Consider the following 70,744-nt stretch of genomic DNA (forward strand, 5'->3'; position numbering starts at 1 on the left):
TGAGTGTAAATGTATTTGTGAAGGAGAGAATGTAAATGGATAAGAGACTGGGTTCCAGCCCAGAGGCATTTCTACTGCAAAGCAGAACAGAGGCAAACATTTACAAAACATGATACAGAGTCAAGTGTCTCACGAGGTAGGAGAGAGACTTGGAAAGTGTGTTGCCACTGAGGTAATGCCAACATTAACTGTGTTAAATGCTGAGGACAGTTTCAACAAAATGAGAACAGAAACTAACAATCACTGGATTTAATAACTACCAATTAATAACTACCTTAGTAAATATTCTTCTAAAACATCACTGTGAATGACTGCACAGAATCCCATTGTATGGCAGTAGCTAAATCTGCTCACCCAGTCTCATTGTTGGAATTCTTAGATTCTTCCCAAACCTCGACAATTATGGGTAATGTTGCCTTGACCACACTCTTAGATTTGAAATTGCTAGATGAAAAGAGTATGTATCTTCTCAAGGCTTTTGATATAGCTACCAAACTACTCTCTAGAAAGGTTTTATTAAATTCTATACCACCCAAGGAAACACAGTAATTGCAAAAACTGCCTTTGCCATTTTGATCAGTGATATATGGGATCTTACAGTTGCATTTTTGTTATTAAGGTCCTGGGGCACCTGGCTGGCTCAGCTGGAGGAGCAGGTGACTCTTGATCTTGGGGTTGTGAGTTCCAGCCCCACCCTGGGTGTGTAGAGATTACAATCAATCAATTAATCAATCAGTCAACTTAAACAGTCCTGAATGTTTATTGCTCATTGGTCATATACGAATAGCCTGCACATATCTCTTGCCCCAAATGTGAGTTGTTTATAGGGCAAACTGGTGATATATCCAGAAATCTGAAATGTTGGTGTAAAGTAAAAAAAAAAAAAAAAAAAAAAAAAAAAAAAATGTAGATAAGCTTAAGGGTACCTGGGTGGCTCAGTCTGTTATAGTGGGACTCTTGGTTTCAGCTCAGATCATGATCTCAGGGTTGGTGGGTTCCAGCCCCCCAGTGGGGTCCACGCTGACAGCACAGAGCCTGCTTGGGATTCTCTCCCTCCCTTTCTGCACTTCCCCCACTTGCTCTATCTCTCAAAATAAATAAATAAACTTAAAAAAATGTAGATAAGCTTAAACTGAATTACAGCTTGCCAGTATACTAGCTAAGTGACCTTGGTCAGGTAACTTCTCAGGTCCCATAGTCTTTGTGAAATGGTGATCAGGTCTACCTTGAAGTGTTGTGAACAATAACTTACATAAATACTGGAAATTACAACAATTATTATGACAGTTATTCTGCATAAGCAATTGCACCATGGCACAGGAATCTAAAAATGCAGTATGTAGAGTAATTGATTTGAAGAAACTAAGAGGCTATTTGCGGCATTTCCACCATCTCACTCCAATTTCTCCCCCTCCTCCCGGGTGCTGGTAGTGTCACTATGGCAACGACCACGCGCTGCCGCTGCCGTAGGCTCCGTTCTCTGGCGGTTACCGAACTCCGCCACCACCCCACTCTCCGCAGACCAGCGACTGCACCGCGCGTCCCGACCACCTGGTCTCGGGTAAATCTCCCCTGGCTCGAAGGCCAGGAGCCACGGGGCAGGATGGCCAAGGCGGGAGCCTCTTCGTCGCTGGAGGACTTGGACCTGAGCGGAGAAGAGGTCCAGCGGCTCACCTCCGCCTTCCAGGACCCGGAGTTCCGGCGAATGTTCTCCGAGTACGCAGAAGAGCTCACAGACCCCGAGAACCGGCGGCGCTACGAGGAGGAAATCACCGCGCTAGAGCGTGAACGTGGAGTGGATGTGCGGTTCGTACACCCGCAACCTGGCCACGTGCTGCGCACTAGCCTCGACGGGGCGCAGCGCTGCTTCGTGAACGTGTGCAGCAACGCACTGGTGGGCGCGCCCAGCAGCCGACCCGGCCCTGGGGGCGCGGCGACCGGCAGCCAGTGGTCCCTGCCCTACAGCCTGGCTCCCGGCCGCGAGTACGCGGGGGGCCGAGGCACCCGCTACACTGTCTACGACGTAGTCTTCCACCCAGACGCGCTCACGCTAGCCCGGCGCCACGAGAGCTTCCGCCAGATGCTGGACACCACGGCCCTGGAGGCCATCGAGAAGCAGTTCGGCGTGAAGTTAGACCGCAGGAATGCCAAGACTCTGAAGATCAGGTACAAGGGGACTCCGGAGGCCGCCGTCCTGCGCACACCCCTGCCCGGGGGTGTCCCGGCCCGGCCCGAAGGGGAGCCGGAGAGCCCTCTCCCCGATTTCCCCTACCCCTACCGGTGCCCGGCGGTGGCCGGGAACTCTGTGGTCCCCCAGACCCAGGCGCCCTCCCCTCCGGAGGCGGTCCTGCAGCCCGCCCCCACAGAACCTCGCTACAGCGTGGTGCAGCGCCACCACGTGGACCTCCAGGATTACCGCTGTTCCCGGGATTCGGCCCCCAGTCCGGTGCCCCGGGAGCTGGTGGTCACCATCGAGCTGCCGCTGTTGCGCTCGGCCGAGCAGGCGGCGCTGGAGGTGACGGGAAAGCGGCTGTGCCTTGATTCAAGGAAGCCCGACTACCGGCTGCGGCTCTCGCTCCCGTACCCGGTGGACGACAGCCGCGGCAAGGCGCAGTTCAACAAGGCCCGGCGACAGCTGGTGGTCACGCTTCCCGTGGCACTACCCCCAGCGCGCCAGAAACCCACGGCGGAGCCGGAAGAGCCCGTCTACAAACCCGGAACTGACGGCGCGGCGTGCCCTTCCGCTCGCGAGGGGGAGGCGGGCCCGGCAGGGGGTTGTGCCGGGTTTGGCGGCCCGGAACCCAGGCTCCCTGGCGCTGCGGACTTACAGAGCACTAGTCGGGCCGCCGCTGTGGAGGAGCTTGTCTCCCAGCCCGAGGAGCGGGACTTAGACGAGCAAGCTGTGTGGACAACGGGCATCGAGGAGGAGCCGCCTTCCGTAGCAGGGAGCTCACCTGGGGACGGTGCAGGAGGCTCCCCTTGTACTTCATCTGGGGACCTTGACAGGGGGTCTTCTGCAGGAAGAGGGAGTGCGCGGGGAGATCTCAGTGTTGAGACGCGCGTGATCGGGGAAGGTGTTCCATCTGATCGAGCCATGGGTCGTCCCGGGACGGGCAGCAGGGAACCATTGTGTCCTCCTTTGCAGTGTAATCAGGATGAAGAATCCCTGACTCTGCTAATTCAAGTGCCTCGGATCCAACCGCAAAGCCTTCAAGGGGATGTGAGCCCCTTCCGGTACAAATTGTGCTTCTCCACCCAAGACTTAGTTTATTATTCTTTCTTTTTGCAATTCGCTCCAGAGAATAAATTGAATACCAAAGAACCTGTGGTTAGTATTTCTTCAAACAATGCAGTGATAGAACTGGCCAAATCTCCAGAATGCCATGGACATTGGAGAGAGTGGTATTATGGTTTAAACAAAGATTCTTTGGAGGTAACAGTTCTTTCTAGATTCTTAATATTTGAAATATTCCATCCCACTTTTAAAATTTACTATTAAAACTGGCCCTTGAACAACAGAAGTTGGAACTGCCTGGATCCACTTACAAGCAGATATTTTTTGAAAAGCTTTAAGTGTATTTTGTTAAGATTTTATTTTCAAGTGATCTCTATACCCCACCTGGGGCTCGAAATCACCACCAGAGATCAACATCAGGCTCCATTGACTGAGCCAGCCAGGTGCCCCTAAATGTATTTTCTTTTATGATTTTATTAATAACATTTTGTTTTCTCTAGTTTACATTATAAGGACATAGTATAAATGCAAAATATGTGTTAATGGATTGTTTATGTTATCAGTAAGGCTTCCAATCTGCAGTAGGCTATTAGTAGTTAAGCGTTTAGGGCAGTCAAAAGTTGTAGGTGGAGTTTTCAACCGTGGGATGGGGGGCGCCCCAACACCCCCACCCCGCCACCCTTGTTGAAGGATTAACTGAATAAATATTGTTAAACTGAACATCAAGATCAACTACACCTCTTATGAGCGGGTACTCCAGAACTTGGGGCTGAGCATTATCTAGTTTACTCAGGATACAGTTTTCATGAATAGTATGTTCTATTGTAGTTGCTACTACACTTTCAAGGTTATTGAGGTTCTTGGATTTCAGATTCTAACCCTTGAATTTGTTAAAAGCTAAAAAAAAATTACATGTAACAGATGAATACCTCAATGCAAACCACCAGTTGTTAATTTATGAGTTTAAAAAGTTCCTTAGAACTTCAAATTTTACAGTTTTTTAAAAAAAATTAATAGTACCAAAGTACTAATTCCCAGAAATAAAACTTGTTGCAGAGTATATATTGAAAATTAACTTGCTGGTCTTGGGCTTTAACTTGCCAGAAATTTTCACTTCTTCCTTTTATTTTCCTAGATATTTGCTAATAAGTTATATTTTATGAGGGGCATCTTCTGGGAGAAGTGGTTAATTTGAAACCATCCCAAAATAGTAAATAAGCCAGGACTAGGTAAAATACTTTGTGAGAATATAATATGAAATTGACTATCTGTTTATATCATCAGAAGGGGGACATTTAGGAAAGGGCAGTTGTTTCCTGTAATTGTTTTATATCTTTACTTATTTTTAAAGTTTATTTAAGTAATCTCTACACCTAATGTGGGCCTTGAACTCACAATCTGAGATCATGAGTCGTATGCCCTTCTGAATGAGCCAGCCAGGTGCCCCTGTAATTGTTTTAATAAATGTAAAAATAACTTAAAACTGGGAAGAAGGCTTTATGGATAAGCAGTTGAGAGAATACTAAAGAATATATTATAATCTAATTTTCTAGAAAGCTAACATTATTTTAGCAAGGAAATTAGACCAAGATGGGATTAGGGCAACTGTGTGTTACATCTTTGATGCCTGAAATAGATTTATAATTACTTCATTAGTCATCACATTTGCTAAGGCTGATGGAACCATAATACGCAATTATTCTTCTTTACACTTCACTGGACTAGGCTCTAAGTATTAAAGTGAAATTATTTTAAAATCACAAGAGTAATAGGTGGGTAGACATAGAATATATAATGATTAAATTATATGCATTATATGGAAATAATTATAAAGAGACTGGATTGTGATGGTGAAGGTCAGAATTGTTACTTTACACATAAGTACAATATTATTTATAAAAGCCTTAGATATCCACTGGAAATTTTCCTAGAGATATAGGACCACTAAATTGAATATCTTTTATTGGAGTAAAATCAGCTTATGCAAATCCTCTATATTTTAATCATAACCATTTCCATTATAAATATTACTTTTCCTTGGGTTTACTAAAGACTAAAGTATTTGGTGTATTTTTGTGCAATTAATGTGTTTTTCCAGAGACAGGAACCTTAGAAATGCTTTTAATTGGGGAATGTTTCTATCATCAGTTATTCTGGAACTTAAAATAATAGGAATGAAATTACTCCAAATTTTTGGGTAAGATTTTTCTGGACCCAAGGTTCACTTTGGTAGGCATTCACAAATGTAGATACTGTATAAAATAAGGGAACTTGAAACTTGTCTCTTTCTGATTTTGCCCTCCTATTTGGACCAAATAATGAACTGTGTTTATTTGGAAATTTGTTTTTATGTAAGTATTTTATTTCAGGCAACAATAAACTGATTTTATGAATTTTAAATATGGTTATCCCTTCAACACCCTAACTATATACCTATATTCATTTCACATGAATATGCACAAACTGCTTTGTGTTTGAGAGTCTGGTAAAAGTGATTTATGCATTTCCTAATAGTAGTTTGGAAATCTTTCCTATGTCTCTTGAAATCTGTTTCATTCTTATAAATAGCTATATGCTAGTGTCACACTGGATTATCTCAATGTGTAAAATTAGAATCTACTTCTCAAGTAAAATATTATATTTGGCTGTTACCTGGCCAAGAACTAAAACACAAACTGGTCACACAAAATTTGAATAAATCCTGTCATGTATTTTTCTTAGCTGACTCATTAGGAAGTATTCTAAAATTAAATTACATTTTATAGCTGTGACTGCATTTATAGACCTAGTGGTGATGTTATTCTTATACAATATTGAGAAAAAAGAAAGAAAAATATCATTTATAAGTAAGATTATCTCAGATTGTTAACAGAGACTTAGAAAAGGAACTAGGATTTTTTAAAGACTTTTCTTTTAGCGCCTTTGCCGTTATATGTATATACTCTTGCTACTCTTAACTACTCAATACTGTTTTCTTCTGCCAAAACAGCATAGGAGTAACATTAAACATTTAAAAGTATAATCCTGAACTGTGTTAAGAACTTTTACGAGCTGTTCTTAGATCAAATGTGTCAAGAATAACTTATGAGGCAGAATTTTTTTTCTCTTATTTTAGGAAAAGCTGTTTGTCAATGAAGAAAATGTTAATGAGGTACTTGAAGAGGTCCTGAGCTCTCCATTTAAACAGACAATGTCCTTAACCCCACCATTAATTGAAGTTCTTCAGGTTACTGATAGTAAGATTCAGATTCACGCAAAGGTAAGGATTTGGTGGCCTTTGTAGAGTAGTGATTTAGGACCAGGTTAAAGCCTGACCAATATCTTAATTTTTGATTTCTTGATGTCATAACTTTAAATCAAATGTACATAGTATCTGGGAAGACTTAGGAGTAAAGACCTCTTTGTATGTATTTTACTGTGTGCCATGCACTTTGTGATTTATTTTCACACATATCTCATTTCATCCCAAAGTAACTCTCCATTGAGGAATAGAGTGAGACTAACATTTAGGAAGTTTGAGTACCAGTCCAGGGACAAACAAGTCTTTTTGACTCTCAAACCGTGGGAAGGAGCTGTGTCATTCTGTTTGTTCATTATTTCTAGTTGAACCATAAGTTTGGCTATTTTGTAAAATTAATTAGTTAATTAATTATATTTTAGAAAGGGAGAGAGCGAGCATGGGGGAGAGGGGCAAGGGAGAAAGCATCTTTTTTTTTTTTTTTAAGTTTATTTATTTTGAGAGAAATTGCATGCACATGCCTGCACAGTTGGGGGAGGGGCAGAGAGAGAGAGGAAGAGCGGGAATCCCAAGCAGGCACCACACTGTCAGTGTAGAGCCCAATGCGAGGCTTGATCTCACGAACTGTGAGATCATGACCTAAGCCCAAATCAAGAGTTGGATGCTCAACCGACTGAGCCACCCAGCTGTCCTGGGAGAGACAATCTTAAGCAGGCCGTCTGCTCAGGGTGGAGCCTGATGTGTGGCTTTATCCCATGACTGTAGGCTGTGGAATCATGACCTGAGCCCACGTTTAACCCACTGAGCCACCCACGTACCCCTAGTTTGGTTATTTTTAGTCTTCAATATTGGACACAGATAATTTAGTAACTAGCACAGTTAATTTATATATGAATGTGGGGAGGGAGTGGATCTAAAGAATCACAGAAATTCAAGAAAACTCAAGAAATTCAAGGATGACCTTATTAGAAAGACTACTAAAGGGTTGGTAGGCCAGGATTATTTTATCTTGAAGGAGATGAGGAGTCACTGGAAGGAATTAAGAATTAATGCCAGGTTTGCATTGTCTGCATTATTAAAAAATAACTGGCAGCATTTGGAAGATGACTTTGAGGGGGAAGCCTGGAAATCCGCAGTTCTGCAAGGGTTGTTCCCTCACAATTAAAAAAAAAAATCTATACCCAGAGAGTACTACAATTTAATTTTCTATTTGTTTCAAAGAATTCTTAATTTATTGTTTCTCTTGACCTAGTTGCAAGAATGTAGTAACTCTGAGCAGCTTCATGAAAAGGAAGAAAAAGTCAATGAAGGAAGTCCTGTAACTGAAAAAGAAAATATAGAACATCCTACCGCCTCAACTGATTCTGATTCATCTGTGGCAGTTAAAGTACTAGAAACAGACGGTTGTGGTTCAGTTGTATGCTTGCAACAAGAGTCTCTTGATGTTTCTCATATGCTATTTGGAAAGTCTCAGCAACCTGAGTCAAAAATGGAACCTGAATTTATACAAGAAAAAAGTCCCGTTTACTCAAATGAGGAAAAAGATAATTTAAAAGAACCAGTGATAACAGAAGAGAAAAAATTACATGGAGACCATCAATCATTACTAAACGAAACAACAGTTCACAATTTACCTGGTCTTGACAACATAAAAGAAACCAATATGCAGGATGGTAGTGTGCAGTTTATTAAAGATCATGTGACTCAATGTGCATTCAGTTTTCATAATTCTTTGCTGTATGACTTGGATTAATTCTATATAATTTTAGAATTTAAAAGTTAAGAGTAAAGTTTTTTGGACTTAGATTATTTTTGTTAACTATTATTGTAAAACAAAGTACTTAAGAAAGTATAAAATTAAAATTTTCAATTTTGATTCTAATGGGGAAACTGGCGATATTTTTTGCATGTATAATTTATACAGAGTTTCCTTAATTATGGTGATTTTTGTGATTCCTCTGATAGATGTGTACTTTTTCTAATGGAGGGTTATTAAACATATAGTTTTAATACAACCTGTATATATTTGCTTCTGTTTGTTTTTGGCTTCTTTACCATAACTTTTAATAAAGTTTTAAAGTAAATATTCACTAAGTTGTGTCTGTTACAAAAATTCTCAAGAATGCAATTAACTGGAAATTAATCAGTATGTGTGTGTGGTGGGATAGAATCTCAAAACTATGCATTTATAAGTTTCATTAAATAGAACATATTTATGTTTGAAACAGAGATTCTTAGAAGTTTACCAACCAATATTAACGATCCAAACAATTACAATACAAATACACTGAATGAAATTTAGTATTTTTGCTTCAACTCTGTATTTTACTCTTCTCATGTCTGTCACACACAAAATACAGGTGATATAGTGATACTTTTGAAAACTGAACTTCTTAAAAGGTGTTTTTGGAAGTTACTATTGCAGTATTAAGACATTTCTTGGTCTTACAGAATACATTTATGAATATTTTTAAAAGCTTTTAAGTAATCCCTACACCCAAACGTGGGGCTTGAATTGATAACCCCGATATTGAGAGTCACATACTCCAACTGATGCAGCCACCCAGCCAGCCTACATTTACTAATATTAGAATAATAAAAAATCTGGGAATTTGTTCCCATAGGAAAACTGTCTTTGCTGTATTACATGGAAACAAAACAGCCAGTGGTTTCTAGTTAGTTTTTCTTGCAATATCTCAAAAAGGGTAGCAGATAATGTATCTTAAATTATTAGTTTTGTGGAATAATCTTTTTATTGGAGGCCAGGAGAAAATCCGAATAAATTTTTTCTCACAAAAATTTTTAATACAGCATGAATGTAGAAAGGAAAGTATTTGTTGATCTAATTGCTGACACCAAGGCCATGAGCTGATTTATCTATGTTTCAAAAAAAGATACTAATTCAAAGGTCTGGCCCTACCTTAGTCCTGGAAATTACCTAATCTCTTTAGTCCTTTGAACTGGGGAAAGTCAGATCAGAGCACCAAAAGGTAGTACAAAACCTGGCAATTCATCCTGATTTATATTTATAACCCCTCTAAAATCTGGAACCAGATTGGGCTATGAGGGTAATATAAAGGTAGCACATAAAGTAAGAGAACTATTTGGTCCACCTAAAATGACCGTACGCATTTTTCCGCCATAATGACTTAATTTGATGAAATCATTTCAAAACTGTCCATTTAATACATAATTTCCCTGGGGTTGAAATGATATCATATCTACACAGAAATTAATCTTTGAGTAATTTCTGGTTGAATGCAATTATATACTGTTAAGAGAAACTTCGACATTAAATATAGAATAAATTTTAAGCCTGTTTCCTATTATTGTGTGTGCCTTTTTAAAAAGTATGATTTCAGTTAAAGCCGGCACTAGAACATGTTTCACTGTAGCATGACTGAACTTTCTATCATTGCTGGTTCTCGAAAACAATTTAGGCTGTATTTCACTTACAAGGCAGCTTTTTATTGTTCATTGGCTATGCCTGGCTAATTTGAAAGCCAGTTTCTTCCAAAGGGAATGCATTGTCAAGAGTGGGGTTTTCTTTAATTCAAATTCAGTTGTATGATGTACAAAGGGTTCATACGAAGATATAATGCAAACTATAAAACTTCTAGAATGCCTTTACTGAATTTTGGTGTAAAGAGTAAACAAAATTTCTTCTACAAAATGATTAGGAACTTTTTTATGCAAAAATGAGTTATTTTATTTTGGCAGCACTAAAAGAAAAAAAAAAACCACTGTATTTCTACATTGAGGTGAAAACAGTGTTTCAACTTTCTTATCAAATACATTCCAAAAGAAAGTGTGTTCTATGAAGGTTCCAAAGCACAGGCAAATCTTAACACAATAATACAGGAATCTGTAATACTGAAAATGTCTGTTCTGATAGGGTGTTTAACAAACATAACTTTTGAATTATAAAATCAGCGAAGCAAACCCTTCCTAGTAACCGTGTCGAGTGAAATTGGGCTTGCTCCATTAATACTCTAATGATTCTATTGTAATACTTTTTACTGTTATGACAATTTTAAATAAAGTTTGCTGTACTTAAAATAAGTTTTGAAAGTGGAAAAGTGTACAAAGTTCCAGATAAAAAGATTAAGAGATGCAATTTAAATAAAATTTCTCTTTTCTTTTACCGGTTAACAATGATTACCTTTAGCTGATACAGATTGAACTTTAAAACCCAACTCCTGAAATGAAAACTTCTGTTTAAATTTTTGTCAGACAGAGAAGGAAAAGATTACTATATTTGGACATCTTTTACAAGAATTGTTTTTTTGTTTTTGTTTTTTTGTATTAAAGCAGAAACCAGTTCCTAAACCCTTTTTATTCAATTGTTTATCCTGTTTGGACAAATATCAAAAATAGAAGACTGTCACTTTTGCTTTTGTAATTGTGATTTTTCACTGCAGTCTTCTATAACTTTTACAGAGTTCATGGTCCCTAATATCTCCCCACCCTCCATTTTTCCTAGGTGGGGAAATGGCTGCCACAAACTTCTCACTGATAGTTAGAGTGTCTGGAAACAAGTACTGTTTGTTATTATTTAAGAGTGACTCAATTTGGGCACTCTGGGTGGATGGTCTACAGGTTTTCTTGTGGTGCATACCACAGTCTCCAGCATGAAATATCCTAGGAACTTGAGGAACCAGCACTTTCCAGAATTTTGGAAGACAGGATACAGTTAAATATTGAAGAGTCCAGTCCCAGTTATAATCATCGTAAGTACAGAAAGTGTCTGTGCACTCAATCAACTTCTGATACGCATCCCGGGTCAAGGCTAGACCCATATTGTGCTCTGTGGATTTCCAAGTTTTCACGTCTACCTTGTCAGCAATGCCATGGAAACTGCGACTGGCCGTATAGGTCCCCAGGGAGAGAACATCACACTCAGGACACTCTTGCTGCTTTAACTTCCACATCTTTTTGAAGACATGGTAAAAGTCTGGGGCTAAGTAGTGATCCTCCTCTAGGAAAAGTATGAGGCCAGCATAGTCTCGAAGAACTTTGACCCTTTCCCATACAAAATGCAGCTTCCACCACCAATGGTGTTTGGTTTGGGAGAACTTGGCCTCTCTATAATGGCCAAAGGAGTCGGGATACTCAGCATTAATGCATCCCATCTTCAAAGCTGCATTCTTCTCCAGGTCTCGGGGGCAATCTCTGGGGTCGCTGCCTGGAAACTCGTTGGGGTACAACTGAATGCTGAAAGGAAAGAACACCTGCAGAACCGGACAGAAATCCACCCCAGCGATCAGTTGATTGATTTCTGTCGACCAGAAGTCATGGCTAAAGATGACGAGGACGCTGTCGATGCCCTGGGCTTTCCGGAGGGAGTCCAGCAGCAGTCTGAGGTAATCGGGCCGGTTATGCACCTGGACCACCAGCACCAGCTCTCGAGGGGTCCAGGAGCCGGCCTTATCTACATTCCTCAGCGTCTGGTCGAAGTTCAGCTGGTACACTAGGGACCTGTACCGCAGCGTCAGGTTGTCCGCCTCGGGCTGCGGGGCCGCGGGGACCAGTGGAGCCGCCGACTCGTTGGAGACCCGGCGGATGCCCACGGACACAGCCGAATGGTCCCCGCCCCGGCCGCCCGCACCTCGCGCGGGCTCGGCGTCCAGCAGCGGCGGGGCGAGGGCCTCGTTTTTCCTTTGTCGCCCATTGCTGCTCCAGAGGACGAAGCCGCAGGCGGCCACCACGAGCGTCAGGATCAGCACCTTCCGCTTGTAGATGCGGAACCTCATGGTCTCCAGGGCCGGGAGCGCTGGCGGGCGGGCGCGAAAAGGAGCTAGCGGCTTCTGCACAGAAGGGGCGGGCGGGTGGCGGCCGTCGCCTTGGCCTGAGGCAGTCGGAACTGGACCCCGCGGCTGCCCTAGCTAACTCATCCCGGGCCCCGGGGGTCCTGGGGCCCGAAGGGTCTCAGCTCCCCCGCGCCGCCCGGGCTCCACACATCCTCGCCTGGCAGCTGCAGCTCGGGCAGCGGCCCCGCGGCTAGGAGCCGCGGCTCGGCATCGCCTCGGTCCTCTCCATTCAGCAAGGGTCCCGGAAGAAGCCCCGCAGCGGCCCCACCGCACTCCCGCTTGGTTACCTGCGCCTCCAGCGGCCCTGCGTCCTCTGCGCTCTCATCCTTACACGGGCCCTACACCTCCAAGACCGAGCGACGCAGCCTCGCCCCACTCCGGCGGCGACCGTTCTGACAACCCGCTACTGGCCCGCGGAGCGCCGCGGCCCTCCGGCCCACACCCCTCCGGCCCGCCCCTTGGGCCCCTGGTTGGAGCTTCCCGGACGCGTCCGGGGACGCCAGGCCGCCGCTGCCTGCTGCCTATTGGCCTTTAGTACTGTCGCTCACGCACAGTTCCTGCTTCCGCCTCGTTCCTCCTTTTCCTGTTAGGCGCGAGCGAGGCGAGGCGAGGCCAGGCGAGGCCAGGCGAGGATCGCGGACGCCGAATTTCCCGGTGAGCTAAGACGGTAGTGTAGCGTCTCAGCAGGAGCCTCCAGTGCTGGGAACCTGGGGATGGACGAGGCCCTTGTGGGAACTGGAGGGCGAGACCCGCTGCCTGGTTTGCTAGAGCCAAAGAACTGGTTTCTCCCTTTGGAAAGGGTCTCAGGAATGGCGGCTAGTGGGCCGGGAGGCACATATTAAGGACACGTCAGCCTTCAGGGCTGCTCTGACGGGTGGCTCTGCTCCTGAGAGGAAAAGTGAAACCAGACTGATTTGGTTCCCGGAGAAGGAGCGTAGGCGGGCCGTAGCCGAAGCCACGGTATCGCGCGCTGAACCGGGAATGCCCGGGCGCTAGAACGTGGGGGAAGAGGGTGCGAGGAAGAGCCGGAGGCTCTAGTTTTGGCCCTCTCTGAGAAAGAAAATTAGATAGACACCACTTCTTTTCCTTTGGGGTAGCCACAGTAAATTAAACTCCAAAGGAACTTGCTTTGTACGGGGAAACTGGCTCCTGAGCCCCCTGTGCTGCTGCATTGCATGCTAATTTTTATTGAGGCTCATTCTATACATGCTCTGATAATTTAAGCATTCCAAAAGGTGTGCACTTTTCTGTGTAATTTATTCTTATATGAAATGAGTACTTGGTGGGTCTATACCTTAGTGATACATGTAATGCTGTAATGTTTTCCTGAATTTTTAAAACGTTTTATTCAAAATGTTTAACGTCTGCCACTGTAATTTTAAATGTTTTACCAGTTTGAATCGTGCTGACAGCCCTGCTGCAAAGATGGTCAATGTTCCGAAAACCCGAAGGACTTTCTGTAAGAAGTGTGGAAAGCATCAGCCTCACAAAGTGACCCAGTATAAGAAGGGCAAGGATTCCCTGTATGCCCAGGGAAAGAGGCGCTACGATCGGAAGCAGAGTGGCTATGGTGGGCAGACGAAGCCAATTTTCCGGAAGAAGGCTAAAACCACAAAGAAGATTGTGCTGAGGCTTGAATGTGTCGAACCTAACTGCAGGTCCAAGAGGATGCTGGCCATTAAAAGATGCAAGCATTTTGAACTGGGAGGAGATAAGAAGAGAAAGGGCCAAGTGATCCAGTTCTAAGCTTTGGGATTCTTCTTTTCGTTGACGCTTGTAGCAACGTTATCTGTATGAAAATAAATGCAGTAATATTTTTGCTCAAATATTGTGTTTTTTGAAATACAAATAGAATGACATATTTAATGTGATTCAAAATTAAGGAAATAACAGCAAATTTGTTGAACTAAGATTTAACCTCTTCTCAAATTTATTTAAATTTAGTTTCATAAGAATTGGAATATTGTTTATGTGTCTCTCACACACACACACACACACACATATATAAAAAGACAGGAGTACCACCTCCAACTTTACAACTAGGTTATGGAACTCTATCAGGGGAAAAAAACTCAGACCTTCTTTACGTTTTCTGGTCAATTTCAAATATGTTAGGCAAATTCATAATCATGATTGAAGAGCTCCTGGGAAAAGTCAAATCAGATTTTAAAAAGTAAATGAAGAGGCTAAATTAAGCCTGTGTATAGCAGACTCAGTGGGGTAGAGTATCAAAGATGAGGGATAAAAAGAGCTGACTTTTTGCAAATTAGTGTCCAGTAAGGACCACTAGTCATACAGATATTTAAATTAAAAAGCAGTTCCTCAGTTAACACTACAGCTACATTTAGTGCTCAATAGCCACATGTGCTGAGTGACTACCCTATTGGACAACAAAGATACAGAACATTCCCATTACGGTTTTTTTGGATGGCATGGTTTTTAGACTGGTCCTGAATGTAAGGCAGGAGTTAAAAACTGACTTCTAACTGCAAAATGTTCTGAAGCTAGTGAAGAACCAGGAGTCCATAATAGTATTGACTGCTTTTTGAATCTTTCAGAAGCTACTCTGGGAAGTACTCAAATGTTACAACTTGGTTATTGGGAGGTTTGAGGAAGCAAGCAGTTACTACTGAAAATAGAATGGAAGGCTGAAACTCAAAGAAGTGAACCTTATAACCCATGAAAGGCAAAAAAAAAAAAAAAAAGTATCAAAAGGAGAAATAAACTGACAAAGGGTATGGGTTATGAGAAGACAAATTCTGCATTCTGTACAAGAATTTTAAGTTGGCCAAGATAGTTGCATGGGATGGCTTTTAGATGAGTAAGGATGCAAAGACAAAGGGCTAGGGTGTAGGAGTAACAGATGGCTAGCACTTAGTCCCAACACAGACACATCTGCATTTGTTATTGAAGGAACTTTTTCTTCAAGAACATGTAAAAATCAGATACAAGTTAAATATGTCACAACACATTTTTTAAAGAACTATGTTTTAAAGTAGTCACATAACCTGGGTAATTCCTCACCGTTTTGTTCAGAAAAAACTAAGATATTATACTTACAGAATTCTTGGTTTTAAAGAGCAAAAGTGAATTAACTTTAGAAGGCAGTATAAAGCCTGGACTTAAAATCTGATCTGGGTTTATGGTACTGACCTAGGGCAATTTGTGAGGATTAAATAAAATTATGTAAAACACTTGTGACAAATACTCTGCTAAATGGCAGCTCTTTTTATGTAAGCCATGTTTGCATTATATATATGATTTTTTAATTTTTTTTCAACGTTTATTTATTTTTGGGACAGAGAGCGACAGAGCATGAACGGGGGAGGGGCAGAGAGAGAGGGAGACACAGAATCGGAAACAGGCTCCAGTCTCTGAGCCATCAGCCCAGAGCCTGACGCGGGGCTCAAACTCACGGACTGCGAGATCGTGACCTGGCTGAAGTCGGACGCTCAACCGACTGCGCCACCCAGGCGCCCCTATATATGATTTTTTAAAATCAAAAACCAGGGGGCGCCTGGGTGGCGCAGTCGGTTAAGCGTCCGACTTCAGCCAGGTCGGGCTGATGGCTCAGAGCCTGGAGCCTGTTTCCGATTCTGTGTCTCCCTCTCTCTCTGCCCCTCCCCCGTTCATGCTCTGTCGCTCTCTGTCCCAAAAATAAAATAAAACGAAAAAAAAAAAAATAAAATCAAAAACCAGAATATAGAAATTTTTGCAGGAAGAATTTAATTGACCACAAGCAATACAAATTTAAGGTCACCCAAAGAATTATGGCTCTGGACCAAAGAATCTGCTCTGAGTAGAAACCATATTTTGGAGATCATATACATAAAGTTTTAATAAAAATCTTCTAATATTTAGGGGTGCCTGGGTAGCTCAGTCAGTTAAGGATCTGACTTTGGCTCAGGTCATATCTCACAGCCCATGAGTTTGGTCCCGGTGTGAGGCTCTCTGCTGACAGCTTGGAGCCTGGAGCTGCTTTGGATTCTGTGTCCCCCTCTCTCTCAAAGGTAAACATTTTTTAAAAATTCCTTAAAAATATTGTAACATTTAAAACAGCATTTACTCAATGCTTGTATTTTCAAAAAAGAGTAAGATGCTCCAAATAAATATGTTAGGAAGACAGAGGAAATAGTTACCTAAAGCCATAAGAAACAGTCTTACACAGACTCAACCTGTAACTCCAGGCCTAGAACAAAAATGATATGCTAACACTAGGGAGGGTTTTCTCCAGTAACTTTTACTCTTTCACCTCTTTTGTTCCCAGAAACCAGTTATGAGGCTGATTTGAAAAAGGGCAGTGCAAAAGTATAGAATGGAGTTCTACTAATTCCATTTTTCACATCTCTTTCAAGCAGCTACATTTTATATTTCCTCTAACCTAGTTAAAATTCTGGTCATAGTTCAGCTGGTGTATCGCCACCACTTTTTAAAGTAAAAACTTGAAAATATTGGGGCACCTGGGTGGCTCAGTCGGTTAAGCATCTGACTTCGGCTCAGGTCCTAATCTCACGGTTTATGGGTTTGAGCCCTGCATCTGTGCTGACAGCTCAGATCCTGGACCCTGCTTTGGATTCTGTGTCTCCCTCTCTCTCTGCTCCTCCCCCACTTATGCTCTGTCTCTCTCTCTCTCTCAAAAATAAACAAACATTAAAAAAATATTTTTTTTAACTTGAAAATATTAAGTAACTAAAATAATCAGAAAAAGAAAAACCCTCAAATATAGGATGTAATCAGTAAAAAGCAATTTTCTGTTCTTCCTACCCAACCCTAAAATCCTGTTCCAACTCTAAAAGTTACAAAAGTCACAACAAAGATTATGTGATTAACATTATAAAACTTATAAAAGCTGAAGCCTGCTTATCCCAAAGCAACTCCAACTTTATGCTTGGTGAATATAGAATTCCAGATGTAGAATAATATACCTGAAAAACAAAGTTTCACAGCAAACAAGTTTTCACTAAAACTTAGACTCTATTAGTCCTCCAACATATATTTTCTGTACACAGAAAGTCAATTTCCTTAATTGAAATTCAAGAAGGAAACTGGTAAGAAAATTCTATGACCAGTGTGATAGGGATCAATATCTGTTTAACATTAAAAGATAGCCCTACAACTCATTCTGGAAACACTAGGCTGACATCAACACAAGTGAAATAAACTGAAAAAAGTCTACTTTCACAGTAAAATTATAGGTTTTAATGAAATTAAGGTTTTACAGTCAAATGATTGAAAATGTTAGAGTAACACATTCCTGCCCTCAAGTAAGTATACAAAAAGCTTCCCTTTCTCTAATTTGATACTATTAAACCATAAATGAATCCCAAGGTGATCTGTAACTAAATGGAATTTGTTTTTGTGTTATCAGCAGTTACTTTAACATATCACAGGAATTTACGTAACAGGCTAGAGAACAGAAGTAAGAGATAATAGGTGCTTCAGTACCACCCATATTATCCACTAAGACCACAGTGTGAGCAACAGAGTGTAGATTCATGGTAGTAGTTCCCTGAATAAAACAGCTTAGACAGAATCTTCCACAGACACAGGTTTTAGCAGTATCCAAATCTTGGCAAAGATGAAAAGGAATGATATGAGAGCCATATGGAATCCTATCGGAAAAAAAAAAAGTTGAAGAAGTATTTAGCATGTTACTAGATTCAGAACTTCATGTATTGGGTCATGAATTACCGGATACTGAATTATAACCATGGAAAAATAAGATTACTCTATTAAGTGACTCAGTATATTGTTCTTTCTTCCAAACTGTTAAGAATGGGGAAAACACCATATGGCATATTGTAAACCTAAGAGTATCTATACTACTCCATAAAGTATCTTTTAGCACTGTCACCTAATACCATAACCCATGGAATAGTATGAAGAAATCTACATTGTATTATCAGTATAACATGATCATTTAAAGCTACAGCTCTAGTATACAATTCTCATAATGGCAATGGGAGAATTATTGAGTTCTATCTGTGAAGAAACATTTATTTAAATAAATCCAAATACTCTCCTAGGCATCAACTGTGTAAAAGGGAATTTTAAACTGTGAAACAGATTTAAAACATATTGTTTCAGGTATTTTTACTTTACTGGCTGAGCAAGTGCTGACCTCACCTTGCTTAAATCACTTACTTGCTATTAAAATCAAGTCAAACTCAAAAACCCGAAAAAGTCAAACTCTTTTACCCTCATCTCCGAGACACTGTTTTGCCTGCCCACTGCCCAACTCCTGACTCAACCATGCCCCAAGTCACTTTGTCTGTCTTCCAGTCTTTTCTTTGTTCTCTAGTCCCTAGCCTAGGCTGGCACACAATAGATGTTCATATTTTTCCAACAAATAAATAAAACCTACTCTATAATTTAAACTGGAGTTCAAAACCCTATCAGGAAAAGTCTGAAAAGATACATATCAAATAAAAAAGTTTGCATTTCATAGGGATTTGGGACTGGTCTTGCTGCCAATTCATTTTTTTTCACATGTACTAGTTTGTTCCTTCTATAAATAACAATTTTTTAAAAAACTGTCTAAGAAGTGTCTACCACATATGTATATTAACCTGTTTCAAGCTACTAGTTATACCCTAAGGAAAGAGGTAATAGTGTAATACTGTTAAAAACTGTATTTTCTATCTAACATAATTTAAATTCCCACATATTTTTCTAATAGACCATAAGTTTATGTTTGTAACCAGTACTGAAGACAAGTTACCAAAGGCTAGATAATAGGCATTATTCTCATAGCTTTGGATCTGTATCCTTTTTATAACAAGTGGGCTGAAAACACTTGATAAATACAAGTGACGGGATAGATAGAAAGAGGTAAAGGGGCGCCTGGGTGGCTCAGTCGGTTAAGTGCTCGACTTTGGCTCAGGTCATGATCTCACGGTTCATGGGTTCGAGCCCCATGTCAGGCTCTGTCTGTGCTGACAACTCAGAGCCTCCAGTCTGTTTCAGATCCTGTGTCTCCCTCTCTCTGCCCCTCCTCCACTCACACTCTGTCTCAAAGATAAATAAACATTAAAAAAAAATTAATGCCAGATAATAAATCCTATAACCAAAAAGTCAAGCAATGAAAGGGGGTGGAGATAAAACTTTAGATAGGGCGGTCAGGAAAGGCCTTTCTGGGTGTCACTTGGGAAAAGAACTAAATGAAGTGAGAAAGTGAGCTATGGAACTTTCTGGAAGAAAGGCATTCCAAGTAGAGGTAAGGAGCAGCAAGAAGGCCACTGGAGCAAGATGTCAGACTGTGCACAGCACTGTAAACTATGTTAAAGCCTATGACTATTACAATGAGGATGATGAGAATACCAGACTCTTATCAGAGGTACTGCAATTTATGACTATTAAAAAGTCTTACCTATTATATAACATGGCTCGTGCAGAGGATTCCAATAAAGTTAATGGCGTTTGCAGCATTATAACTGGAAGGGCTTTTGGTTGTTCAAAAGTATTTCCAAAAAGATCCAAGTACTCAAGGGATAAATTTTGAAATTCACTAGGCAAAAATGGAAGCTTATTTCGAGCAGCTGACAAAAAACGCAGGTTTGTCAATTGTCCCATCTTGAAAGGAAATCGAATCAATTCATTATCATCAAGTTTTAAATCTGTAAGTTCTCGGAGCTGACAAAACTGCACAGGGAGCGCCTTAATTTTGTTCTTGCTGAGATCCAAACTCCGAAGTGACTTCTGGAGTGTAGACTGACACAAAGCTACACTAAATGATTCCAAGTGATTGTCACTCAAGTTAAGTTCTTGAAGATGGATGAGGTCTCCAATTGTAGCTGGAAGCTTTTTTATATGGTTGTGACTCAAGTCTAATTTCCTAAGGTTTTTTAAGCAAAGCATACGCATATCAACTCGGACAAGCCCACAGTAAGAAGTCTGAAGATGTTCCAGAGAATATGGGAAGTTCTTGCTTAGAGGATAGTCCTTTTTGGATGTGATAACCATTTTAGTTTTAAATTTTTCAAATTCTGAAGTCTTCACTGGTGTGAAGGTTGAAAGTGGTACCTCAATATTACAACCTCTGTGAGCGAGTCTCGCAGCTGACAGGAAACTCTTTAAGCTGCTGGAATTGGCCTGAATAAATAAAAATAAGTTGTACAATTATAAATTCCATTTTAGATAATACATGCATGCTAATTTACCCTATAACAAATTCTATAAAGTTATACATGCAAATGATGGACTCATTTCTTGAAAATGGCTGTAAAAATAAATTTTTTACTATTTTGATAAATTTCAATATAGACACAAAAAAATTTGAAAGTTTTTGGAAAAATATGTTGAGAGACATACTCTAAATTTAAACCATTTAAAAGGGAATCAAAAGAATATAAAATAAGACAGGAATACATGAAAAGATTCCACTTAAGACTTGGGTTTATCATGAACTGAGGCAAATCTCCAGTGCCTCTGACATAGACTGAGATGGTGCTGTGCACTGCAAAATACCCAAGGCTGCCATTCACAAAGACTTGGAATTATGAAAAGCAATGGTTGGTCCTCTCAAAAGCAGGGCCAAATGGCACTGTAAGAAGTGCTGGAAAACATCAAGAGCAAGACAGATTGCTTCCAGCTGGACAGAAAAATCACTATTAAAGTGGTATGGGAACTAAGTTCTCAACAGAAATATCTAATGCTTGCAGGACATTTCAGAAGTTTCCTAAAGTTTACATGTGAAGGACTGGTAACTTGCAGCAAGTTTGAGGAATAGTACGTGATCCTATTTAGTTGGAATGTGGGAGCTTTGTAGAGGTGTAAAAGACTAGAAATGCAGTGTGGAGATGGTATAGATGAACCTGATACCATGATGAGGATGGAATGATCCGGCTGTGGAAATCTTTTAAGAACTTGGAACAGGAGAAAAGCTAAATATTATTTCAGCAGCAATATACACAGTGAAGTAGTGTGAGTGAAGTCTGGAGACCTGGGTCAAGTAGGTCTGGTACAGGGTACCAGCTTAAAGATTTGGGAGTTTATATAAATAAAGACTGAGTTACGAGAATGGAAAGCAGGTATGGTAAAAAATAGGCAGAAGATTAGAATAAAGCCTTTAATTGGGGATAGAAAAAAAAGATGCCAGAGATAGGAGACAACGGAGTGGCTAAGAAAACCAAGAGTAAACCAGGATAGTGTCCTGTCAGATGCCAAGAAAGGAAAGTTTTATTAAGAAGGGAGTGGTCATCAGTGTCGAAATCTACAGACCTCAAAATAATGGCAATGTGATTGAAAAAAAGGAAGGAGACCAGTATCTCTGAGACAGTTTTGATAAACCACTGAAAACAAAGGTCAAAAGACAGTATGTGGAGGCAATGGATTTAACCTTGTCTTTGGGAAATTTGTCTATTCTATTTTGACTGGTTAGACCTCAGCTTTTTTTAGGTAGAAGGAAAAGTTAGTAGGAGAAGCTGAATATCAAGAGAAAATGAAAAACTATAAGAACAGGAGGAAGTAGAACAAAATGTTTCCATTCAATACAAATACCTTAAATAGTCATTAAACTCTATTGTTTACAAACCACTTTGCTTTGGATTAAGGATAATGAAAGGCTGAATAAGACATTGCTTCTACTCTCTGTGAAGGGGGGGGGAGGAAAAGGGGATAGGGCACAGTAAAGTTTTATTTTAATGGTTTAAGTATTTTAAAAAATTATAATAAATAAAATACCCCCAGAATGGAGGGGCCTGAATGGCTTAGTCAGTTGTGCGTCTGACTGGCTCAGGTCACAGTCTCATGGTTTTGAGTTCGAGCCCCACATCATGCTCTGCACTGACAGCAAAGAGCCTGCTTCAGATTGTCTCTCTCAAAATAAATAAACATTAAAAAAAAAAAAATACCCCTCAAATGGTTCTAATTGCATTTTTTTTTTTTTTTTACACCAAATTTGATCTGTAATGGGTGACTTTGCTGGCAAATGTAGCCGTGTGCCACTGGCTTTATAGAATTCTATTCTAGGAACACCCTAAGGGTCCATCTGGAGCACGGAAGTAAGCCATTTTCCTTCCTCCTAATCCTGTCGCCTTAGCAGGCTGACTCTACACTGTTAGAGCCATGCCAGCATACCAGAGAAACTGTGTATGTGTCTGGTGAGTTTTTGAATTCCACCACAGACCTGCCACGGCTTCTTCAAACACACCTGCCAAGTGTACATCCCTATTCAGTTGTGTGGGATATCAAGGATCCTCAAATAGTCTCTTCTTTAAAGAAAATACAGCCAACCAACCTAATTGCTATGTTTTTTAAACAATCTTTTAAGTTTATTTTCATTTATTATTTATACATAGTTACATTTATTTATTGAGAGAGAGATAGAGAGCAATTAGGGGAGGGACAGAGAGAGAGGGAGACAGAATCCCAAGTAGCCTCTTCACTTTCAGCAAAGAGCCCAATCAGGGGCTCAAACTCAGAAATTGTGAGATCAAGACTGAACCGAAATCAAGAGTCAGATGCTTAACTGAGCTGCCCAGTTGCCCCTTTAATCGTGTTTGTAATACCATACCTTACTTAAACAGATATCCACAGGAGGCTCCTTTAACCGAACAGTAGCTTTCCCCTCATCCATAAATTTGGTGAAGAATTGCTCAATGTTCTCCTTTAGCTGCTTAAAACCAATGAGAAAAAAGGACAAAATCTGGTATTGTTATTCAGTAATATTTATTACAATTAGATATGCCAGTCACTTTCCCAGGCTTTTACTCCTTAAGCCTGCATGTTTTGTTGTTTTAAGTTTTAGTTTTTATTTCTGTGGGCTTTTTTAGCATTTGGGTAGCTACATTTCTTATCTAGCTTTTGGTAGATATTGTTGTTAGATCAGTCCAGTAACTCTTTCCTGTGACTCCCATTTGGGAGAATACTCCTCTTCTCCCATTCTAACTATGTGGCTGTAGAAGTTGTCAATAGTAGTTACTTGCCTTCTTAACTTCAGTCCATTAGTCTTGGGTGGACACACCTCCCACAAGATTATAAACGCCATGAAAGTAGGAATCATGTCTCCTTTGTTCACTATTGTATCCACGGAGCTACAACAGTGACTGACACATAATAGGTGCTCAAAAATTTTTAATGACTGATGTTTCTGTTTTAGACTTCAACAACAATGTATTGAGAAGCCACTCTGTACCATGTACTATGATAGGGGGCTTGAAACAATAGTTTTGAATAAGACCAACATAGTAATTATGTTTATAAAGCTGTCAGTCTGATGAGAGACAATTATTAAGTAGGTAGTTACAAACATAACAAATATTAAGATAAGGGAAGTATAGACTGCTCTAAGATCTTATGTAGCAAAGGAATATGAAAGTGACCTTAAAGATGAGAACTGAAGGATTAGGAGATGTCGGGCAAATGAAGATAGTGGGAGAAGAGAGAGAGAATAGCATACCAATAAGGAAAAATGTGTGCAAAGCCTTCAAGGCAAGAGGGCTTGGCAGCTCCAAGGAGGTGAAAGAAGTATGGCTGAAGGATCCAGGAAAAAGAGGCAGGTGAGTCAGGAAAGGCAAACAGGGATTGCATGGTGAAAGATCTTGCAGACCATGTCAAGAATTTTGGATTTTATTCTGAAAATGATATCTACTGAGTGACTTGAAGCTGGGAACATAGTTACACCTACATTAAAAAAAATATATTTACTTTGAGAGAGAGGGGTGGGGGGAAATCCCAAGCTGGCTCTGTGCTATCAGTTTGGTGGGGCTTGGTGTCACAAACCATGAGATCATGACCTGAGCCAAAATCAAGAGTCGGATGCTTAACCTACTGGGCCACCCAGGCATCCTAGATCTGGGATTTGGGAAGTTCCCTTTAACCACAGTGTAAGAATGAACTTTGGGGGAGGGGAGAATGGGATGAGGTTGGTAGAGACATAGGGATATCTTTTAAGAGACCTAGCCAGACAAGGGATTCTGGTGGTTTCGACTGCAGCTGGGATGGAAGGAGGTATGAAAATCTGAAAGAATCCTAGGAAGTAGAATTGTAAGGATTCAATAATACATGTGGGGATGCATCTTTTAAGAGACTAGCCAGACAAGGGATTCTGGTGGTTTAGACTGCAGCTGGGATGGAAGGAGGTATGAAAATCTGAAAGGGTCCTAGGAGGTAGAATTTTAAGGATTCAAAAATATATTACATGGGGATGCAAAAACCTTAAGGTTTCTGGATAGAGCAGAATATTTAATGAGTTGCAGAACATGATCAGAAAAGTAGGTTTCGGGGTGGCAAAGAAAATTAACTTTTAGATATTTTGAGTTTGAAATGCTACAACACATCCAAGTGAAGATTTCCAACTAAGATTCAAGTTGCAAGTTAAGGGAGAGGACTAGCTAAAGATACAGATTTGCAAATCACAGTGAGATAGGCAGCAGCTGAATCATGGGGCAGAAAAGTTGGTATAAGAAAGATCCCCAAGGTACTTCCCACACTTAGCACTAATACCTAGTCTTCAAGGCCCAGGACCAACACCACTTTAATTCATCCAAGAAATGTTTACTGGGCACCTACTATGTCCCAAACCCTGTGGCACCACCTCTTCTACAAAACTTTCTCAAGCCCCTATAATCAGAATTCATTTCGTTTTTTGATTCTGCTCTACTTCTACCTTTATTATAGCACTTACATAGTCCACCTTGTAATGTAAGCACTGGTTTCTATTTCCTTTCTAGTGTTGGAAGGACAGTGACCAAATCAAGTCTTCAACGCACTGTTCACAGTAAAATTCTGATTAGGGTTACCACCTGCAATTATTAATGCAGAAGTTTTAAGGGCGATCATTACAGACTAAAAATAGAACCTGAACTGACCATGAAAGAGGGTTTGGGGAAGACAATGGAAGGAAAAAAAAGGGAGACCCAATTCTTGCTATGAGCTTGCTTGTCACCTTACAGTTTTCTAACCTATAGAATGTTGGGTGATTGCTAAAGTCCTTTCAAGTTGAAAATTTTATAGGAGTTGATTCCACAAGAGGGGGAAATTACACTTTCAACTGCTTATATCAAATGTTAAGTGTCTCTGAATAAGATGGTAATGCCCCCTTTCCTCAACCTTTGAGTATACACTGTGGAATACAACACTAAGGGAAATAATCCTAGAAACTGTATAAAGTCCAGTGAAGAGTCAGATGCAAGGGTGGGAGATGAGTTGCCCCCTCGACTTTACTTACAGTAGACACAGGGGTATTCCAGTCATTCTGACAAAATAACATAGTACCTGGTGAAATGAGGGAAAAAGGATTTTATAAAACCTGTGCTTTGGAAATTCTATTTCAACTTTCAACAGCTTCTAGAGTTTACTACTGCTAGACAGATGAGAAAAAGCCCTGGTCCTAGAAAGTCAAGTCTTAGGAAATAAAACATTTGAAGGAAGGAAGGAAAAGGAAAGGAAAAGAAAGATGCAGTAAGCAATAACATTAGTATAAATATCAAGATGCAACCCAAAGCACTACTGCTTTACTACTGTACTAATCTGGTCTAGCGATCCTGGATACTATCCTTCATCACTTAAAGCCTTAAAAAAAAAAAAAAAAGCTACCGAATATACCATGGGAGAAAATAATTTATTGAACAAAAGTGCAATTATTTTACTGTTCCCCCAAAGTAGATTGCTATTCCATTTAAACATTAGTTTCATGCAGGCCGAATTTCCAGAGGCTTTAAGACAGCCTCTGTAGGGATGTCACCCTACTGCTAAACAGAAACGCTGTCAATTTGAAGCCAAAGGAACGGGAAAGAAAAATAAGGAGAAGGTGCGCTCTCAAAAGCTTTCCTCCTTCGGGTCCACAGGGAGACGCCCAGGACTGGGGGTGGTGATGGGGCGCTGGTACCCCACAGACAGGCTCCAGCCTCTGGAACGCGCGAGGCTCGAAGGGGAAGAGCTCGGGGCTGACTCCCGAGGCAGGGCCTGTTCGGTCCACGCACCTCATAGCGGGTCCCGCGCTTGTCCCTCAAGGTGCAGATGACCAGGCAGGTAGGGAGCGGGCCGCCTCGCTCGCCTCCAGCCCGAGGCCGCGGCCGACTCCCGGGCGTCTGCTGACAGAGGCTCAACACCGCCCGGATGCCCTTGCCCCGGTTCCTCATTCCCAAAGCCGGCAAGTGCCGACTGACTACCTCGACCTCGCAGTGCAGCTTCATTTTGCGCCAGCCGCGGCAAGAACTCCACAACTCGGCTTTGAAACTGCCCCCTTCCCGCCGCGCAGCGCCGCCGCCGGGGTCCTCGAGCATGCGGGCTGTCCCCGGATATGCCTGCCTGCTCGGAGTGCCAACAGCTCGGGTTTTCTCAGTACAGTGGCTCTATGGGTCTGCGGGGAGGACGGCCTCCCCTTTCACTTGCAGGGCCGAGTCCTCACTGTGGTTGCGGGTCGGTGGAGCGCGGATACCGGCCCCTTGAGGACTTGGCTCGCATCTCCCGAGCCGGCGACTGGCGAGGCCGCAACGTCCTTTCCCGGGAACGCTTGCGGCTGGAGGCACAGGTGGTTATTGTTGGGGGCGGAGCTCTGTTTTCCGCGGTTCAACTTAACGCGTTTCCTGCACCTGTTGGGTCGCTAAACCGGTATCCCTGTGTTAAAAGGGAAAGTCCGCTTACCTATATAGCTTCGGAACTGGGGAGTTGCCCAATGCCAGCCGGGGCCAGCATGTCCCGGTGCTGATGGGCTGGTGTTTGTTTTGGTTTGGGTGGCTCCCCCCCCGGAGGCAACACCTGCCACGTCAGAACGGAATTTGATGGGACAATATTTGACTTGGCAATTTCTGTTGAACAGGTTCCCGCTTTGTAACCGCTATTAGGTTGGATAGAGTGACTGGTTTAACATCTGACACTGGGAGAGACTATCCAGACCCTATAAGCACCTCCGGCTCTACATTTCTTGGTGGAGGGAGGCGCCCGGGGCGCACATCTTATTTAAGGAGGCGCTCTCAAAAATGGCGTGTGCTTCCCTGAGAGCACAGTCCTTTCTCCTTAAATTTTGTGCCCTCGACGCCTCTCTCGCCTCATCCTAATCCCAGTCTTTTATCAAACATTCATTTTGTTTGAGCGGTACTTTTGCAAATGTGAAATGGCTTACAGAAATACAGATTTTCAATTCAATTATGACAATATGATTTATCCTTAATTAGGTGTGAGTCCCTGTTTACAAGGTGTTGAACCTGAAGTGTTATCTGTTGATTCTCATTCTGAAAAACGTAACTGGTTCCTAAAAATTAGTAATGAATAAAACATTACGTTCCTTTTTTTTCTATTTAGTATTCTTGAATGGAGAGCATGAAAACACGGCTCCTCGTTTAGTAACAGTTAATTATGTGGCCAGTGAAAACATACAATAAGCCAAACACACCTTAGAGTTTTCAAAGACAGACTTCAAGAATTACCCACTTTTGTTCTTTGAGTGGATAATAATATAGAAGAAAATAATAAAACGCCAGCCTAAAGCATTACAAGTACGATAAATATACTCTGAACTTCCAAGAACGGTTGGGAGGTGGGGAAATCTTACATGTGTAAACCAATGTAATTTTGATTAGAATAGAAATGTACAAAAAACAAGACTACAACAACAAAGCCTCAACCCTCTATTTGGTGTTACCTGGGTTGTTGAAACACGGATTCAGTGAATTCAGTAATTGTTAAATAATCTAAATATATGAAAGTTACTTAACAGTTCCAAGGTGATTTCAGAGTAGGACAATGGTTTGTATTGCCAAAAACGTATCTTCCTAATTGCCAGATTCTCAAATATGGCGTGTGCTTCCCTAAATATTTAAATAAGATTATCTTATTAAATAAGATTACATAAAATAATAGTGGCTTGAAAGTAAAATAAACATATATCAGTTTTTGGGATCTTAACTCCCACCTCCACCTCCCCCCAACATCTTCACCTTAGTTCCCTCATTTTTAATAGCTGAAATACTTGGATCTGGTGTTTATTTTGGTCTTCTTGGACTGTTTACCAAGCAAAATATTCTTTAGGGGTGCCTGGCCGGCTCGGTTCGTGGAGCGAGTGACTCTTGATCTCAGCGTTGTAAGTTTGAACTCTATGTTGGGTGTAGAGATTACTTAAAGTCTTAAAAAAAATAGAAAAGATTCTTTGATTACCCATCCACACTTCTGTCTTTACCACCATACAAATAGAATCTGCCTGTTGACCTCCTCTACCTTTAATTAGCTCAAGCTAGTTTGAATTGCAGACTGACTGAACATGGAAATACAAGACATTTTAAAGTGGGCTACAGTTTTTGACAAAAGGAATCAGAGAAATAACATCTAGATCAATTTTCTTCTGTGAAATTGATTCCTTTTCTGCCTGGCCTACATACTTCACTCATTCTCTCCTTTTTGTTTTGTTCATACTAATTAACCCTATTAATCTTTCAAAACCCTGTTCAGTTTCCACTGGCTGTCTCTAACATCTTGTTCTCCTTTTCTGGAGTCTGAAAATTCAATTGCACTTAAACTTACCTTTCATTTCTTTTATTTCACTGAGTTTCCAGTGCATAACAAGCATTCAACAGTTAATTAATTGAATCTCGGACTTTCCCCTTCATTTGTACCCGTAGTAAACTTTACTCCCTTAGGTTTATGGCTCATTTAGGTTCAAACTGGTAAATCATAGTCGTATCATACTATTAAACAAACAGTGAGGTCACCATCTGTGGACAGTGTAGACTTGGCTGTTCTGGCACATTGGGACCAGATCTTCGAGTTGGTTTTTTAACCATAAACTTCAACTAAATTAAATAAAGCTAAATAGTTAACAAATATACACTTAAGCATTAGACCTGTATAGTGCTACCTTGTCCCTGTTGATGCTCTGTAATTACATCTTATAAGTTGTGTTTCCACTATGATTTCCTAATTACTACCCATTTTTCCCTTGTTAGTGGTACCATGTCAGTTGAAAGCTGCATTACTTCCCTCCAGAGATATTCCTAAACTTACCAGGTCTTCTGTCTTCAAAATGTATTCCTTTATTTAATATTTATGGTGTTCTTGCTGTATGTCAGTACCTATGTTAGATGTTTAGAAGGCAGAGATGATTTTACAGTGTTTAGGAGAGACAAGCAAACCAACAATTGTACCACAATTGGATACATGTAAGACATTAGAGGAGTATAAAGTAGCCAGATGTTGAAAAGAATTTGTTTGCTAAACCAAGGCCTTTGAACTTTAGCCTGAAGGTTCTGGGAAACTTGAACATTTTCAACAGGGGATAAAATTCACACCGTTTAGAAAAGGTTACTGTGGTCACTAAAGAGATTACTTAGGAGGTAGAGCAAGCCTAGAGGCAGGGATCACTTGAAAGGCTAATGCAATAATCCACCATCTACACTACTGCCAAATTAAATTATTTTAGGGGGTCTCCTATCACAGAATCCTAAACTTTTACAGCTGAGACATACTTTACACATATTCTAATTCAATTCTCTTATTTTACACAAAAGGAATAGAGGCTGAAAAGAGTAAAGGGATTTGCTCACTACCTCTAGAGAGTGTTAGTGCTAGGACTTGTCGCCTATCTTGTACTCAATTCTCCCCGCAAACCTTCATGGATTTCCACTCTTTGCAATTTAATTAAATACAGTTGTGCAAAGGCTTGTTTCTTGTTCCCTTTGGAATCTAGTCCCTATTACTTAGCTGGACAAATCTCCCCAGGGCAGTTTCTGTGGTTTTCAGTTCCTGCTTAGCACCTTTGGGATTCCTGGAAGCTCAACTCAGCATTTTGGAATACATGATATTTCATCTAGCACTTTTGGCTGTTCGCTTCAAGAAGAATCTTAGAGGGGCGCCTGGGTGGCGCAGTCGGTTAAGCGTCCGACTTCAGCCAGGTCACGATCTCGCGGTCCGTGAGTTTGAGCCCCGCGTCAGGCTCTGGGCTGATGGCTCAGGGCCTGGAGCCTGTTTCCGATTGTGTGTCTCCCTCTCTCTCTGCCCCTCCCCCGTTCATGCTCTGTCTCTCTCTGTCCCAAAAATAAATAAAAACGTTGAAGAAAAAAAAAATAAAAAAAAAAAAGAAGAATCTTAGATTATCTTGTCCAAAATATTGCTGTATGATTACTTATTTAATGCCTAGCCTCACCTCTAGACTACAAGCTCCTTGGGTTCTGAGTCACTACTGTTACATGCAAGACCTAGCATAATGTTCACATATAGTAGGTACTCAGTGAATATTTGTGGAATAAATGAATATGTAAATGAATGTATGCTATTCACTTATTCATGTAACAAATATTTATGAGAGCTGGCATTGTGCTAAAATAGAGCAAGCTCACAGACTAATGTGCATTCAATTACCATTGTTTGTGTTGGAGAAAGGAAGTAGCCATTTGCAAGGGAAGGAAGCTTGCTTTCTCTTTCACTCCTAGAGAACAGTGAAATAAATTTTAGGTGGATCCAAGACTTAAACACTGAAAATGTAAAAGTGCTACATGAAAACACAGAAGTTTTTTAGAATTTTGACCCTACCTAAAAAAGTAATGTAACAAGTTGACAAATTAAAAGTTTTTTTAACGTTTATTTATTTTTGAGACAGAGACAGAGCATGAAAGGGAGAGGGGCAGAGAGAGAGAGGGAGACACAGAATCTGAAACAGGCTTCACGCTCTGAGCTGTCAGCACAGAGCCCGACGTGGGCTTTCACAAACCACGAGATCATGACCTCAGCCGAAGTCAGACACCCAGCTGACTGAGCCACCCACATAACCCCAAGTTGACAAATTTTAATACATAAAATGTAAATGTTCTGCATGGAAGGATATACCAGAAACAAAGTAATTACTAAGAATCTGGGGTTATGGTCAATATAAAATAACTTTGCAACTAATACAAAGGTCAAAGTGCTCATTTTCTTCTGCATAAGCTTTACTAATATATAAACTACAGATCAGCAATACTTTAAGAAAGTGGCCTGTGGGCTCAAAGGAGAAATTCCCAAATACACATGGCTGGCTTATAAACATAGGAAAACATGCTCTGCCTCATCAAAATTCAGACTGAAGCAATACTTACCATTTTTAGGCTAGCAGAAGGACAAACATAAAGAAGTTTGCTAATATACATTGTAGGAAGATTGTGGGGAAACAGATAGAGGTATTCCTTGTTAATATTGAGGGTTAAGTTCCAGAGCACTGACATAAAGCAAATACCACAATAAAGAGAGTCAAAGGAATTTTTTGGTTTCCCAGTGCATATAAAAGTCATGTTTACACTATCCTGTAGTCTATTAAGTGTGCAATGGCATTATGTCCAAAAAATGTACATAATTAAAAAAATACTTTATAGCAAAGAAAAAATGCTACCCATCACCTGAGCTTTCAGTGAGTTGTAATCTTTTTGCTTTTGGAAGTTCCTTTTTAAATAAGTTTCTTTTTTTACATTTATTTATTTTTGAGAGACAGAGCACAATTGGGGGAGGGGCAGAGAGAGAAGGAGACACAGACTCCAAAGCAGGCTCCAAGTTGTCAGCACAGAGCCTGATGCAGGGCTCAAACCCACAAACTGTGAGATCATAACCTGAGCCAAGGTCAGGCACTTAACAGACTGAGCCACTCAGGGACACTTGCTTTTGGAAGTTTTTACCTCAGTGTTGGTGGTTGCTGACTGATCAGGGTGGTTGGTGGCTGCTAAAGGTTGGGGTGACTGTGGCAATTTTTTAAAATAAGACCACAGTGAAATTTACCACATCATTTGATTCTTTTTTTCATGAAAAATTTCTCTGTGGCATGTGATACCGTTTGATAGAGTTTTACCCATGGTAGAACTTCTTCCAAAACTGGAGTCAATCCTCTCAAACCCTCCTGCTGCTTTATTAACTTAGGTTATATAACATTCTAAATCCTTTGTTGTCATTTACACAATCTTCACAGTATCTTTTAAAAATTTTTTTAAATTTAAATTTTGCTTAACATATAGTGCAATATTGGTTTAAGTGACTCATCATTTACATACAACACCCAGTGCTCATCAAAAGTGCCCTCCTTAATATCCAACACATATCTAGCCCATCTCCCGCCCACCTCCCTCCATCAATCTATAGTTTGTTTTCTATCATTAAGAGTCTCTTGTGGTTTATTTCCCTCTCTTCTCTACCCCCTCCCTTTGCCATATATTCTCTTGTTTTGTTTCTTCACAGCATTTCTTTCAACGTTTATTTATTTTTGGGACAGAGAGAGACAGAGCACGAACAGGGGAGGGGCAGAGAGAGAGGGAGACACAAAATCGGAAACAGGCTCCAGGCTCCGAGCCATCAGCCCAGAGCCCGACGCGGGGCTCGAACTCCCAGACCGCGAGATCGTGACCTGGCTGAAGTCGGACGCTTAACTGACTGCGCCACCCAGGCGCCCCTTCACAGCATTTCTAATAGGAGTAGATTCCATCCTAAGGAACAACTTTCTTTGCTCATCTATAAGAAGCAATTCCTCATCTGTTCAAGTTTTCTCATGAGATTGCAGCAATTCAGTCCCATATTCAGGCTCCACTTCTAATTCTAGCTCTCTTATTATTTCAAGCACATCTGCAGTAACATCCTCCACTCACATCTTGGACCCTCAAAATCATCCATGAAGGTTGGAATCAACTTCTTCCAAACTCCTGTTCATGTTGATATTTTGACCTCTTCCCATAAATCAAATGTTCTTAAAGGCATCTAGAATGGCGAATCTTCCCAAGAGGTTTCCATTCACTTTCCCCAGATCCAATGGAGGAATCATTATGTATGGTAGCCATACCTTACAAAATGGATTTCTTAAATAAAACGACTTGAAATTTGGAATGATTCCTTGATCCACGGGCTGCAGGATGAATGCTGTGTTATCAGCCATGAAAACAACTATTAATCTCATTGTACATCTCCATCAGAGCTCTTGGATGAACAGGGGCGTTGTCAATGAGCAGTCATGTTTTGAAAGGAATCCTTTTTTCTGAGCAGAGGTCTCAATTGTGGGCTTAAAATATTCAGTAAGCCATGTTATAAGTTGTTGTGCTGTCATACAGGCTTTGTCATGCCATTTGTAGAGCGCAGGCAGGGTAGATTTAGCATAATTCTTGCGGGCTCTATGATTTTTGGAGTGGCCAGTGAGCACCGGCTTCAACATTAAGAACTACTTGAATATCAAGATAGTATAGCAGACTGTTCAAGTGTAACTAATTGTTTCTTGCTTATTTATCCTTTCCTTTTTGCTTTTAAATGAGTTCACACTTCTTTAGGCCCAAAGGATTCTATACCAAAGTGTTGAATATTTATGGAATTGATCTCTGAAGCATTTTAATCATTTAAAAATTATGTAGACCAGCTAGGAAATGTCTGGGAAAGCTATAGTTGGGGCAATGTTCGATTAATTTTCGAGAAGCCGTGATTTTGGAAACTACACATCAGTGATTGATACAAACTCTAGGAAAATCATAGAAGTTTGACATTGGGCCCTTTTCAATCAGGCTTTATGACCAAATACCTTTTCTATGTTACCTATCACTAGGTTTTTTGTGCATCCTCAACTCCAGTTACACAAGGTTGTTCACTTTCCCCAACTCCATTCTTTGGCTCAAACTCTTCTTCTCACTAGGCATTCCCTTTCATCTAGTGCTGCCTGTATAAATCCCACTCTTCAAGGCTTACATCAAAGGCCTCTTAAATATACCTCAAGCTAGAATTAATTTCTCTCTTCTTTGCTCCTCTTGTACACCACAAGCATACCCACCATTGGATACAGAAAGTTCTGCTTACTTAGTTGTACACAGGTCACTGAGTCACACAATCTGAAAATATAAGGAAGGGCTCTTTGAGATAATCCTGTTTTCCTCCCTACATCTGCAAGTTTTAAGGGCAGGAATCAAGTCACATCTGGTTTTTAAATTTTGGATTTGTCTCTTCCTTCATCATGTACCAAAGTACCTAATTTAATGGTTGGGAGGGGTGCCCTACCAGAATCTTGACATACCATGCCTTGGAGAAGCATTGTATTTTTCACTTTCAGTATAAAAGTTCATGTGTAAAATGTTGTTAGATTATTTCACCCTGTGGTACATTTTATAAATCAAAGCTTTCAGAGCCATATACAGTTAAGTTTTATCTAGAGACATTATAAATGTCCTTGTGGAATTTAGACATCTTCCAGCAGATTTTCAGAGGGTATTTTTTTTTTTTTTGTAGTTGTAACCAAATCATCTGGTCAAAGTAACGTACATTGTGCATTTACTTCTCACTTTAAATTTAACTACATTTAAATATCAAACACACCAAGCCTTTCATCATTTTTCTGAGCTGGTGTAGATGTGTCCATTAAAAAACTAGGGTGTGTCAATTAAAAAATAAGAAATCGCTTTGAAAACGTATTCTGTTCAACAAAACAGAAACTCCTACTGTTGACTCTGAATTATTACAGCTGACTTTAAGTTATTTTATTAATTTGTCCCAGTAGGTGTCAGTGCTGAGTTGAGGCAAAAATCGTGTTTCCAAGGGTAAAATTTTAATTTTAGAGATGTAAGTGGCTCGGGCTATGAAAAGATGTTTAGATTATGAAATTGTCCACATTTTTAAGAGTTCAAAATTCATTCCTCAGGGGCCTCAAAAGAGACGGGGTCTCGCTATGTTGCCCAGGCTGGAGTGCAGTGGCTATTCACAGGCGCGATCCCACTACTGATCAGCACGGGAGTTTTGACCTGCTCCGTTTCCGACCTGGGCCGGTTCACCCCTCCTTAGGCAACCTGGTGGTCCCCCGCTCCCGGGAGGTCACCATATTGATGCCGAACTTAGTGCGGACACCCGATCGGCATAGCGCACTACAGCCCAGAACTCCTGGGCTCAAGCGATCCTCCTGCCTCAGCCTCCCGAGTAGCTGGGACTACAGGCGCGCGCCACCGCGCCCGGCGCTCGGAGGCAGCGCAAAATGATACTAGAGGTTGCGGTGCGGTGACGTCATCAGCTGTGCCGGCTTGGATTGTTTCCAAGACCTTTCTGTTAACAGCGTGGCCGCATAGCATTCGCGTCATTTGTCAGCACTGCATTCTGGGTAAACTGTCTCAAACATTTGAAGAGCGCATGCGTTTGCGAGCTCTTTCCTTTTGCCTCGTTGCGTCCGGGAGAGCAAGATGGGTCACCAGCAGCTCTACTGGAGCCATCCGAGGAAATTTGGCCAGGGTTCTCGTTCTTGGTGAGAAACAGAATGTGATGTTAGGAAGGGTTGCGCTGGCATGTGACGCGGCCAGAACTCTAATGTAGAGGAGCCTGCAGGCGGCGCGTGAGGGCAGAGCGACTCTAGAGCTGTGCCTGCCGCCATTACGGGCCTCTGACGGGTCGGGGAAGACGGGCGGTGCGGGTGGTGGCCCCAGAGTACGGAATCCTTTTATTTCTGTGGCCTCCAGTAGCGCCATCTCTTTTCTTACAGCCGCGTCTGCTCAAACCGGCACGGTCTGATCCGGAAATACGGCCTCAACATGTGCCGCCAGTGTTTCCGTCAATACGCGAAGGATATAGGCTTCATTAAGGTACGCGGCAGCGGATGCCATACTCGTGTTTTGTGAGCGGAGAACGTTCACATATTTCCTTACAGTGAGCTTGCGATCAACACCGTTTTCCTCTTTGTCTTGGCTGTGAGCCGGGCTTTTTTTGGTGACGGATGACCCTGCTAAAATAGTTGTAGTAGTTAGGTCAATGGGATAGGACCATGTAGACTTTATAAACGGTCTGACTCCGATTGACCAGTGCCATGCATTATAGTGGATGAAATTACTTGCTTTTTCAGAAACTACTGAAAGTGGTTTTAGTTCTCTTTAGTTTTAGATCTCTTTAGTCTTACCCAGACATTTTTTTCCAGCAAAATACATGTGTTGCCTCCTGCCCTGAAATGTTGAATAGTATCATGTACTGGAATGAGCTTGAGGATTGGGGCCAGATAAATTTTGTTAGGATTCAGACAGAAGGCTGCTTTTTAATAGTCCTATGACATTGGTCCAGGGTCATGAAGTTCAGTGTCTGCCTGAGAAAAATAAACGGCAAGGTTGTTGCAAAATTTGTATATGTTTATATGGAGCTGTCTTGATTCTTCGTGCTAGTGTCCCCCTCCCCTCCCATGGGGAAAACTACTTCATTGTCTCTGGGATACGTTAACAGTCACTGGCATTAATGTGTGATCTCTGGCAGACACAAAGTATCTTAAGCTTAGACTTTTAATTTTGACCAAAGAACAAGTATATGCTTGCTGTTACAGTGTGGAAGTTTGTATGTCTTACTTAGTGGGAGGTGGTGGGTGTGTCCCTGATGAGAATGGACTCAGACCTTGAAGCTAACTTTGTGTCCTCAGTTTCTCAGGTTAAGATTAAATGAGTGTATGAATGCCTCCTATAGTAGTTTCTGGCACACAGTACCAAAACGTTAGCTGTGTAATTAGTTCCCTACTTAATAACCATCGAGAGGTTTTGGTAAAGATCATTTTATGTATTAGTATTTTCCTAGTGGGAAACTGAGGGAAGAAGTGAGAATACCAATACTGAAGTTTACAGTCTAAAATATATAATTGTTGTGGTTTGTGGAATGGCTTGTGGGCATTCAGTAAATACTGCGATCTTGGTAACTAGTTTGGGTGGGTCATATCCAGCTTAAACCTCATTTTTCTAAAATGAGCTGGTGTTTGTGAGAATAAAATAGGATACTTAAACATTTTGAATTAATTTCCTTTTTTTTTTTTTCAGTTGGATTAAGTGAACTTCCTTGAATGGGTCATCCAAGATCCCTACCTTAACTGAAGATATCCAAGATAACCTATCTTAATGCCAACTCATTGTACATAAAATAAAAATACTTCAATTATGAGTGTTTTAATGTGAATGGAATGGTCAATTGATTATAGAAGTCTTTCTAAAGTGTGCTATTTAAAATGCCCTATTTTAAAATGTATCTCAATGTGTTCATCTTCAAAATATGTGGCTTAATTTCCCTCAGTTATGTAAAAGTACCCGTGCTGAAATCTGGGAAAAAATGCCATTGTTGTTTTTACACTTCAGAAAACTTTTTGTTACATAAAGCGACTTCTATATGTAGGAGCATTCAACATGTAACCTGGGCAACTGTCTCAGAAGTAATTGATTTGCTATAGTGAGCAGGGCAGTAGAAGTAAAAGTGTTGAAATATGTTTTTGAGGAAACCCCTGTTCTAGGAATTTCCTGGAGGTGGAGAGGTGGCAGTCTTAGCTTTTGGAGTAATTCATGGATAAAAGTTTGTAAGTTTCTCAAATATTTGTATGTGGAAGGGACCAGTGTTTAAAAGTTCACCGAATGGGTCTTGTGAGCAAAATACTTTAGTGGGGCAAGGGTGGAAGGAGGGAAGCCTGTCTGTTGGAATAGTTTAGGCAAGGATCTTAGCTAGGGCTAGGATAAAAGGGAGTGTGGTTGAGGTAGTCTACAAACAAATGGCCTCTGAAGAGGAAGATGACAGGATTTGTTGAAGGAATGGGTGTGGGGGATACAAAATAATGATTCCAAGAGCTTTGGCCTGAGCAACTGGAAGGTTATAGTTGCTACTAGGCGAGGACTGAAAAAACAAGTTTGGAGCATGGTAACTTGAGTGCTTCTTAGCATATGGAGCTCCCAAGGAGGTAAGCATTTATTTGTACACATTCCTCTGGAATCCATGACTACTTGGGACTGGTAATACAGCTTCTGTTATCCCCAGAGTGTGAATAATAGCTACTATTTTGGGATCTTTTTTAGTGAAAGATCAATTCCTAAAATCTAGGGAATAAGTGAAGAGGACTGTTCTGGGTTACTCTAGGGACAGGTGGGAAGATGAGTAAAGCAGACTGAAGGAGAACCTAGATAGTGGCATACTAGAAGACAAGGAGGGAGTGATCAGCTAAGTGCTTCTGATTAACCGGTTAACAGATCATCTCACAGGAGGGGAAATGTGACTAGAAATGAGTGGAAAAAGCATCTTAATTGATTTTCAAAATATGACAACCATGCTGTTGTAGGGGGTCATGGAAGTTGGGGACAACTGAAGCTTAACTTTCATGAACTTTATAGGAAATCCATCTCTACCCCTAACTTTTGAGGCCTAGAAGTATGAGCTAAACTGCAGTTAATGCAGATCAAATGTCTAGGGAAGAGCCAGATGTTAAACATCAAGGAGGTAGAATATTGGGAGAAGAGCTTGAAGATGTAGGAAAGTTTCTGGTAATGGAATGGAGCTGGTGTTAACGACGGTGGGTGAGGACCTGTGTTAGCTGAGCAAATGTAAAAATTTGAGGTGAAGATGAGATAGGCTCCTACATCTAGTGATTGAGGCAAATGAGGTGGTGAGAAGAGTTTGATTATGAGACTCCTGGGTGAACTAAACTCCAGTCTAGTGGGATGGCGCTGTGTAAATGCTCATGTACATAGCATTGGCTAAGGGAACATACCCTAGACGTTCCTGGCCATGTGTATGTGGTGGGAGTGAGTGGGAAGGCTTGGTGTGAACAGGTAGTCTGGCTTCTCTGCTAGAGGTTGGATAACTTACTGTTTTAAGATTTAAATGTATGTGCTAGATATGTGAAGTGCTGTGTGCGCGCTATTTTTCTCAAGTGTCTGATGCACGTGCCCATTACACAGCTGAGGAAACTGAGGCTTAGGAAAGTAATTTTCCCTGAGTCTCCCCAAGTAAGAAAGGGATGAATTCTGGACTAGAACTTGAGGCTCTTTGATGTCAAAGCTAATTCTCTCAATGCCCACTACATACTCTTCCCCAAAGACCATTACATAAAGGCAGGGACTATTTCCATATTTACCACAGCACGTAATAGGTGCCTTATATATTAATAGTAGGTCTTTAACTGAAGAAATAACCTAGTAAAAGCTCAATAATGTCAATGGCAAAATGTAGATCCTATGAGAGAGGTCCAAACAACCAATGGAGCGTACAGAATGTATTTTTAGGTTTGAGTCCCTTGACTTACTAAATTAGATCTAAATGGGACCTGTCAAAGAACCTATCAAGGATTTTTCTTAGCTCATTACTGAAACCAGTAAACTGTTTCAGTACATTCAAAGAATTCAAAACATCACTAGTGGGTGTTGAAATAAACTTACAAATAAATGTAAAACTGGCTTTTTTAACGAGAGGAAGTCAACTATCCATCAAACAATATTAGAACTTGTCTATGGGCAAGTATAATTTATATGCAGCTTTCAAAGTTGTGGACACAGGCTCAGAATCCCTCACTCCAAGACTGCTAGACAAAAGCTTTAATTTCCTTGAAAGACACCCAACAAACTTTTGGTCCATGTCAAAATCTTTCACAGTTTTTCTCTACAGATTTTTACATAATTGGTAAAATTTTCAAGTTCATGTTTTGTGCCAGGCTCTGTTCTTAGTGCTTTATTGGAATTAGCTGCTTTAATACAATGTGAGGTATAATCCCTATTTTGCAAATAAGGCAACTGAGGCAAAAAGAATAAGTAAATTTACCAAGATAGTATAGTCAGTGAGGTTCAAACCAAGTAGAGTATCTCCAGAACTGCTCTAATCATTAAGTTCTAAATGTCCAACAATTATGAAAAGCTTTGGTAAATTTTAGTTTACCAAAATAGCCTAGAGAAATAATTTTCAATACAAAGTGGGAAATTATATATGTGGTACGATTTCAATATGTTAAAAAATGCACAGAAAAAAAGGAAGGAAACATACCAGCATATTAGCAGTGATTGCCTTTGGGTGATTTGATTTGAAGCATTCAGATTTAAGATTTATTTAAGGGGGGAGAATCCGGTGACTACTGCAGTATATAGTGCCCCAGGTACCAGTATTGCCAGTGAGGCTCCTGCCCCTTCCCAAACAGTTCATTCTATTTTTAGATTGCTGTGGTGGCAAGTTCTTTCTTAGCTTTGCTATGATTGGTTCCATTGATTTCCACCCATTGATATTAATTCTATGTGGTGCCGTGCAAAACAAGTCTAATCTCTTTTCTGCAAGAAAAAAAAAAAAAAGTTCAGCATGGGAGCTCTTATGTTCTCCCAGAATCTTTTTATTTTAGGTTAATTTGTGATTATTTCAACTGTCCCTCATAGGACATAATTTAAGCCATCTCTGGTTTTCTCTGAATTAATTCCACTCCCTCTAGATTCTGACAGTGCCTGACATGGCACATTTCACAGGGCAGGCATGCAGTAAAAATTTGTTGAATGAATCAGTGAATGAGCAGGTTTGGTAATGATTGTAATTTGGTTGGGTATCAGTGTGTCTTTACTTTTTATGGGCGCTTTTTTTTACCATTACACAGAGACCAGAGACCATATGCTTGGACAACTACCTGCATGGCTAATGCCCCTGACAGTTTTAAAATGGTCTGCTTTGCATAACTTCTGCCTAGGACATAGTTTGTTTTGAAAACTATCCTTAAGCCTTAGCGCCTTAGAGATTTGGACTTTTAGGTGGGCGAAACAAAGCTCTTCTAGTGGTATAATTAATTTTTTTTTAACATTTATTTATTTTTGAGACAGAGACAGAGCATGAATGGGGGAGGGGCAGAGAGAGAGGGAGACACAGAATTGGAAGTAGGCTCCAGGCTCTGAGCCATCAGCCCAGAGCCCAACGCGGGGCTCAAACTCATAGACCACGAGATCGTGACCTGAGCAGAAGTCGGACTGTCAACCAACTGAGCCACCCAGTCGCCCCTCTAGTGGTATAATTAAGAAGGGCTTAACAAGGTGTTTGAATTTCTTTAATATCCACAGAAGTTGAAAACAGGAAAAAGGAAGAGAAGGCTGAGCTACTAGGTGTTTCTCAAGGGTTAATTTAGAAAATTAAAGGCTCAATTTGTTGATATCACTGAATATATGTGTATATGGGAATCAAAGCTATATAGGAGCCAAAGATTGGACTAGATTATTACCTGTGCTAGTGCTAGGTGTCCTTTGTCTTTCAAAGCTTTAAAAGAATTCAGATTGGAAGTGACAAGCTTAATCTAGATGGGCTAACTATCATTTGGTATCTCAGTTTAGAGTCATTTGGTTAATTAGAAAACAATTTAAAGAAACCAGGACTGACTTTTGTGTTTACTGAAAATCCTTTGTTAATTTTAGCCCATTATGTATGTCAATGGTGACCAATCCCTTGAGCTGCTTCCAGACTGGACCTTCTGATTCCTATAAACAAATGCTGGATTCCCTGACAGATGTATTGAAGGCCTGTAGGACCACAGTGCCCTCCTTTTCTGTTCATCACTGCCCCCCCACCCTCACAGCCCCCATTGTTCTCATTAGTCCCCTTAGCCTCTGGACACTTTTTTTTTTTTTCCAATATATGAAATTTATTGTCAAATTGGTTTCCATACAACACCCAGTCCTCATCCCAAAAGGTGCCCTCCTCAATACCCATCACCCACCCTCCCCTCCCTCCCACCCCCCATCAACCCTCAGTTTGTTCTCAGTTTTTAACAGTCTCTTATGCTTTGGCTCTCTCCTACTCTAACCTCTTTTCTTTTTTTTTTTCTTCCCCTCCCCCATGGGTTTCTGTTAAGTTTCTCAGGATCCACATAAGAGTGAAAACATATGGTATCTGTTTTTCTCTGTATGGCTTATTTCACTTAGCATCACACTCTCCAGTTCCATCCACGTTGCTACAAAGGGCCATATTTCATTCTTTCTTATTGCCATGTAGTACTCCATTGTGTATATAAACCACAATTTCTTTATCCATTCATCAGTTGATGGACATTTAGGCTCTTTCCATAATTTGGCTATTGTTGAGAGTGCTGCTATAAACATTGGGGTACAAGTGCCCCTATGCATCAGTACTCCTGTATCCCTTGGGTAAATTCCTAGCAGTGCTATTGCTGGGTCATAGGGTAGGTCTATTTTTAATTTTCTGAGGAACCTCCACACTGTTTTCCATAGTGGCTGCACCAATTTGCATTCCCACCAACAGTGCAAGAGGGTTCTCGTTTCTCCACATCCTCTCCAGCATCTATAGTCTCCTGATTTGTTCATTTTGGCCACTCTGACTGGTGTGAGGTGATATCTGAGTGTGGCTTTAATTTGTATTTCCCTGATAAGGAGTGACGTTGAGCATCTTTTCATGTGCCTGTTGGCCATCCGGATGTCTTCTTTAGAGAAGTGTCTATTCATGTTTTCTGCCCATTTCTTCACTGGGTTATTTGTTTTTCGGTGTGGAGTTTGGTGAGCTCTTTATAGATTTTGGATACTAGCCCTTTGCTCTGGACACCTTTCTATCTACTTAGAAAGAGATCCCTGCTTGCCTGTATGTTTGAGAACCACTGATCTTGGAGCAAGGACTGAAACATTGCTGGCCTTGGAAGTGGCTTGTGTGGACATCAAGTGGACTCCAGCCCTAGAGTTCAAAGGACACATTTAAGGAAGCTGTGCTCTGGGCCAAAATGACCAATATTGCCTTCACTTTTGGATGTATATCATTGGTGACTTCCCTGGACTCCTTTCCTCGGACCCTCACCATCCCATCTCTCTCTGGGTGACTCCTCCTGACCAGTGCTTTTGATATCCTTGATCAGCTCTCTTGGACAGGCAGCAGGTTGCCACTCAGCTGTTTTATTGTAAAATCTTTGTTATTTCAGACAATCTTAGAAAAATCATGCCTACTTTCTGCTTGTATATTACCATGGTTCTGGGCCCAGTAATACAGGGCCTCAATGGTTTCTCTGAACACAGTTTAGGACAGGTCCAAATTCAGGAGCTAACTTTGTAACCTCTTACTCTGTATCATCTGGGTTTCAGAAAAGGATCCCTGTAGGTGTGTTTATGGTTTCAGATGTTGTAGCAATGAAAGGAAAGAACCATTTTGTTTAATAAAGTTGTAAGAATGTAAGTACCAGTAGCCTCATGCACATTATACAACCCGATAATAATTACGCTGATCGTGTAAACAGCTCCCCTGTGTAGATTAGCTGAGCCTCCATCACCAAACATCAAACATTAACAGCAGGCGCTACAAAAATCAATAAGCCTTCACCCAGGGAACCAAAGATATGTAGGTTACTAAAACTCCTAACAGTTACCTATAAATAATAAGATTTCATTATATTAATGCTGAAGGAGGTTTTGTTTTATTTCCTAAATAATAAAGAAATTACACACCAAAGGACTAGTTGACAAAGTGATAAACATTCATGGTGGTATAGACAAATCAATCAAAGCACAAAATAAGAAATGGAACCTGTTTCTTGGCAATCTCATTAGCTGAATTTCATAGACTGGGTCTGGTTTACCTTGTGTTCTCTTTTAACATACCCACAATTCCATTTTATGATGACAATTGTGCATCTGTTCTTCCTTGGATGCTAATTAACTTCTATGACTATTCATGAAGATTAAGTGTGGACATCTAGCACTGATGATGTATTCAGCCAATCACCACAGGAAAGGGTTTGTGAAAATGAATTCATACACAGAACTTTTTTTGTAGATAATCTCCTTAAACACAACTTCCTTGAAAGTTTTTTACATAGTCGGGAGTGTTTGTTATCTGATTTCAGAGTATTCTAGCTTCTTTATTACCGAGGGAGCAAATCATGACAATGAGTGCTTCTCATTTGGGTCCTTCATTATGGGTTTTCTAAATAATCTTATCCCTTGTTAATGACTTTAATTTGTTCCTAAAAACCCTCCCACTAAGTTAAAAGCTGTTAGATTTTTTACAATTCCATTAATTTTATTGGAAAAAAATTATGATGTGTTCCATTGCACCACAAGATACTCAAGTAATTTTCACAAATAGAAAAGTATACCAATTAAGCAATAAAAGGAAGCTTATAAAAGTAATAACAATTTGAAAGTATGCTGACACCAACTGGTATACTGAAATTCAATTCTGGCACAGATTCCCCAAGTTAAAGAGCATGGTCCTGAATGAGACTGCCCTCATTTCAGATACTAGCCACACCTTGGGAGTCCTCAGGTCACCTGCAGGGTAATGTTTACTTCCTACCTCTCTCAATGCAATGCTAAAGTGGGAAAACGAGACAATGTAAAATTTCTTGAGAGAAATGGGCTTTTAAGTTCATAGCCTCTGTCTTGCTATAATTGCACAGATCCGTGGGTTTTGAGGCTTCATTTAAGCCTGATTGTACCGTGTGGATACCTGGGCCAAGAGAAAAGTTAGTAGGTAATGTAATTCCTCTCCTTTTGGGCAAGACTGAAGCTAAACCCTTCCTGGAAATGAGGGAGAGAGAGATGGAGATGGAGGAGTTGGGAGGTATAATTTGTGAAGCTTGTTTCTTGAGAGCCTAAAAAGTAGGATAGCTCAGCATCTAATCTAGCAGTGGCAACCGCCAGGCAAGGATATTCCTCAATGGGAATGCAAGCTGGTGCAGCCACTCTGGAAAACTGTATGGAGGTTCCTCAAAAAACTAAAAATAGAACTACCCTATGACCCAGCAATTGCACTACTAGGCATTTATCCAAGGGATACAGGTGTGCTGTTTCGAAGGGACACCTGCACCCCCATGTTTATAGCAGCACTATCAACAATAGCCAAAGTATGGAAAGAGCCCAAATGTCCATCAGTGGATGAATGGGTAAAGAAGATGGGGTATATATACACAATGGAGTACTACTCGGCAATCAAAAAGAATGAAATCTTGCCATTTGCAACTATGTGGATGGAACTGGAGGGTATTATGCCAAGTGAAATTAGTCAGTCAGAGAAAGACAAAAATCATATGACTTCACTCATCTGAGGACTTTAAGAGACAAAACAGATGAACATAAGGGAAGGGAAACAAAAATAATATAAAAACAGGGAGGGGGACAAAACAGAAGAGACTCATGAATATGGAGGAGAACAAACTGAGGGTTGCTGGAGGGGTTTTGGGAGGGGGGATGGGCTAAATGGGTAAGGGGCATTAAGGAATCTACTCCTGAAATCATTGTTGCACTAGATGCTAACTAATTTGGATGTAAATTTAAAAAAATTAAAATAAAAAATAGAAAAAAAGAAAAAGAAAAAGAAAAAATATACAAAAAAACTAAAAAAACAAAAGAATATCCCTCAAAATCTCTCCTTTTTTGGTATTCAAGGTTAAACTTCTCTTTCTTTAATTTATATGTACACGGAAAATAATTGATTTACACTGTTTTCTAAATTCTTACTCTTCTAGTGAAAAATCCCCACTCTTAGATTTAAACACAATAATTGGATATTTGTCTTCCTAATCAAATGTTATTGAAATGTGGGTCATTCTAGAAGGGAATAACTTCATCTATAAAATAAGTGTATTGATTTTATGTATCACTGAAGGGTTGCAAGTACCCAATAAGTTAATGGGTAAAAGTGCACAGATAGTTGACTATGGATGGTTTTGGGTGGTGCAAGGCCTTAAAGGGTGGGGAACTGATGCTAGAATCATCCTTCAGGCATCTGAGGATCCAAGAGGAGGCTGGACACACTAGGAGCACACACTCATTTTTGTTGGTCCATCTAACCATCAAATAGTAACCCAGACTTGGAATGATGATGGCCCCAAGGGCCTGAAGAGTGTATTGGCCCTTCTGGGTACTGCTGTTCTAGGAAGTGCAATCTCAAAGCATTATGGAATGAATGCCTTGAGCATCCCAAGGGGTCTCACTTTTTTTGGAGACCAGTGTCTTATTTTCATTGCTGCTTTCCTTGCTCCAGTGTCCTTGCAACATTCAGGCTCTTGATCTAAACAAAGGTGCTGGGTCTGTAGGTAAAGGTTTGTGGCATTGCTTAGACAAAAACACTGAGATGGCTGAACTTTGAATCTCAGGACATCACACTGAGGAAGGAAAAAAGTGAGTAAAACCAAATTATCAAGGGGTCAGCATTGAGAAACTGTCAACAAGAATATCTTTTGTGTATGTGTTTGTCACATATTACCTTTTATTGACATTTATCCTTTTAATTCATTCTAAACTTTTCCAAAATGGTATGTCTCTCTTTAAGATCAAAAAAAATTTGAGTATAATTGACACACAATGTTACATTATTTTCAGGTGTACAATATAGTGATTCAACTTCTCTAAACGTGCTATGTTTACCACAGGGTAGCTACCATCAGTTACCATACAGCACTCTTACAATATCATTGGCCATATTCTCTATGCTGTGACTTTATTATTGTGACTTACTTATTTTATAACTGGAAGCCCGTATCTTCTACTTCCCTTCACCTATTTTTCTCCATCCCTCCCCACCCCTCCCCACCCCTCCCCACCCCTCCCTTCACATTTATCTGACAACCGTAAGTTTATTCTCTGTATTTACAGGCCTTATTCTGCTTTTTGTTTGTTCATTCATTTCTTTTGTTAGATTCCATATACAAGTGATATCATATGGTATTTATCTCAGTCTGACTTATTTCACTTAGTATAATACCCTCTAGGTCCATCCATGTTGTCGCAAATGGCAAGATCTCATCCTTTTTTATGGACGAGTAATATTCCATTGTGTGTGTGTGTGTGTGCGCACACACATGCATGCATCTTCCTTATCCATTTGTCTGTCAATGGACACTTAAAATTTTTTTTTTCAACGTTTTTTATTTATTTTTTGGGACAGAGAGAGACAGAGCATGAACGGGGTAGGGGCAGAGAGAGAGGGAGACACAGAGTCGGAAACAGGCTCCAAGCCATCAGCCCAGAGCCTGACGCGGGGCTCGAACTCACGGACCGCGAGATCGTGACCTGGCTGAAGTCGGACGCTTAACCGACTGCGCCACCCAGGCGCCCCTATCAATGGACACTTAGATTGCTTCCATATCTCGGCTATTGTAAATAAAGCTGCAATAAACATAGGAGGTGAATATATCTTTTCAACTTAGTGTTTTCCTTTCTTTGGGTAAATACCTAGAAGTTGAATTATTGTATCATACATAGTTCTATTTTTAATACTTTGAGGAACCCCCATACTGTTTTCCACAGTGGCTGCACCAATTTACATTCCCACCAACAGAGCATGAGGGTTCCTTTTTCTCCACACCAACACTTGCTATTTCTTGTCTTTCTGATACTAGCCATTCTGATAGGTGTAAGTTAATATCTCACTGTGGTTTTGATTTTCATTTCCCTGATGGTGAATAATGTTGAACATATTTTCATGTGTTTGTTGGCCATCTGTATGTATTCTTTGGGTAAATGTCTATTCAGGTCCTCTGTCCATTTTTATTTATTTATTTTTTTTAATTTTTTTTTTTAACGTTTATTTATTTTTGAGACAGAGAGAGACAGAGCATGAACGGGGGAGGGGTAGAGAGACAGAGAGACACAGAATCGGAAGCAGGAAGCAGGCTCCAGGCTCCGAGCCATCAGCCCAGAGCCAGACGCGGGGCTCAAACTCACGGACCGCGAGATCGTGACCTGAGTTGAAGTCGGACGCTTAACCGACTGAGCCACCCAGGCTCCCTCTCTGTCCATTTGTAAAGCAGATTGTTGTGTGTGTGTGTGTGTGTGCGTGTGTGTGTGTTGAGTTGTTTAAATTCTTTCTATATTTTGGATATTAACCCCTTAGCAGATATATTATTTGCAGATTTCTTCTCCCATTCACTAGGTTGCCTCTCTGTTTTTTTTTTTTTTTAATGGTTTCCTTTGCTGTATGAAAGCCTTTTATTTTGATGTAGTCACAATAGTTTATTTTTGCTTTTGTTTCTTTGCCTCAGGAGATATATCTAGAAGAATGCTGCTATGGCCAATGTCAGAGAAATTACTGCCTGTGTTTTCTTCTAGAATTTTTATGGCTTCAGGTATTGCTTTAGGTGTTTAATCTATTTGAAGTTTATTTTTGCGTATAGTGTAAGAAAGTGGTTCAGTTTCATTCCTGTACATGTAGCTGTCCAGTTTTCCCAGCATCATTTACTGAAAAGACTATATTTTCTCCATTGAGTATTCTTGCCTTCCTTGTCATAGATTAATTGACCATGTAAGTGTGGGCTTATTTCTGGGCTTTCTATTTTGTTTAATTGATCTGTGTGTTAAAACTTTTTTTAATTGATATACAATTGACATATAATACTGTGTAAGCTTAAGGTATACCACATGTTAATTGATACATTTATATATTACAATATGATTACCATAGTATTAGCTAACAGCTCCAGCATTTCCCATAATTATCATTTCACTCTGTGGTGAGAACATTTATGATCTAGTTTCTTAACAACTTTGAAATATATAATATAGTACTGTTGTAATCACAATGCTGCGCATGAGGTCCTCAGAACTTATTCATCTTCTGACTGCAAGTTTGTACCCTTTGGCCAACTTCTCCTCAATCCTCCTATCCCTAGCTCCTGGTAACCACCGTTCTATTCTCTATCAGGTTGGCTTTTCAATTTTCACCTAGGTTGTTTCTATATTCTGGCTATTGTGAATAATGCTGCAAAACATTGGGATGCAGATCTATTCTGATATCTTTTCACTTCCATTGGATATATATCTAGAAGTGGGATGTCTGCATCATAGGGTACTTCTATTTTTAATTTTTTGAGTAGCCTTCATACTGCTTGCCATAGCGGCTGCACTAGTTTGCATTCTCACGAACAGTGCACAACGGTTCCCTTTTTCCACATCTTTGCCAATACTTGTCACCTCTTGTCTTTGATGATAGCCATTTTAACAGGCGTGAGGTGATATCTCATTGTGGTTTTGATTTTCACTTATGATTAGTAATGTTGAGCACTTTTTCATGTATTTGCTGGCCATTTTATGTCTTTTTTTGAGCAATGTCTATTTAGTTCGTCCTCTCATTTTTAATTGGGTTTTGTTTTGTTTTGTTATTGAGTTGTAGGAGTTCTTTATATATTTTAGATATTGCTCCTTATCAAATATATGAATTGCAAATATTTTCTACCATTCTTTAGGTTGCCTTTTTATTTTGTTGATCATTTCTTTTGCTGTGGTGAAGCTTTTTGATATACTCCTACTAGCGGATTTTTGCTTTTATTTATTGTGTGTTTTTTCTTAAAGTTTATTTATTTTGAGAGAGAGAGAGAGAGAGAGAGAATATGCACACATGAGCAGAGGAGGGGGCAGAGACAGAGATGGAGAGAGAGAATTTCAAGCAGGCTCTGTGCTGTCAGCGCAGAGCTTTACATGGGGCTGGATCTCATGAACCATGAGATCATGACCTGAGCTGAAATCAAGAGTCAGACGCTTAACCAGAATCACATAGGCGACCCTTTGATTGTGTTTTTTTTGGTGTCATATCTGAAAAATCATTACCAAGACCAATACCAATATCAAGGAAGTCTTCCTCTGTGTTTTCTTCCAGGAATTCGATGGTTTCAAATCTTATATTTGTCTTTAATCCACTTTGAGTTAATTTTTGTGAGTGGTGTAAGACAGAGGTCCAATTTTATTTTTCTGCAGGTAGTTATCCAGTTCTCCCAGCACCATTTATTTTAGAAACTACCCTTTCCCCATTCAATATTCTTTGCTCCCTTGTTAAATATACAGTAAACATATACAGTTTACTGTACATGCAGGAGCTTATTTTTGTGCTCTTGATTCTGGTCCATTGGTCTATGTGTCTCTTTTTATGTCAGTACCATACTGTTTTGATTACTCTCACTTTTTAGCTTGAAATCAGGAAATGTAATGTTTCCAGCTTTATTCTTTTGCAGGATTGCTTTCACTATTTGGGGTCTTTTGTGGTTTCATACAAATTTTAGGATTGTTTGTTCTATTTCTATGAAAAACGTCATTGGAATTTTGATACAGATTGTGGTGATCTATAGAACACTTTGGGTAGTATAGGCATTTTAACAATATTAATTCTTCTAGTCCATGAATATGGGATATCATTCCATTTATTTGTGTCTAATTTCTTCCACTAATATTTTATAGTTTTCAGTGTATAATCTATTTCCTCCTTGGTTAAATCTATACATAAGTGTTTTATCTTATCGATGCTATTGCAAATGGGATTGTTTACTTAATATTTTTTTCAATTTGTTGTTAGTGTATAGAAACACAAGTGACTTTTTATGTTGATTTTGTATCCTGCAACTTTACTGAATTCATTTATTAGTTCTAGTTCTAACAGGTTTGTGTGTGTTTGCATGTGTGGTCTTTAGGGCTTTCCATATATAATATCCTATTATTTACAAACAGACAACTTCTTCCTTTCTGATTCCTTCCTTTTATTTCTTTTTCTGGCCTAATTGCTCTGGTTAGGACTTCCAGCAATATGTTGAACATAAGTGAGAGAGTGTATACATTTGTCTTGCTCTTGGTCTTAGAGAAAAGTTTTCAGCTTTTTACCATTGCATATGAGACCTGTAGGTTTGTCATACATGGCCTTTATTATGTTGAGGTATGTTCCTTCTATATCTAATTTGTTGGGAGTTCTAATTATGAAAGAATGTTTAATTTTATCAAGTGCTTTTTCTGCATCTATTGAGATGATCTTATGATTTTTTTTATCCTTCATTCTGTCAATGTGGTGTAGCATGTTGATTGATTTGCATACGTTGAACCATTCTTGAAACCCAGGAATAAACTCCATTGATCATGATGTATGATCTTCTTAATGCACTGTTGCATTTGGTTTGCTAGTATGTTGTTGAAGATTTTTGCATTTCTGTTTACCATGGATATTGCCTATAATTTTCTTTTCTTGTAGCGTCCTTATTTGAGTTTGGTGTGAGGGTATTGCTGGCTTTACAAAGTGTGTTTGGGAGTGTTCCCTCCTCAATTTTTTGAAGGAGTTTGAAAAGGATTGGCATTAATTTTCTTTAAATGTAGAATTTACCTGGGAAGACATCTGGTCCTGGACTTTTCTTCATTGGGGGTTTTTGATTACTGCTTAAATCTTTTTTATTGGTTTGTTCAGATTTTCTATTTCTTTACGACTCAGTCTTGGTAAGTATATGTTTCTAGGAATTTGTCCATTTTTTCATGGTTATCCAATTTGTTGGTATATAATTGTTCATAGAAGTCTTTCATGATCCTTTGTATTTAAATTCTGTGGCACCATTGGATGGAACTGGAGGGTATTATGCTAAGTGAAATTAGTCAGTTAGAGAAAGACAAAAATCATATGACTTCACTCATCTGAGGACTTGAAGAAACAAAACAGATGAACATAGGGAAGGGAAACAAAAATAATATAAAAACAGGGAGGGGACAAAACAGAAGAGACTCATGAATATGGAGAACAAACTGAGGGTTGCTGGAGGGGTTTTGGGAGGGGGGATGGGCTAAATGGGTAAGGGGCACTAAGGAATCTACTCCTGAAATCATTGTTGCACTGTATACTAACTACTTTGGATGTAAATTTTAAAAAATAAAAAATGAAGTTAAAAAAGAATACATTCTGTGGTACCAGTTGTAATTTCTCCTCTTTCATTTCTGATTTTATGTATTTGAGTCTTCTCTCTTTTTTTCTTAGTTCAGCTAAAGATTGGTCAATTGTTAGAAAATCTTTCCAAAAGATCAGCTCTTAGTTTTCTTGATCTATTGTTTTTCTGGTATGATCTTTATTATTTTGTTTCTCCTAACTTTGGGCTTAGTTTCTTCTTCTTTTTTTTTTTTTTTTTCTAATTCCAGATAAAGGTAGGTTTATCTGTTTATTTAAGATCCTTCTTGTTTCTTGATGAAAGTGTTTATCACTAGTAACTTCCCTCTTAGAACTATTTTTACAGCATCCCATAGGTTTTGGTATATTATGTTTCCATTTTTGTTTATTTCAGGATATTCTTTCATTTCTTATCTGCTGCATTGGTTTTTCTTTTCTTTTTAAATTTTTTTTAACGTTTATTTATTTTTGAGACAGAGAGAGACAGAGCATGAACAGGGGAGGGGCAGAGACAGAGGGAGACACAGAATCTGAAGCCGGCTCCAGGCTCCGAGCTGTCAGCACAGAGCCCGACGCGGGGCTTGAACTCACGGACCGTGAGATCATGACCTGAGCCGAAGTCGGACGCTTAACCGACCAAGCCACCCAGCGCCCCTGCATTGGTTTTTCAAGAGTGTGTTAATTTCCACATATTTGTGAAATTTATAACTTTCCTCCTATTGATTTCTAATTTCATATCACTATAGTTAAAAAGATACTTGATATGGTTTCAATGTTCTTAAATTTATTAAGAATTGTTTTGTGTCCTAACATAAAAAAATCTTAATTTCATGGAGGCAGGTATGGAATGTCCCAAGGCTATGGGGAGAGAGAAATAAGAATAGCACTCAAAGGGGACTAGAATATGCTACCCCAGAATATACGTCTTTGGCAAAGGATTGCTTAGAGCTGATTATCTTGAGAAACAACAGATACTTGAGAAGCTGTGAAAGGAGAGCATGAGTTTCCTTTTCATAAGGGAAGTTTACATTTATAAAGGAAATTTCTATTTGTAAAAAAGTTTCCATTTCTCTTGCCACATAAGAGGAAGACTCTTAATAATTCCTACAAATGGAGAAGGCACTGACTTAAATCTGCATAACAAACCTTACTAAAAAGCCTTGTTTAATGTTAAGTATATTTCCTTGTCACTTTCCTACAACATTTCTTCATCCCAATTTCTCCTCAAGTCAAAAGACACCTTTCCTTTGTTTGGATGAAGATGGTTTATTTCTTGAGCCACACTTTTCTTTGTGAGATCCTGTGTGTATGTATGTCATGAACCCTGTTTTTTCCTCTTGTTTATACATCCTTTATCAGTTTGATTTGCGGTCTCCAGCCACTGAACCTTGGAGAGTAAGGAAGAGTTGTTTTGCCCTCTCCTACAAAACTCCAACATCTCCTCTCTTTATTCTTCCTTCAGCTGAATGGGACTAATTCCTGCCTCAGGATAAGCTGTTCCTGCCCATCCCCCCATCCTCAGTTCAAACCCTCCCCAAGGGTTTCTCAAAATATTATCTGTGTTTTGATGTTTTCCTTCTGTAGTTCCTCCAGAGTTGCTTTGGGAGCCAGTAGTCCTCATGAGTTCAGTATCGGTGGGAAATGGAGCTGGAACACTGGTATTCTTAATTTGTTCTTTCTGTGGAGACAATAAGGTTGCAGTGCTCTTGAGAATATCAACAATAAGAAGTGATGTTTAGACTTTGGAGGAGAACTTAGGAATGGGGGAGAGGTGGGTCTCAAATGTAACAAAAGCGTTTTCCTTTTGTTTTTGATCACAAAGTCTTTAGGCTCAATTCCTACCCTATTTATTATTGTGACATAGTCTAGTTATATGTTTTATATAAAAGAAAAGTTTAGAATAATAATATCATCATCATCATTTGTTGAGGATTTTGTAGCCATCTGTCTCTGCCAGAGACTTTTAAGTCTTCACAAATGCTCTGAGAGGGAAGAACTTAAATTCTCATTTTACACACAAGCAAATTTGAGGCTCAGAGAAGTCAGGTCAATTGCTCAAAAGTAGAGCTGGGATTTGAATTCAGGCTGTCTGACTTCAAAGTGTAAGGTCTTAATTACGCTGCCCTGCTGACTAAGCACATGGGGATGTTAAATAAATTGTGGTGTTCCCCACTCCCAGTGATGTCTTAGTTTTAGGGAAACTCTGGGTATGGTTTGATTGTATGAGTTTCTACATCCATGGTATGGAAGAGTATGTTTTTGGAATATCTTTATTTAAGGAAAAGAGAAGTTATCACTGTGCTAAGCAATTTGTCTATAAGGTGGTGAAAGGGAAAAACCTGTTCTAAGATGGCCAACAGGACTGATAGGGAAATTCCAGTCCCGGACCGAAGACCGAAGACTCTCCTTCCGGGTTCTTCTTCCTGCCCTGCTTGCCGCGCAGGCCAAATTACTATTAATGCAGAATGCGGAAGTAACACTATAAATCGTTCCCTCTGCTTATGCTCTTGGGGCTCAGACCTCTGGAGGGTGATCTCCTCTGAGCCTGCTGGTGTGAAATAAACCTCCTGCCTTCCAAGATCTCCAAGCGCCGCTTGGTTTTCCGCCGGCTGATCCAGACCAGGTTCCGTAACATTTGGTTCCCTGACCCAGAACCCAACCACGCTGGCCCGTTGTTGCCACCCGTTTGGGAAAATGGCGAGGCGGTGATGAAGGAGGAATCGCGAAGGAAAAGGTGTGACTTACCTGAATGTCGGCAGTCTCCTGCCCGGTCGCCTCAGGCCCGCCCTGCTCCGCCGTTCCCGCCGGACTCGAGGAGACTTGGAAGGTGAGGACCTGGACCCGACCTCGGATACCAGTAAGGTACGGGGCCCCAATTCAGTCCGGCCCACCCATAGGGATGGAAGGGGGACCTGATCATTCCCCGGAGACCTCAGAAGTCTCACAGGTAGGAATTCTGTGGGAGGGAATGTAATAACCTCTGGTGTGTATGTGAGTGTGAATGTGTGACTCAGTCTAGCTTGCCTGCTGAGTTCGATTCTGTGGCTCCATGGGCGGGCACCCTTAAGGTCCCCCCAAAGCTCACGGAGTCTGAGTGGGCCCGTCTGCGATTCCATGCTGAACTGCATATAGTCTACGGCGGCACTGGGATAGTTTCTGATCATAAGTCACAAAGCTGAGACTGCTACAGCTAAGTGTCACCTAAGTTCCTTTGGGACATGGCCAGACGGGCATCTGTCTGCTCTCCTCATTAGAGGTGGCACCCCTACCTCTCTGTCTTTGTGACTCCATCTCACGGGAACATTGTGGGATCAGGACAGAGCAAAAAAGGGGTTTTTGGGAGACTATGGAATTAAGATGACCCCCCCCCCCCCCCGCAAGTTAAGGACACTATGTGAGCTAGAATGGCCCACTTTTGGTGTAGGATGGCCCTCGGAGGGAACCTTAGATGTCCCAATGGTCTGCTGCATCTGGCATGTTGTTACGGGGGGACCCAGGTCACCTGATCAGTTCTCATATATCGACTCCTGGTTAGAGATTGCCCAAACCTTTCCCCCTTGGGTACGATTTACCTGCAACAAACAGGGACAGGCTAGGGTCTTAGTCGCCTCAACACAGCGTCCCAAGGAAGGGCAACAGAAGTTCTGACCTCCACAAATTCTCCCGGTGATCTGGAGGAAGAACCAGTCTGACCCGGCCATGTGAACCCCCAGGTTCCCAATACTCTGCCACCTTCGGTCTCCCCACCACCTCCGGACTCGGCAGATCCTCTCTCTACCAGACCAGTGGCCAGATTGTGCCCTTGGCCAGGCACAGGCGCTCTCCAGATGCTGGTCCACATCCGCCAGTACCAAGAGGCTCTCTTCTGGGGGATCCAAGCAGGGGCTAAGAAGCCCATGAATATTCCTGGCAGCCAGGGGAATCCCCCGGGGATTGTTATGAGAAGCTATGCAAGGCTTACCGCATTTACACCCTGTTTGATCCTGAGGCACAAGAGAGCCACGACAAAAGGATGGGGAAGTTCCAGCTCCCAAAAAGGGGGAGATCCAGAACCACCTTAGCAAGGGATCAATGCACCTACTGCAACAAAGAAGGACATTGGAAGAATAAATGTCCCGGGGAAAGTTCCAGAAACCCAGCCGATATGCAGAAGAACCCTGCAGAAAAGACCTCATAGGCCTAGTAGGAATAGATTCAGATTGAGGGGGACCGGGCTCACTTCTTTTTGGCCCCCATGAACCCATGGTCAAAATAAAAGTAGGGGGCCAAACCATGACTTTTATGGTTGGCACTGGGGCTGAACATTCTGTTGTCACATTCCCCATGGCCCCCTTTAGCGAAAAGACTGCAACCATCCTCAGGGCCACAGGGAAACGGGCAATGCAACAGCCCTTCTGCCAGGCCTGTCAATGTGAACTCGGGGGCTACACGGTATGGCATGAATTCCTCTACCTACCTAAGTGCCCTATCCCTCTCCTTGACTGGGATATACTCTCAAAGCTGGGGGCCCAAATAACCTTTGATCCAACGTGATGCACCAGCCTCTGATTGGATAAAGAATGGAGGCTATTCTGTGCCCAGGCCCAACTGAGCGGACTGCCTGATTTCAGGACTGCCTTCCCCACTGTATGGGATGAGGACAACCCCACTCTGGACTTGCTCACAACTGGGTCCCTGTCATTGTAGAGTTAATCCTAGGGGCTCAACCTCAGAGACAGTGACAATACCCACTCACAAGAGGCAAGGGCAGGCATCTAAGAACACCTGACCAGACTCAAAGAAGCAGGCATTCTGGTTGAATACCAATCACCCTGGAACACCCTGCTCTTGCCAGTCAAGAAGCTGGGAGGAGGGTACCAACCAGTTCAAGACCTACGAGCTATCAACCAAGTGACTGCCTCCTTGTAGGCAGTCTCCTCCTTGCAAAGTGACTGCCTCCTTGCCGGACTGCCTCCGGCGGTCCTGGACCAGTACGCCCTCCTCAGCCAGATCCCAGGCTCTGCCAGCTGGTTTACCTGCTTAGACTTCTGCCTCCATTTGGCTCCCCAGAGCCAACCTTTGTTTGCCTTCGAATGGACCAAACTGGACACAGGGCGTCAGAAGCAACTGACTTGCACACACCTCCCACAGGGGTTTAAAAACTCCCCTGCCCTCTTTGGGGAGGCACTGGCCGAGACCTCGCCAGCTTTCCCAGGGAGGCCACATGCTACACCCTTCTCCAGTATGTGGATGACCTCCTCCTTGCCAGCAATACCCGAGAGAATAGTACAGAGGGTGCAAGGGCCCTCCTCCAACTCCTGTTGGACTCAGGGTAGAGAGACACAGATCTGCCAAGAGTAAGTCCTATACTTAGGCTTCCTCCTCACCCAAGGAAAAAGAGCACTAGGGCCGGAGAGAAGAAAGGTCATCACCTCCCTATCCCAGCCCCAAACTAATAGGGGGTTATGAAAATTCCTTGGGCTGCAGTATTCTGCCGAATCTGGATTCCTGGATTCTTGGCAACAGCAAGGCCCCTCTATAATCTCTTGGTAGGCCTGGATCGAGAACCCTCTATTGGACAGAGGAGGCCAAAGCCACCTTCCTAGAGATAAAGGCTACTTTGGGGCAGGCACCAGCTCTTGACCTGCCAAATATAGAAAAGCCTTTTAATCTTTTTGTGCATGAGAAGGAAAAGGTCACCCTCAGGGTTCTCACACAGACCGTTGGCCCTTGGCAATGGCCAGTAGCATACCTGTGGAAGAAGCTGGACCCAGTTGTGACAGGATGGCCGCCATGTCTTAGGTCATCAGAGACAACAATTCTACTCATTAAAGATGCAGATAAGCTCACCCTGGGACAAAAACTGCATGTTAAAGTCCCCTACGCCATTGTATCTCTCATGAACACTCAGGAACAACGCTTCCTCTCCAACTCTCGCTTAGCCCAATACCAGGGGCTCCTCTGCGAGAATCCATGGGTCAGGCTGAACCCCACAACTTTCCTACCTTCTGAGGAAGGAAAACCAGATCCTGACTGTTCTGAGGTGACAGATAAAGTACTTGCAAGCTGCTCAGATCTGCGTGATCAGGCCCTACAGAATCCAGACCTCACCTTGTTCAGTGATAGTAGCAGTTTCATCACAGAGGGTGTTCAAAAGGCAGGGTATGCAGTTACAACCACAGATGAAGTCCTAGAGGCCAATGTCCTACCTGTGGGATAGATGGTCAGCACACTGGGCTAAATTACATGTTCTAGTGCAGGCCCTCACCACCAGTGAGGGCAAACGATCTCAATCTACAAGGAGAGGGGTCTCCTCACTGAGGCGGGGAAGACCATCCAAAACAAGGAGGAAATACTAAAGCTCCTCGAGAACGTCTGGCTTCCAAAAGAGGTTGCAGTTCTACACTGCAAAGGACACCAGAAGGGAGATGACCCTATAGCACGAGGGAATCATCTCACAGACAAAGTGGCCAAGATAGCAGCCAATAAGGAGATAGACCTAGCTGCCTCCCTTATCTGCGCCACGACCCCCACCATGAGTTCAAAGAAGTTGTCCCCCGGTTCGGCTTACTGGCCACAATCCACAGAGATAATGGGACTGCGTTTGTAGTGGCCTGCTTACCGGCCTCAAAGCTCGGGGAAAGAGCGGATGAATTGCACCTCCAAGGGAACCTTAGCCAAGTTCTGTCAGGAAACAGACCACCTGTAGCTGGACCTGTTGCCCCTGGCCCTCCTGCATGTCTGTTGCACACCAGGAACTCAAGGTTTCTCCCCTTTTAAACTAATATATGGGAGGTTGTTTTGTTGTTATTGGTTGCCTCTAATCTGGGCGCCATTTGTAAACCTTCAGCCCTAAGGCCCAGGCTAAATGAGTGGTGTTGCTACCCATTCCTCCCAGGGGCAGGAATAGCCATGGGGACAGGGACTGGCATAGGAGGCATAGGTTCTTCTGTGGGACTAATGAGTGGCTGACTCCCTAGTGTCCCTGCAGAGCCAAATAAGTTGCCTGGCAGGAGCTGCTCTCCAGAACAGATGGGCACTAAACCTCCTCACTGCCGAGAAAGGGGGCACCTGCATCTTCCTCGGAAAAGAATGCTGTTACCTTGTAAACCAGTCAGGAATAGTCACAACCAAAGTCAGGGAACTAAGGGAAAGAACCAACCCATAATAAATGAAGATGATGCCCTCTAATACAGCTTAGATCTGTTTAAAGGGGCATCAAAGGGGGGAATGATAGGGAAAAATCTGTTATAAGATGCCGACAGGACTGATAGGGAAATTCCAGTCCCTGACCGAAGACCAAAGACTCTCCTTCCGAGTTCTTCTTCCTGCCCCGCTTGCCACGGGTGCCAAATTACTACTATTGCAGAATGCAGAAGTAACAGATGATAAGTTGTCCCCCATGCTTGTGCTCGGGGCTCAGATCTCTGGAGAAGTATCTCCTCTGAGCCTGCCGGTGTAAAATAAACTTTCAATCCACTAAGATCTCCAAGCACTGCTTGGTTCTTCCACCGGGTGATCCAGACCAGGTTCCGTAACAATGGTATCTATGGTTCCTGACCATACTGGGGGAAAAAGTATGATTCATTCAAGCTGGCTTAATCAGGGAACTGGAAGATCACAGGGCTCTCTGGGCCTACAGGTGACCCCTTCAATGACACTCAGGCTATGGGGCTCAGGCCTGAGGTTGAAACTCTGGCTGGATAGCTGTGTTGCTCTTTGTCTTCTAGACTGAGGACTTTAGAGAAATTCAAAGGGACATATATCTCTTTTTCTCCCTGCTACCTGACTTCCACTCTTCTCCCAAACTGCCTGGAAAGAAAATAAGTTCTCTTAGAGGGTTAAAAAAAGATAATTGATAAGTAGTTGTACAGATATAACTAATTAATTAATGAGAGAAAAGTAAGATGTTGAAACCAGTTCAAAGGGGGAGTTCAAAGAACAGAGGCAAAAATAAGCCATGAAATAAACTTACAAATGGATGCATACCTGTTTTTTCTGAGGGTGGAAGGAAATCAAGTGCACCTCCTGTAGGCAAAATCTATTTGCATGTCCGTAGACAAGAATTCCTTATATTGCTATTAGTTATTCACAGATTTATGAATAGATCAAAGACAATAAACCCAATAGAGTCAGATAACCCAGAACAGGAGTGCTGTAAACAGCACATATTTTCCACTGGAAGCACCCAGAAATCCTTTTGTTCTATTTCAGAATTTTTCCACAATTTTTCTTGCTAGGCCACATTGCGTATCTGATCATTTTATACTTACCTATCTCTTCTAATTATAGTTGATCATCAAAAGTCAACTATGGAATGAGAAGCGCACTTTTTATTTTTCCTGTATTCATTCTCAACTGAAAGCATTTTAGAACTAAATGCCTTAGTAGAGAGAAATTTGTTTAAATGCACGTGTGTGTGTGTGTGTGTGTGGTAGGGCCACTCTGGCAAAACACAGATCGTTAGGACCTTCATTGTAACCAAGCACAAATCCATGCATAACAAAGGAGCAAATTCATAGGAATATATTCAGGTCCCATTCTGGGCGAGAATAGTCTTGTCTTCATTCATGTGTTCACAGTCTGCTGGCCACAGGGTCCTCTAGCCTGAAGGAAATGAGGACATTTATTTCCTGAGGTTGGTGACTTTACTAAAGCACACTGTTTTAATATGATCTCAAACCCGGGTTCAGTCCCAGATTTCTCCTCATTTCCTGAGGTGTAGGCCAGCATTTTCTAGGAACAATAATATTTCTACAATAAATACTATTCTTGGTGAGTGAGGGGCAGCAGGGTTAAAGAAACTGCTGTTACAAAACATGCACAGACTATTAGAAAAAGCTTTCTCTTCAACTAAATCTATAACATTTAATCAAACAACAGATGGATGCTCAGTGTTTTTGGTCTTTCATGTTAACCTTACTCACTTTAAGTCTAAAATCTGCATTCCAGATTCTTGAAAAAAATGAACACTACTCCATTGATTTTTTTTTTTTTTTAAACAAGCAGAAATCTCAACTGGCTCAGGGGTCTCTCACAAAATTGTAGGTTGACCTGTCATACAAGGACTTCTTCCTCTTGAGGAGGAGACATCATGCCTCATGGTATTCCTGTAGGGGGTGTGTGTGAGCAAACATGTGTGTGCATGTGCATGTGTGTGTAGCATCATTGAACATTTGTTAAGTGACTGAAAACAATGCATTTTAAGCCAAAGCAGTGCATAGCCCTAATATACCCCAGAAGAGTCTCCTGAACAGTTATATAGGCTTAAGAAGCTAGATGGCAGAGTGAACACACAGTTAAAAGGCTTTATATGGAGTTGCAGAGAGAAGCTAAATCCTGTCTTCAATTAAAAAAAATGAATTCCTGCTTACCTATGTGAATGGTGGTAGAAAACAGGTAATCTAATGTAATGGTTTCAGAAGAACAAGTTCTTTTCCAGCTTTATTGAGATATAATTAACATATGACACATGTGTGTTTAAGGTTTGCAATGGGCTGATGTGATACACTCATATATTGCAAAAGGATTATCAGCATAGCATTAGCTAACACCTCCATTCCGTCACATAATTACCATTTCTTTTTTGTGGTGAGACAATTTAAGATCTATTCTCTTAGCAACATTCAATATATGATACAGTATTATTAACTATAATCACCATGCTCTACATTAGATCCCCAAAATTTGTTAATCTTATAACAAAGATTATATATTATGTACCCTTTGACCAGTATCTCTCCATTTCCCACCTCCCCTGCCCCACACCCTGGTATCTGCCATTCTACTCTCTGTTTCCAAGAGGAACAGTTAAAAAAATTTTTTTTAATGTTTATTTCTTTTTGAGAGAGAAAGAGAGAGCATGAGGAGGGAAGGGGCAGAGAGAGAGAGAGAGAGAGAGAGAGAGGGAATCGCAGATTCCGAAGCAGGATCCAGGCTTTGGGCTGTCAGCACAGAGCCTGATGCAGGGCTTGAACTCACGAACCATGAGATCATGACCTGAGACAAAGTTGGTCGCTTAACTGACTGAGTCACCCAGGCGCTCCAAGAGGAAGAGTTTTTAAGGTTAAAAAAAGTCAGGAGGGGCACCTGGGTGGCTCAGTTGGTTGAACATCTGACTCGTGATTTGGCTTGGGTCATGACCTCACAGTTCGTGGGTTTAAGCCCCACATCAGGCTCTGTGCTGACAGTGCAGAGCCTGCTTGGGATTCTCTCTCTGCCTCTCTCTCTCTGCCCCTCCTCCACTCCCCTGTTCTCTCTTTCAAAAAACAAATACAGAAACTTAAAAAAGATTTTAAAAAAATCAGGAAAATCTCCCCTATGCCAGAGGTTTGATCATTGAAACCAACATCATGCACTGGGGTTCTTTAAAGAGTGGTAGGGGGTATATTGGAGGCAAGGAGCTGGCAGAAACCTGGAAGAAGAGAGTCTTCCAAGCCCTTTTAATGATTAGCCTGTTAGTTAAGCTTTTATCCTCTGTATTTCTTTCCCCTCCTTCTGACTCTCTTCTGTAAAGTGTGCATTATACTTCTTTAAGTTATGATGCTAAGTAACAAGTTCAAATGACTTGAACGTACATAAGACAGTTGGTCAAAAGGTTATGCTACCATGGGAGAAGATAGTAGAGTAAGAGATTCCCAGAACTCTGTGCAGTTACCAACCTTCAAATCCTCACTCCTATGATCTTGGCCTACTTGCACAGCTTCTTGAAGTCTCATTTTTCCTGTTGGTAAGAATGGAGATTATAACAGTACCCACATCCCAGACTTGCGATGATGGTCGTTGTGAGGATTGAGCACAGTCTCTGGTGCGCAGCAAACAGTTCATACATGGTGGTTATTATTACTACCGCCTTTTCTTTACATAGCTTTGCCCTTAAATGCACACACTTCCTTAAATCCTTATGACATTCTGTGAGGTAGACATTACTGTCTCCATTTCTTTACTTACAGTGGCGACTGGGCCAGACAGGGTCAGCAGTTTGAAGTGGGGAGCCTGGAACTGACCCAGACCTGATTCCGTGTTCAGGGCTCTTCTCAGTCACCATTTTGTTTTCTAAAAATTAAAGCAACTACAAAGGAAGAGTCTTGGGATCCCTTTGAAATGTAGGCAAATCTAAACACTCCCAGAGGGTAAAACATCTTCAGGGTGGGAGAGACAGAAGAGCTACTCAGGCCCAATGCATCCAGAGAGCTGGGGGCCGATAGGACTAGGGCACACCCAGAATTCAGGTGTCTAGTGAATATCCTCCTGGTGGGGGCAGGGGGCAGAATTTGACTAGGAAAGAGCGGCTAGTTCCAGTGCTCTCAGTCCTGGGGTGAGGTTGCTTTGAGATCCTTGAAGGCAAACATCTTCTTCATTTTTGTACCCCCTTTCCTAGTGTGTGGTGCAGTAGGTGCATAATAAGTGTTTGTTGACCTTGTATGTACCAAACCCTAGGAAGAAATCTTCTTTCTACTATAATTTCTATGTTGGGATGGGATAAAAGTTATCAATGTGAGGGTATTCATGGACTTCTGTTTAGCCTGGAGCCCATCTAAAGAATTAGCCTGAGTTCTCTATCCCCCTCTCTACTGGGAGATGTTCTCTCTCTCTGTCTCTCTCTCTTTCTCACTTTCTGTCTCTAAATTATACTCCTACATCAGTCTGCTTGGGTGCAGTCTCTCTTCCAGGCTTGCAGACACCTGTCTTTTTACTGTGTCCTCACATAGCCTCTTCTCTGTGCGTGCATACCTGCTCTCCCTCTTCCTATGAGGATATGAGTCCTTTTGGATTGGAGTCCCACCTTTAAGACCTTATTCAACCTTAATTGTGTCTTTAAAGGCCCTGTCTCCAAATTCAGTCACACTGAGCATTAGGGCTTCAACATATTTCTTTTGGGGTCAGGGGATACACTTCAGTTCATAACAGCCTTCTTTAATATTAATTGAGGAATGCAGAAGAAATCCCTTTAAAAACAGTTTTACTACTATACGTTGTACTTCTTTGCCTGTGGCGTAGTTCCAGGACTGGTCCACAGGGGTCCACAACTTTAGTAGAGTCACAAAGTATCCTAACTACCTGTAGACAGTCTAACATAGCTGGAGGAAGCTATCCTGGATCACAAATTCTCTTTGGCTTTGTTTGAAGTTCAAAGTTAGTTGACTCACTTCTGGGGTCTTATTGCTCACTTATCTTTTTTTTTAAGTTATTATTTTAATTCTAGTTCGTTAACATACATACATTAACATATACATATGTTAGTTAACATAATAATTCTAGTTAGTTAACATAACATATGTTAACATATACATATGTTAACATATATGTATATGTTATACATATACATATACATTCCAGGTGTACAATATAGTGATCCAACAATTCCATATAACGCCAGATGCTCCTCGCAAGTGCATTCCTTAATCCCCATCACCTATTTTACCCATACCCTGATGTACCTCCTGTCTGGTAACCATTTGTTGTTTATAGTTAAGAGTCTGTTTCTTGGTTTGTCTTTCTCTTTTTTCTTTCCGTTGATCATTTGTTTTGTTTCTTAAAGTCCACATGAGTGAAATCATGTAGTATTTGCCTTTCTCTGACTGACTTATTTCACTTAGCATTATACTTTCTAGCTCCATCCATGTTGTTACAAATGGCAAGATTTCATTGCTTTTTCTTTTTTTTTGGTGGCTGAATAATGTTCCATTGTATATACATACCACCTCTTCTTTATCCATTTATCATCCGATGGCCCTTTGGGCTACTTCCATATCTTGGCTATTGTAAATAATACTGCTATAAACATAAAGATGCATGTATCCCTTTGAATTAGTGGTTTTGCATTCTTTGGGTAAATACTCAGTAGTGTGATTGCTGTATCATAGAGTAGCTCTATTTTTAACTTTTTGAGGAACTTCCATACTGTTTCCAGAGTGGCTGCACAAGTTTGCATTCCTACCAACAGGGTAAGAGAGTTCTTTTCCCACCTCCTCACCAACACCTGTTGTTTCTTCTGTTGTTGATTCAGCCATTCTGACAGGTGTGCAGTGATACCTTATTATAGTTGTGATTTTCATTTCCCTGATGATCGGTGATGTTGAGCATCTTTTCATGTGTCTGTTGGCCATCTGTGTGTCTTCATGAAGAAATGTCTGTTCATGTCTTCTGCTCATTTTAAAAGTAGGTTATTTGTTTTTTGGGTGTTGAACTTTATACGTTCTTTATATGTTTTGGTTACTAACCCTTTATCAGATATGTCATTTGCAAATATAATCTCCTGTTCCGTAGGTTGCCTTTTAGTTTTGTTGATTATTTCCTTTGCTGTGTGGAAGGTTTTTATCTTGAGGGAATCCCAATAGTTAATTTTTGCTTTGGTCTCCCTTGCCTCAGAAACCTATCTAGAAAAAAGTTGCCATGGCCTATGTCACAGAGGTTACTGCCTGTGTTCTTTTCTAGGATTTTTATAGTTTCAGGTCTCACATTTTGATTTTTAATACTCAGTCATCTTTCTTATTCCTTCCTACCCAATAAAACCCAGAAAGGATGGGTTAGGCCTGTTTGCATTTCTGGATCGTTTACTCAATGTATGGAACTGTGTTCATATCTTAAGCCTCAATTTCTAATTACAGAAAAAAGACTTGTCAGGAATCATCAGGCTAGTGGGAAGAGAATTCTTCATATAGGAGACCTGAAGTCACCCTACACCTCCTTTTAATATTGGCCTTGAGAATACCCCTTTTTAGTCTCTTCAGACAGAGCCAGGAAGAGAGGCCAAGGGATGTGTGTCCCCTCTGGGGGTGCTCCAGTTTGTGAGAGCTGATAGAAATCTGTTCCGGGATCCTGGGGAACCCTGCCCTGGCACTGGTTAAGTGGCAGGGCCTATCACTCTCTCTTGGCTATGCCTCCTTGCTGTCTATAACCAGCTCTCTTTTACACTTTTGCTAAACCTTACCCCAACCTTTCTCTCTGCTTTTAAAGATCAGGACTCCCCGGTGCACATTTTGCAATTTCCAGCCAGTTGTTCCAGAAGAGTTCATAATTAGAAGCAAATGACTGTTATCTAATGACTGTTTCACTGTAAAATCCTCTCCTCTTGCCACCTGTCCAGAACACAAGGCTGTATCTCTTATGTTATTTCCATTTCTGATAATTATACTGATAAAACTGTGTTGGAACTTTATCCTCTTCAGTAATAGGGACACCTCTAGAATGTATAAGAGAAGTTGCAAGGAAAATCAGGCTCACCCTAGCTGGACCCTAAATGTGGCCAGCATTTTCCTATTCAATATTTTTTATTGGCATCTGTTTGCATTATTTTAAAATTCAGCATCCCCACTACTGGGCCTGGATGTAGGTCTGTTGGTAAAATACTTATTATAGCAAATCACAGTGTCAGCAAATAAAGCCTGCTTGGGCTAAATGATACCACACACAGAGAGATAATAACACAGGAAGCATAGGACAGCCTCTCAGTGAGTGGCAGAGACTGGGCTGGGAGAGCTCTCATGGGGAAGACAGCATTGTAGACCAATGTAGCCAGGAGGGTCTGCTGGGACTTACAGGGATCAGTAGGAAGGAAGGGAATAGGGGTGAAAAGAGGAAGGTGGTATAGGGACAGGTGGCCACGGTAGCTTGGCAGATGGATTAAAACTTTGTGAGGAGTAATGATAGCTTAGTAGTTTACATTTATGGAGCCTTTCTCTGTGTCTGGTACATTTTAAAGCCCTCCATGTATATTGTCTCATTTAATGACTATCAGTGACCTTGGGAGGCAGTTAACCTTATCCTTGTGAGACATAAAGTTCAGAGAGGTTAAGCCACTTGCTCAGGGTGACTCGACTGTTTTGGAAGCCTGTATTCTTAACCACCAATTGTGTCCCTGTGGAAAAAGGGTGTGGGCCAGGTTGGCGGGAGAAAAGGCATCCTGAAATTGAGAACACTGGGGAATTTGATGGCGTAGGAAAATGATGTGTTGTTCAGGATTGAAGCATCCCTGATTCATAGGGAGTCCTGGACTGCACTAGCCCTGATACTTCAGAGCCAACATTTTGGGCTGTGGTACAGTGAAGAGTGAGCCCTCAATCACAGGTAGCTTTCTTTCTGGAAAATGAAAACAGAATGATTCCACTGTGGTTTCCTCAAGGGCGGCGCTGAGCATATATGTGGGCGTGGGGCAGAGTGGGAGTAGGATATCAGGTAAAGGGAGGCAGAGAGGGAGTAAAAGGAAAATCTGAAAGCAGCCCCCGAGAAGGCAGAAATAATAATGCAAACTACAGGAGAGGAAAGGAGGGAGGTGGGCGGAGCGTTCAAAGCCCAGGGATACTGTTGCTGTAAGTGAAGACAGAGCAAATGTTGGAGAGAAGCATTTCCCACTAATAAAAGATCTGAAATGACTGAAGAGTTGACAGTAGTCAACTTGAAAACAGTACTTGAAGACAGGAGTCTTCCTTGAAAAGCATGGCTGCTGAAAGGAATTCCCCTTTTCTATTTGGGCAGTACTTTACAGTTTGCAACTGCTTTTTCATGTATAATCTAGTTGCCATCAGTGCTGTGAAATATGTCATTATCAACATGGTGTGACAAGTACGGAAGTATGTTTCAAAAGGGAAAGGTCTTATTAGAGGTCCTCTGTTTGGTTAGACAAGCCGAGATCAGGACTCAACAGTTAGCACTGCTGGCTTTTGGCCTCATCAAAATGCCGGGAGGGCATGCAGGGTCACGACAAAGTAATGAAAACTTTGGGAAACAGGCTGCAAAGCTGCCTTGGAAAAGATGAACTCCCTGGGGAATTTCTGGGGAGTCTATTAGTGTATAATGACTTTGGAAAGTTTCTTGAAACCCTTCCAGTTAAGACTGAATTCACAGGAACATCTTATTGATTTATATTCAGGTGACCAGAAGAAGCAACTCTGAATACAAAGAGTTTGAATTATCTAATACCCCTTGTTGTAGCAGCAGAAGAGTAAAGCATTCATTCTTGATTTAAAAATAAGGAGTCGGATGATTTGCCTTTGCTCTTTTTCCCCAGGGAAAAGACTTTTCTGTTTTTTCTCTCTCTTTAATAATAGCATTTTGCATTTGTTCAAAGTGTCTGAGTTCCTCCTGGAAGGGCTCCCGGCAGTAACAGAGCCACCTCAGTCAGTTTAAGGGTCCAGTTTCACTATTGATCTTCTTGTAGTTAATTATTTATTTCTGGGGGCACCTGGGTGGCTCAGTCCGTTACGCATCTGACTTCGGCTCAGGTCACGATCTCACAGTTCATGAGTTTGAGTGCTGCTTCGGCTGAGCCCTGCTTCTCTCTCGTTCTCCCTCCCTCCCTCTCTCTCTCTCTCTCTCTGCCCTCACTTGTGCCCTCTCTCTCTTAAAAAAATAATTAAAAAATATATTTATTTCTGCTTTTTTCCATATTGGCCATATGGTCTCCAATTTCTTTCTCTTGACTCTCCTTATACACATAGGGACTCCATTGCCTGTCAGTTCATCTTTCTCATTCACGGTCCTTGTGTTTCTCCCTTGTTCTTCAACCAAACCACTGACGTCTGGAATTTTATTGTCTTTCCCCATTGTTAGTTATTTGCTGCTGTGTAACAAATTACCCCAGATTTGGCAGCTTAAAACAACAAATGTCTATTATCTCACAGCTTTTGTGGATCAGGAATCCAGACATTGGCTCAGTCTCTCATGAGCTTGCGGTTAAGTGGTTGCCCAGAGCTGCAGCCATCTGAAGGGCTCCTCCATTTTCAAGCTCTTTCTCATGGGGCTGTTGGCAGGAGGCTTCAGTTCTTTGTCATGTGAGCCTTTTCATAGGGCTTCCCCCATAATAAGTGATCCAGGAGAGAGAAGGTGGTGTTTTCCCCAGAGAGAAACCCTAGTCTTTTTATAACCTACTCTTGGAAGTGACATCCTATAATTTTGGTTCTATTCTATTCAATAGATGTGATTCAGTAAGTCCAATCCCACACTGATCCAGAGGGAAATTAAGTTCTACTTCTCAAAGGAGGAAATACTAAAGAATTTGTGGACATATCTTTCAAGCCATCACACTAGATAATTGTTGATGGTGTTACAACTATGTGCCAGACACCATGCTTGGCTTTGGGGTTTTAATAAGGTCCCCGACTGCATAATTTTAGCCTAGAGTCCAAGCTCTTTCCCTCTATGCCCTTTCTACTCCCTTTTGTCCAAGAGTGCACCACTGAGACTCAATCTCAGAAACTCACCTCTTTTCTAATTCTCTGCTAATGGCAGATGGCAGCCTGACACAGTGCCTGACAATTTTCATTCAATCTGGAGCACCAGGGCTGGAGGAAAATGGAAATCCTTATTTGAAATAAAAAAATCTGTCTAAATCCTTGGAAAGCCAGGGATTTTGTAGTTGTCCCTTAGTTCTTGGATATTCTGTTCTGTTCTTTTTTTTTTTTTTCAAGTTTTTTTTTTCTCTCTTTATTTTTCAGTTTTAGAAATTTCTATTGACATACTCTCAAATGCAGAGAGTATTTCCTCTGCTGTGTCCAATCTCCTAATGACCCCATCAAAGGCATTTTTCATTTCTGTTAGTGTTTTTGATCTCTAGTATTTCTTTCTGGCTCTTTCTTAGATTTTTCCATCCCTCTGTTAACAATGCCCATTTGTTTTTGCACACTGTCTACTTTCTTCCATTAAAGCTTTTACTCTATCAACCATAGTTTGATAAATGCAACATTTTTGCCGTATCTTGAGTTTCATTCTGTTGCTTGCTCTGTCTCTTCAAACTGTGTTTTTGCCTTTTAGTATGCCTTGTAATTTTTTTGTTGCAAGGAGGGTATGATGTACTGGGTGAAAGGAACTCCAGTAAATAGTCCTTAGGTGATGTGGTGGTAAGGTGTGAGGGAGGGGGAGTGTTCTATAGTCTTACGATGAGGTATCAGTCTTTTTTTTTTTTTTTAAGTTTATGTATTTATTTTGAGAAAGACAGAGACAGTGCAAGTCGGGGAGGGGCAGAGAGAAAGAAGACAGAGAATCCCAAGCAGGCTCCATACTGCCAGTGCAGAGCCTGACACAGGACTTGAACTCATGAAACTGTGAGATCATGACCTGAGCTGAAACTTAGAGTCAGATGCTTAACAGACCGAGCCACACAGGTGCCCTGAGATATCAGTCTTCCAGTGAGTCTGTGCATGGGACGGTGAACTTCACCAGTACTTCTCAGAGCCTCCTGACCTTAGGTGGGACAAGATGGGTAGAGGGGGCTGGAGTTGGGTATTTCTCTTCCTCTAGGTCACTTAGGCTCTGAAAATGTCCCAATAGGCTAGGCTCTAGTGAAATAATTTTTTGTGAGGGCAGGAAGAACAGAATGCTCTGGCATTTTTTCAAAATGGTTTCTTTTCTTCCTCTCCCTGCCAAAAGCACCAGGGCATTTTTCTCTTATGTTTATTGTGAAAACCTGGTAGAGCTCCTGGGTGTAAAACTCACAAAATTTCTCTCCCCATCCTAACCCCAACACATGTTAGTGACTGGGTTACCCTGGAGTTTTTTTCTTTCAGACTTATCCACACCAAGCCTATAGCAATTCATCAATTGCAGTTTCTTACCCCAGCACTGCTTCCCACAGAGGCTTCTGTTTGTGGGTCTCTGCTGTGATAAGTGATAATTCTCTGAATCTGCTTTGGGGGCAGTGCTTTTCCTGTGACCTTGCTTCTCACAAATATAAGAAGAGTTGTTGGTTTTTCAGTTTGTTTAGCTTTTTACCTTTTTACTTGTTGTTAGGATGTGACAACTTCCAATCTCCTTATGTGCTGACTGTGAGCCAGTGGTTTTATAACATTATCATATCACCATTTTTTCTGGCCCATTTTCTGCTCAGACTTACTGAGCAATTACTATATACCATGCTGTGATCTCATTTGATCTTCCAAATGCTCTTGAGGGTTTTTATTAAGAAAGGATGTGGAGAAACGGGAACCCTCTTGCACTGTTGGTGGGAATGCAAACTGGTGCACTCTGGAAAACAGTGTGGAGGTTCCTCAAAAAATTAAAAATAGATCTACCCTATGACCCAGCAATAGCACTGCTAGAAATTTACCCAAGGGATACAGGAGTGCTGATGCATAGGAGCACTTGTACCCCAATGTTTATAGCAGCACTTTCAACAATAGTCAAATTATGGAAAGAGCCTAAATGCCCAACAACTGATGAATGCATAAAGAAATTGTGGTTTATATATACAATGGAATACTACTTGGCAATGAGAAAGAATGAAATATGGCCTTTTGT

General features: G+C 41.2%; 5 protein-coding genes across 6 annotated transcripts; 3 read left to right on the plus strand and 2 right to left on the minus strand.

Moving 5' to 3' along the window:
• The first annotated feature begins 1,603 nt into the window (after positions 1 to 1,603).
• On the plus strand, positions 1,604 to 8,563 carry DNAAF2 (dynein axonemal assembly factor 2). Of its 2 annotated transcripts, none has more exons than XM_047079716.1 (3): positions 1,604 to 3,433; positions 6,351 to 6,494; positions 7,726 to 8,563. In XM_047079716.1, exons 1-3 carry the CDS (start codon positions 1,604 to 1,606, stop codon positions 8,224 to 8,226), a joined length of 2,475 nt encoding a protein of 824 aa, XP_046935672.1. In that variant the 3' UTR covers positions 8,227 to 8,563. The 2 variants fall into 2 exon arrangements, with proteins under 2 accessions (XP_046935672.1, XP_046935673.1); XM_047079717.1 differs by having other exon boundaries at positions 2,994 to 3,328.
• Positions 8,007 to 12,662, minus strand: MGAT2 (alpha-1,6-mannosyl-glycoprotein 2-beta-N-acetylglucosaminyltransferase). The gene is made up of 2 exons (XM_047079718.1): positions 12,571 to 12,662; positions 8,007 to 12,280 (listed from the first exon to the last, which is right to left on the minus strand). The coding sequence occupies exon 2, from the start codon at positions 12,224 to 12,226 to the stop codon at positions 10,886 to 10,888; it is 1,341 nt and encodes a 446-aa protein (XP_046935674.1). The 5' UTR covers positions 12,227 to 12,280; positions 12,571 to 12,662; the 3' UTR covers positions 8,007 to 10,885.
• Positions 12,663 to 12,856: 194 nt separating this feature from the next.
• RPL36AL (ribosomal protein L36a like) lies at positions 12,857 to 14,109 on the plus strand. Its single transcript, XM_047079720.1, has 2 exons — positions 12,857 to 12,937; positions 13,678 to 14,109. The coding sequence occupies exon 2, from the start codon at positions 13,709 to 13,711 to the stop codon at positions 14,027 to 14,029; it is 321 nt and encodes a 106-aa protein (XP_046935676.1). The 5' UTR covers positions 12,857 to 12,937; positions 13,678 to 13,708; the 3' UTR covers positions 14,030 to 14,109.
• Positions 14,110 to 17,459: 3,350 nt separating this feature from the next.
• LRR1 (leucine rich repeat protein 1) lies at positions 17,460 to 26,477 on the minus strand. Its single transcript, XM_047079853.1, has 4 exons — positions 26,206 to 26,477; positions 22,797 to 22,895; positions 19,653 to 20,374; positions 17,460 to 17,895 (listed from the first exon to the last, which is right to left on the minus strand). The coding sequence occupies exons 1-4, from the start codon at positions 26,416 to 26,418 to the stop codon at positions 17,655 to 17,657; spliced, it is 1,275 nt and encodes a 424-aa protein (XP_046935809.1). The 5' UTR covers positions 26,419 to 26,477; the 3' UTR covers positions 17,460 to 17,654.
• An 8,841-nt stretch (positions 26,478 to 35,318) lies between these two features.
• RPS29 (ribosomal protein S29) lies at positions 35,319 to 37,084 on the plus strand. The gene is made up of 3 exons (XM_047079721.1): positions 35,319 to 35,426; positions 35,661 to 35,760; positions 36,964 to 37,084. The coding sequence occupies exons 1-3, from the start codon at positions 35,365 to 35,367 to the stop codon at positions 36,970 to 36,972; spliced, it is 171 nt and encodes a 56-aa protein (XP_046935677.1). The 5' UTR covers positions 35,319 to 35,364; the 3' UTR covers positions 36,973 to 37,084.
• Positions 37,085 to 70,744: the final 33,660 nt, after the last annotated feature.

Source organism: Lynx rufus, unplaced genomic scaffold (assembly GCF_022079265.1).
Source record: "Lynx rufus isolate CCGP_SWC_20201006 ecotype Redwood Valley unplaced genomic scaffold, mLynRuf1.p SCAF_17, whole genome shotgun sequence".
In the NCBI taxonomy this organism is placed as follows: domain Eukaryota; kingdom Metazoa; phylum Chordata; class Mammalia; order Carnivora; family Felidae; genus Lynx; species Lynx rufus.

Coding starts and splice junctions, on each gene's coding strand:
- DNAAF2 (XM_047079716.1), top strand. CDS start 1,604: ATGGCCAAGGCGGGAGCCTCTTCGTCGCTGGAGGACTTGGACCTGAGC. Junction 3,434..6,350: donor TAAACAAAGATTCTTTGGAG/GTAACAGTTCTT, acceptor CTCTTATTTTAG/GAAAAGCTGTTTGTCAATGA. Junction 6,495..7,725: donor AGATTCAGATTCACGCAAAG/GTAAGGATTTGG, acceptor CTCTTGACCTAG/TTGCAAGAATGTAGTAACTC.
- MGAT2 (XM_047079718.1), bottom strand. CDS start 12,226: ATGAGGTTCCGCATCTACAAGCGGAAGGTGCTGATCCTGACGCTCGTG.
- RPL36AL (XM_047079720.1), top strand. CDS start 13,709: ATGGTCAATGTTCCGAAAACCCGAAGGACTTTCTGTAAGAAGTGTGGA.
- LRR1 (XM_047079853.1), bottom strand. CDS start 26,418: ATGAAGCTGCACTGCGAGGTCGAGGTAGTCAGTCGGCACTTGCCGGCT. Junction 22,896..26,205: donor AGCGCGGGACCCGCTATGAG/GTGCGTGGACCG, acceptor GGTTTTAAGCAG/CTAAAGGAGAACATTGAGCA. Junction 20,375..22,796: donor TGGATATCTGTTTAAGTAAG/GTATGGTATTAC, acceptor TTATTTATTCAG/GCCAATTCCAGCAGCTTAAA.
- RPS29 (XM_047079721.1), top strand. CDS start 35,365: ATGGGTCACCAGCAGCTCTACTGGAGCCATCCGAGGAAATTTGGCCAG. Junction 35,427..35,660: donor GGCCAGGGTTCTCGTTCTTG/GTGAGAAACAGA, acceptor CTTTTCTTACAG/CCGCGTCTGCTCAAACCGGC.